This window comes from Tenrec ecaudatus, chromosome 9 (genome assembly GCF_050624435.1).
Source record: "Tenrec ecaudatus isolate mTenEca1 chromosome 9, mTenEca1.hap1, whole genome shotgun sequence".
NCBI lineage: Eukaryota > Metazoa > Chordata > Mammalia > Afrosoricida > Tenrecidae > Tenrec > Tenrec ecaudatus.
Window position 1 is genome coordinate 153,957,316 of NC_134538.1, and position 66,423 is coordinate 154,023,738.

Here is a 66,423-nt window from a genome sequence, read left to right on the forward strand (position 1 = left end):
GGGTAAGGTAAAGGTGGGGGTAGAAAGGAGGAACCAATCACAAAGATCTACATATAACCCCCTCCCTGGGGGATGGACAACAGAAAAGTGGGTGAAGGGAGATGTCGGTCGGTGTAAGGCATGAAAAAAGAATAATTTATAAATGATCAAGGGTTCGTGTAGGAGGGAGGGTGTGGAGGGAGGAGAAAAATGAGGATCTGATACCAAGGGTTCAAGTAGAAAGAAAATGTTTTGAAAATGATGATGGCAACACTATTGATGGATGTGTGGACAGTGATAAGAGTTGTATGAGCCCCCAATAAAATGATTTTTTTTTTAAAGAAAGAAAGAAAATCCTGTGGGGCAGTTCTCTGTCCTACAGGACAGAGAGGGAAGGACCTGGACAGTTTCAGTGGAAGTCTGTTCTTTCTTTAAATGTGAAGCTCCTAAAATATAGAGCATCTGGGGTCTTAAAGGCCTGAATGTAAACAAGCGCCCATCTAGCTCAGAAGCAACAAAGCCCACATGGAAGAAGCACATCAGCCTGTGGGATCACAAGGTGTTGACAGGGTCAAGAAACAAGCACCAGAAGACCCAAAACAAACAAACAAACAAAAAACATATTGTTGAGAACAAGGAGGTCAGAGCAGAGACCCAAACCCATCTATAGATAATGGAACATCCCCTCACAGAAGGGTCACAAGGAAGGGATAAGACAACCAGGGCGCAGTATAATATGGATGAAACACAATATTCCTCTGGTTCCTTGAGGCTTCTTCACACCCGCCCCCACTATCATGACCCCAGTCCTGCCTTCCACTTTGGGCTAGACCAGAGCCTGTACACTGACTGGTACAGATAAGAGCTCACAACACACGGCATCCAGGAGAGATAAGCCCCTCAAGGGTAGGGGGAAGGTGGAGGGAGAAAAGGGGATCTGATCACAATGATCGATGTATAACACACACACACCCCAGGGGGGTGAACAACAGAAACGTGGGGGGTGAAGGGAGACGTCAGACAGTGTAAAACATGAAAATAATAATAATAATTTATAATTTATCAAGAGTTCAGGAGGGCAGGAGAGGGAGAGAGGGAGGGAAAATAGAGGAGCGGATACCAAGGGCTCGAATAGAAAAGAAATGTTTTCAAAATGAGGATGGCTACCTATGTACAAATGGGCTTGATACAATTGATGGATGGATTGTGATAAAAGCAGTAAGAACCCCCAATAAAATTATCTATAAAAAATAAATAATTTGCTGCTAAGCCAGACACGACTGCTCCTGGATGTGGAGAACCTAAGACGGGGCCTCTATGGTGCACTGGTGGCGCCATGTTAAAGTGCTCGGCTGCTAACGGAAAGTTCAGCGGTTAGAATCCACCAGCCACTCCGTGGGAGACAGGCAGGACCTCTTCCCCTGTAGAGATCAGAGACGAGGGAATTCTACGAGGCAGTTCAACTCTGACGTACTTGTGCTTGTGGGGTCGCTATGAGTCCCAGGTGACTCCACAGCACACTCCAACGACTGGACCTTAAGTTCCATCTCAGCTAATCGTCTACGTAGCTGTGCTCAAATGACGTCATCCTCCGGAGTCACTATTTCTTCGTGTGCTATTGAAAGGCTTGGATCAGAAGGTCCCTAAAACCCCTCAGTCTTCCAATCAATCGACCTCGTGGATACAAGACACCTGCTGGGGACCCGGGCCTGTCTGCTGAAGTGAGTCACCTTCTCTCCCAACACAGTGACCATGTCCCCCGGAGAGGCAGCTCACAGAGGTGAACCAGCTTCTCCTTCACCCCTCTGCCTTCCAGCCCAGAGCGCAGCGACGTCAGCACCTGCACAGGTAATCGACTGGCTGGAAATGACTTGGGTTATGAGTCTATAAAGCCACCCACTCTCACTGCTGGAGCCCTTCCAGCCCCCGCCCAGGTGAATAAGTCATGCCTCAAGCACCAAGTGCAGGTGGCCGGGGGCAATTCCATCTCTGGGGCCATTGTCTAATGGCTAACGCCCATGGCTTGAGACGTGAAGATGGGGAGACTTTGGACATGTTTATCAGGAGAGACCAGTCCCTGGAGAAGGGCACCCAGCTTGGTAAAGCAGGGGATCCGAGAAAAAAAGAGGCAGGCCCTTGATGAGCTGGATGGACACGGGGGCTGCAACAACGGGCTCAAAGGCAGCTACAATCACGAGGAAGGCGCGGGGCACTGGGCAGTGTCTGGGTCTGTTTGTACAGAGCTGCTGGACGCTGGAGCCGATTCGAGGGCAGCTGAAACAACAATACACCCTCTCCTACGCAGCCTGCCCCTCTGCAGCATCTGTATCAGCTTCTTTCTCTCTCAGCGTCTCTGCCACAGGGCCCTCACCTCTTCTGAGTCCTTCCCCTGCAGACACATCACCATCGTCTTCCTCACTGTTGGTATATCTCCCCCACCCCACCCCCCCGCACCAAAAAAGGAATGCTATTTGGACATGAAAAAGGCTGACGTCCATGATATTGCTACTCCCGCTGCTATTCCTGGAGGGTTTATCCGTCCTGAATTCCATGTGTCGAGAGCTCATATCTGTGCCAATGTGTGTACTCCGGTCTAGCCAGATTTATAAGGTCGAACTGGGGAAGCATTCAGGCACTAGGGGAATGATGTGCGTTTCGTTGGTACCATGCTGCACGCTGGCTGGTTTGTCCCTTCCTTGTGACCCTCCCGTGAGGGGATGTCCAGTTGTCTACAGATGGGCTTTGGGTCTCCATTCCAACTGCCCTCATTCCCATGGATATAGTTGTTTGTCTGGGATTTTTTTATACCTGATCCCATCGACCCGTCATGATCACGCAGGCTGGTGTGCTTCTTCCCTGTGGGCTTATTTGCATCCCTGCTGGATGGCTGCTGGTTTAACTTCAAGCCTTTGAGACCCCAGACACTGTATCTTTTGAGGGTAACCCATCACAAGGTTGGATATATAGCCCCTTAAAGGGGATGACTAATAGAAATGTGGGCGAAGGAAGCACTGGACAGTGTAAGATACGAAATAATAACAATATATAATTGTTCAAGAATTCACAAGGATGGGAGGGTGCTGGAGGGAGGGGAAGAAAGAGAAGCTTATACCAAGGGCTCAAGTAGAAAATGTTTTGGAAATGATGATACATACATTTTGGAAATGATGATGCAACATATGTACAAATATGCCTGATACAATTCATGTATGGAATGTTGTAAGAGCCCCCAATAAAATGATTTTTTAAAAGAAAAAGAATGAGGCTAATACATTATGAAGTTACAGCATCAACAAGTCTAGAAAACATTGTTAAGAAGGCAGACACAAGAGGTCTCACGGTGTACGATTCCCTCCTATGAAATACCCAGAGAGAGCAGGACAACCCACAGAGCCAGAGGCAATTTCAGACGCAGAACACAAATCCCTTCATGATCTGTCCCAAGAAGGGCCCTCAGGTCACGGCACTGGGGACACCCCCCAGGTGGACCTTTCCTTTGGAGCAGTAGCTTGATTAAGCGAGTTCCAACTTACGTAGACACCTAAATGACTCCCCAAGCCCCTCATACATGACTCCCTGAGTGATGATGATGGCAACCCCCCTTTAACCTCTCGTGGGGCTCCCCAGACTCCCCTTCATAGGACGACAGTCTCAAACCCTAGCAGCAGCCTTAGTGCAGCCGGGCCACCAGAGGGCTGGCCGATGCGGCCTTGGTGGGAGCTGGGGTCTTTCTGGACAGATAACATCAGCGGGGTGAACCAAGCCCCAGCTGGAGCGTGGCTCCTGGGCCCAATTGCAGTGTTAATCAACACCAAGTTTGAAGAGGCATGTGGGCATCCAGGACGGAGCCAGCCCCGGGGACATCCCGGGGTGGGGGAGAGGGGCTCTTCTGCCCCCCAGGGTGTGCAGGCTCTTTGTGGAAACACGCCACTGCATCCCCGGAGGCAGGCCCCTCCAAAGCCAAGTAGGGGCTGAATCCTGGGGGTTCAGGAGGTGGGAGTGGGATTGGGGAGGGACCGGAGCTCACTCTGGGACCTGTCTTAGGGTTCAAAGGTCTGCCCTCGTGCAGCCGAAAGGGCCCTGCCACCACGCTGTCTGGGAGCCCAACTCTAGCCTTGGGAGAGGAAAATCGTGGAGTCGAGTCCGGCTCCCCTCAACAGACGTCCTGGAGCGTGTCCCCTAGATGACCTCTACCTTTCTCACACACACCAGGCGGGCGGTCCCGGGAGCCTCAGTGTCTTCTGAAACTCACTCTGCCATGCACCTTTCTCTCTGTAATTAAGTGATATTTATTTGTAATGAGATGACATTGCTGCCGTGCCCGGAAGACCTCGAGAGGGCCTTGGGAGGCCAGTGAGAGCCCGGGGCATTGCGACCCGCCCCTCCCCCAGCCCCCTCACTGCCCCCTCTGTGAATTCACAAGGACAGAAAAAGGGCTCAGCGCAGCCAAGCCGCTGCCGTGTCGCATCCATATGGGAGTTTTGGTGTCGCAGTGGGTCAGGCTGAAAGGCCAGCGGTTCGAAGCCACCAGCTCCCTGCTCGAGACAGACGCGGCCGTCGGCTTCCGCAGGCTGGCCGTCTCAGACACCCACGGGGCAGTCCTGGGGTCCTATGGGTCCCGGTGGGCTGAGTCAGCCGCCTGCAGTGACGGTCTCAATAAGCACCGGTCACTCTCCTTTTATCTGCAGGATACAAAGATGACGGCGCCTGGGGCCCCTGCCCCGTGCCGCCCGAAACGTGGGGAAACGGGGAAGGGGCGGCGGAACAGCGTGGCCCTCCTGGGGGGCCCCGGGGGTGGGCACACTTAGAAGCTTCCCACGGGCACGGGGGAGGTGGAGGGGAGGGGTGCCGCCAGGACAGCTTGTGTGGCTTCCCAGAGAGGGTCAGGTGAGGGTCACAGGGTCACAGCCTGGGCTGTCGCGGGGCGAACTTGGCGGATGGCTGGCGCTGGTGAGAGGCCAACTAAGGGTCTCCAGGGTGCCCAGCGGGGGGTGACCTCAGGGAGGGGCGGCCCAGAGCAAGAGAAGCTCCCTAGGGACCCTCAGAGACCCCACCCAGAGCCAGCCCCAAGCACATCGGGAGAAAGATGGGGCGTCTGCGGCTCGGCGCAGGCCCAGGGTAACCCCCACCCAGAGGTGTGGGCGCGCCTCCCAGGCCAGAGCAGCAGGGGGGCGTCTCCGGCTCCAAGCCCACTGAGCAAGGGCTCGGCCAGGGCCTTTGTTCCAGAAGCATCTCGGGCGCAGGGGCACCCATGAGCTGGATAAGGGCACGGGACTCAAGGGAAAAGACAGCGAACGTGCCTGTTTGGGGGTGTGCGTGGCTTTCGTTCCGTCTGCTTTCTTCCCGGCGAGAAGGGAGCATGCCCGGGCTTCCCAGGGGATGCGTTTCCTGCTTTGTCGGCATTTTATTGGGAAGGTTTAAGAGTCCGGGGTCTCGATCTCTCCACTGTGTATCAGCCCGCCCCGTGTCCCCTTGCCCCCCACCTGTGTCGTCTTGTCCCGAGAGATGAGGGGCCCGGGTTCTCGCCCTTTGTTCAGGGGTGCTCTTTAAACCTCAGTGCCATGCCCAGAAGGACGAGGACGTTGCCTCCGGTAAAGGTGACCGGATTTGAACACTGGCAACGCGGGACACCATCGATAAAACCCATGTCCTGGCGAAAGAGCCACTCGGCAGCCGAAAACCGTATACCCTAGCTTGTCGGGCATCCTTTCCAAACTCGGGACTTTTTAAAAACGCCGCGGGACGCGCGGAAAAATTGTTCAAAATCGGGACTGCCCCGCGCAAAGCGGGACGTCTGGTCACCGAACCGAGGTCCGGGTCAGGTGCGCGTGGCCAGCTGAGGATGCCCACTCTGGGCTCCGAGCAGATACAGGCCCCTGACCCCGGTGACCCGCGGGGTGAAAAAGTCAGCCTCGCCCACCCACGCCGCCCCTCCTGGGGGTCGCCTGCGGACTTGTTACCCTGTTGCCCCCCCCAGGCACGCCCATTGGCCAACGCCCGGCCTTCTCATTGGCTGTGACTCGGGCTGGTGCCCCGCGATTGGTGCCCGGGGCCGAGGCGCGAGCTGGGTCTCCAGGGGACAGGAGGTGCCCCGGCTGCGGCCCCAGAGCGCCGAGCTCCGACGCCCGCGCAGCCGCGGGTGAGTAGCGGGGTGCTGCCCTCTTTGCCAGCAAGGGGTGCAGTTGGCGGGTCAGCATCGAGGTCTGTGGCGGGGGGATTGGGGGACATGCGAATGCAATTATCACGACCCCCCTCTAAGTTTCTGGGGACGATGAAGTCGGCGGTTCAAATCCCCCAGCCCCTCCGCAGGAGAAAGACGAGGCTGTTTGCTCCCGCGAAGCTGTACAGCCCCCCCAAAACCGTATAGGGGTCGCGATGAGTTGGAATCGGCTCAGTGGTAGTGGGTTCTAATCAGATACGTATTGGGGACAGAGGGGCTGTGGCTGTGGCGTGCAATGAGTGTGTGCGTGCGCGTGTGCTGTGTGGTTTGCTCAGAGGCTGCTGGTGTCAACAGCTCGCGCTGTCAAGTTGGGGGCGGAGGGCGGTGCTTAAAAGTGACTGGAGTGTGGAGACGGGAACCCCCCTCTTTTTGTGTGTGGGGTTCTATAACGGTCTTTTAATGGCACCTCTAAGCGGGCAGTTCTAGGAGGAAAGGGTTTGCCTTAGGAGAGTGCTTCGGGTCACAGATGAGCAGCAATAAAACTGAGCACACCGTTTGGAAAGGAAAAATCCATCCAAGCTTTGGCTGTTTCAGGAGCCCTAAGGGGCCAAGTGGTTGTGCATCGGCCGCTAACCACAAGGTCAGCAGTTTGACACGCCAGCCGGAGTTTTCTACTCCGTACAGTTTCGGGCTCGGAAACCCACAGGGGCAGTTCCACCCTGTCCTGTAGGCTCGCTGGGAGGCGGCATCGACTCGATGGCAGGGAGGGTGGCGGCTATGCTTTACATGCCAGTGGGATTAGGGACGCCGGGTGCTGCCCAGTGGCACATAGAAAGGGCTATCTCCCCGGCACCACGGTCGCTGAATCTCTGAAGACACCGGCTCTCACGCGCTGGTCAGTCCCGACTGCCCTTGTGTGGGAACCTGCGTGGTCCGTGGCCCCTGCCTTTGCTCCAGGGAGTCCTGGAGTCAGGACCCCTCCGAGGAGGGCAGGTTTAAGCTGTCATCCAGCTAAAGATGTCTTCACCGACTGTCTGCTTTGTGACCCCCGAGGGTATTCACACATAAAAACTCAGAGCCAGACCTCCAGCCACCGAGTCAATTCTGACTGAGGGCGACCCGATAGGGCAGATAATCGACTTTCCCCTGGGGGTTTCTGCAGCTGTGAATCTTGATGGACCCACGCAGCCTCATCTTTCTCCTAAGGAGCGGCTGGTGGTTTTGAACTGCTGATCTTGGGGTTATGCTAACCCCAATGCTAAACCCACCATGTCATGGGGGCTCCTGGTCAGGCATAGGGCTAGGATTGTACCCCAGGGCTCTTGAGCCAGTCCCTAGTCCAACCCACCTTTCCTTCTCCCAATTCACCCACAAGCCACACACCATCTCTGGATTCGTCCCTGCCTCATCCCATAGCACCACCCTCCTCCCTGCTACTGTCCCCAAGCCTCACTTAGTCAAGTTCCCTGAAGCCTCACATGCATGTGTCATACTTAGTCATGCGTCACACCCCCGCCCACACCACACATGCTGTACACATGCATGCATGTACTGCACACTAATATGCACCACACAACACATGTGTGTTTCATGCCTACACATGCATATGTACCACAGACACACGCCGAATCAGAGTTCCAAACTCACCTTGCCCAGAAAAGGGCCTGGTCTACAGCAGTCACCTGTGAGTGCACGTGTGGTCCCCAAAGGGCAACCCGCTGGCCTGCAGAAACCTCTGGAATCACCCGCTGCTGCTTGCTGTCAGGTTGCATGGCCTCCGCTTTCCCAGGCAGTGGGTGCTGGCCCGTCTTTCCCTTCTTGTTATTGGGGGGGCTGAAAGACAGGGGCACATCAAAGCAGACTGCATTCTTCAGGCCCGAAGACCTTAGAGGGTGGGGGGCATGGCTGCTCGGATTTTAGCAGATGGTAAGGGACACCATCTCCGGCTGGACTCCCCAAGGGTCACAGCAGTCAGGTGGCAAGCGCCTGGTGAGTATTTGAGATGGGCTGGAGAGTTCTTCGCAGAGGCAGGTTTGCCCCTCCGTGCTAATTCCAGTCGGAGTGGCCTGGGTCTTCAGAAGTGGAGTGTAAGCATCAGACTTTGTGTCATCAGGTGGTCATTTTGTCCCTGTTGTGGAGCACATTCATTGCTTCGAAACCTTGCCCTTGGGGAAAGCACCCCCTTTTGTCTGCTTCCACCTGCCACCCTCTCTCCTTATTTGCCACGCCTTTGTTCCTCGGGGCAAAATCAGAGCGGGCTGTTACATTGCAGCCTGTCATGGAGACCTCGGCAGAGGGCGGCGACCCCCGCAGCAGAGAGGTGCCCCAGCCTCCGGCCCACCTGGAGGAGCCCGAGACGCGGGTGGCCCGCAGACGCCTGTCTCAGGCCCGCCACCGGGCCACCCTGACGGGGCTCTTCAACAGCCTCAAGAAAACCGTTTATGCCCAGTCTGACCTCAGCGCCTCGAAGGTATGGGGGCTGGAGTGTAGGGGGAGGAGTCATTTTCCATTGCAGGGGCTGTGGTGCGAGGGGGGGACTGGAGCCGCTTCCCTAGCCCTCCCCCCACCCCCACCCCCGATCCAGGAGACCCCATGGCTCTGTGTCTGCTGCTGCTCTGTGCCAAGTATCAGCGTGACTTCATGAGGCTGGTGTCAGAGGGGACGTCGTGGAGCCGAGGAGAGGCCTGACTGTCCAGCAATGGCTGGACAGTCCACCTCCAGGACACTGCCCCTCCACTCCACAAACCCCACACCCAGGCATATACCCCGTGCCCCGCACATGCCACCACTCATGAACACACACCAATGCCCCACATAGGCCACAGGCCAGAAACACACCCCCCCACACACACATACCACACAGCATAGACATATAGGCCACATGCCACACATCTCACAGACACCACACACTTGCTATGCAAAATGCACACCCTCCGCACACCAGCGATACCCACACTACATGGTTACAAACACCCACACCCCGAACCGCACCCTCTCTTCTCACATGTCCCACACACATTCTGTCCATCACATACAGACACCAGTCCCTCTGTACACACACTCTCCCCACATGCCACACACATACCAACTTCACATGTGACACATCACAAACACACACACACCCAACACGCTATCCACCATAAACCCCAACACAGCCTATATCCACTATCCACCACGCACACCTACACCATAGCACACACACTTCACCCCACACACCCCACATGTACCAAACACACACACACCACACTGACTGCACACATCCCATATACCATAAACACACACAGCCATACACGCATCCCATGTGTCACACACAAATGCACATACATGCATACCACACACTGCACATGCCCCCCACACACTTCTTTGCGTGTTAACATGTGAGGAGGCTCTTTGCCTTGACGGCTGCTTCCACGGCCGCCGACAACGCACCCCGGACAGACGGTAGGACTCCTTGACAACGGGCGTTCCTCTTGGGTCCTGCGGGTGCTTGCTGGCCCAGCTGACTGTAAAGGCAACATAGATGTAAATGTGCTTGACACAACAGATTCCTGAATTGTTAGGAGAGCTATAAGAGCCCCCAATAAAATTATTTTTTAAATAAAAAAAATAAAAGTCAACATATAAAATAAAGGGGAAACAAAATAAAGGAAAAGGAGAAAGAGAGAGGATTCCGAGCTGCAGCTGACAAGAGCGTTTGGTAAACATGTAGGTCGCATGGACAGTATCAGGCGAGCAAGCAGACACAGTGTGGGTCTACCATAGCTGGCCACCGGGCAGGGGCCCAGTGCGTGGCTTGGAGCAGCCGCGTCCAGTACGTCACCCTCAGGCCTCAGCAACCCCACATGTGCGCATATGCTTCGTTGGCAGCCGCGTGGTGAGAGCGGCTCTCTGGTTTCTGCCTACGTTGTCGTTTGGGCGCGAACCCTTGTCCAAAATACACATGAAATCTCATGCTTTCCACACGGCAGAATGACCTTCTTGTCCTTTCCGAATGTGTCCAAAGGCGCCTGGCCTCAGCCCAGGGAGAGGGCCTTGAGACCGGCCCCCACAGCCCAAGGCCGCCTTCAGCTCTGTCCTTCTCTTTCCTCAGTGGCAGGTTCTGAATAAAGCCAAGAGCCATATTCAGGAGCTGGAACAAACCTTGGATACTTTGCTGAAGCTGAAAGGTAACAGATCACATCTCAGCCCGCCATCCCATCCCCACCTCCCTCCCCACCCCTGAGGTGGGGAGCTGGCTGGGGCGCCTCTCGAAAATAGAGATGGGGTGGAACCAAGTCAACAAACATGGACTGGGTGCCTGCTGTGTCCCTGGGTGGCATAAGTGGGTTGTGCTCAATTCTAGCCTAGTCAAAAGTTGGCACATCTGACCCACCCAAAGCACCTTGGAAGCACAGTCTGGCAAATTGCTTCCATGGAGAATCTAGCCAAGCAAGCTCTGAAGCAGTTCGGCTCTGTACCGTAATTCTCACCACGCGTCCGAATTGACCGCACAGCAAATGGCTCAGTCAGTGGACAATGAGCTCGGAGAGGGATCCCTGCCATTTCCTGACTTCTGAGAGGTCACTTACCCCCGTCTAGTGTGCTCCCCTCACTCCTGCCGGGAGATGCAGACAGCAGCCTCCGGGCTCCCCAGCCCTGAACTTGGGCCGCCTCCGGGATCTCCTGTTGAGCCGGAGAGGCAGGAACTACTGGACCAGGTCCTGACGTGGCCGCTCGTCTTCAACTCCCCCATAGACTCCTTCAACCTGGAGGACGGGAATGCAAACACCTTAGAAGAGGTCAAGGAGGAATATGCTAGAAAGTACTCCAGGAACCTCAGGTAAGCACCAGCCAGCGCCAGTCTGGGAGGAGCAGGCTCTTCTCCCTCACAGATGCCCAACCGTGCCGCCTTACAGAGGGATGCCTTGGCCCTCTACCCCTCACGGCTTCTGCATTTGGGGGATACTTATGGTGGGCGCCTCCACCTGGAGATGGTGAGAAAGAACCTCCCTGCCCCCCGGCCCCGCCCCCCGCCATGTTTTTTCCACCTTGCTTTTTCACTCAGGATGATTTCTTAGGGATTAACTCCTATCCAGGGCCCTGGTGGCAGTGTCAGGTAAGCGTTAGCATGCTAACGACAAGGTCGGCAGTTCGAAACCACCAACAGCTCCAGGGGAGAAAGACGAAGCTGTCTGCCACTGTAAAGATTCACAGCCTCAGAAAACCCTGTCTAGGGTGGCCATGAGTCGGCATGTACTGAGTGGCAGGTGGTTTTATCTCCTGTTGGGTTAGTCTGGATAGACTAGAGAAGCAAATTATAGAGACACTCATATGTGTATCAGAAAGAAGTTTATATACAAGAGCAATTGAATATAGAGGAAACACCCCAGCCTAGTCCAGATCAAGTCCACAAGCCCAATATTAGCCCATATGTCCGATACCAGTCTATAAATTCCTCTTCAGACTCAGGAAACACATGCAATGACGCCAAATGCAGGAAGATCACAGGCCAGTGGGTAGGAAGTCTTGTGGATCCAGTGGTGTCGTAAGCATCTCAGCGCTGGCAGGGGTCTCCACGTGGCTCGTCCAGCACAGGGCAGGAGCGTAGCTCCATGTGTCTTCTCAGCAGGAACATCTCCCATGGAGTCTGCCTGTGCCCCGCCTCCAACGAGCTATTTATCTCCTTCGGGCCTCCAAATGAGATCTTCAACCTGCGACCTGATTGACAAGCTAAACTCCACCCCTTCGCTCTCAATCCCCTCAAACTGACAACAGATAGCAAAGCTGCCACACCTGTTGATGAAGACATCCTGTGTACAGGCCTCGTGCCACGGGGCTGTCCAGGGAGTACGTCTCTCTCACAGAAGGCCTGCGGGCAGCCCTGCCTCCAGCAAGTGGTCAGCACCATCTCTCCAGCAAGGCGTGCTCACTTCCAGCCTCGGCACCACGAGTTGGTCATTCTGACGGGACTTCCAACTCTCCCCTGATACCATTGCACACTTAACAGACTAACAAACAAAACAACAGCGACCCTTCAGGATGGGGTAGAGCTGTCCCTGTGGGCTTGAGACTGTCACTGACCCTTCAGGATGGGGTAGAGCTGTCCCTGTGGGCTTGAGACTGCCACTGTCTGTAAGAGTAGGACCTCCGTCTTTCCCCCTAAGGATTGGCTGGTGATTTCCAGCTGCTGGCCTCCAGATGGATCACAGCCCAGCGTGTAACCAACCACCACGCCCGCCACCAGGGCTCCTGAGCAAACTCCGAGCCAAGAGTACACGCACCGTCTGCTCCGGAGACTCAGGTGCCGCCCTTGTGAGACTGGCGTTGCTGCGCTGGTTGAGACCGAGCCCACAGGACCGCCGGGTCCGCCTAGACTGGTCCTGCCTCACAGCGATCGGGACGGCAAGCCGTGCCCACCTGGTGTCGCAGTGCGTAGTCTCCATAAGGGCATTTCTTTGAAGAGCAGAAATCTGCCTTTAAATGTTTCAAACAAAATCATGTATGGCGTTTTTGGTGAAGGCTGACCCAGCAGCGCAGGGTGCACACTTTGGGGACGGCCTTCACCACGGTGAGCCCTCTCTGCTTGCTGTGTCCATTCCGCTTGGAAGTGGTACCCAGTGCCTCGCGGTCCACACTGCTAGCACTCGGCGCCTGCGCGGTGTGCTGTGGCTTTTCGTTTCGTTGGTTTTATTGGGTGTCATTCAGAAGGAAACGGCACTCTAGAATGTGTCGCTCCCCATGTCCATGGCCAGTTTAATTTATAGAAATTCCACTTCTCTCTTCGTTCGATCGCCCTTGTGTTCTGCGACCTCTGACCCCACTGACTGGGTCTCCTCGCCGTTCTGTAGACTCTGCAAACCTAAGGGGGTCGTCGGGGAAGAAAGACGGGTACCCGTCTCCCTTTCCAGTCTGCGGACCGCGGGGTGGCTCTTTGCCTGCCTCCTGGGCAGGCCAGGACCTTCCGCTCTAGAGGGTGGGCTATCAGTGACCATGGTCTTGCTCCTGATCTTACTACCCGGGCATTCTGGCTTTCCCCATCAAGTATGATGTTAGCTGTCGATTTTTGCTTGCTTGAGTGTGTTTATAAGCTTTCCGCCCCCCAAGGCAAAAAACTTAATTTGTAGAAGAGAAGCGGTGAGCGGAAAGGACAGAGAGCGCCCATGCACACACTGCCCATCCCACCCCATCCCACCAATCCCTCCCACACTGCACCGCGTCTCCCGCCACTCACGTCTTGCATTGTCGTTGCTAGATGCCTTGCCTTCTGGTAGGGTCCAGCTAACGGCGGCCCTCCGTACCCAGCAGGGCGAAGCGCGGCCGGTCCTGTGCCGCCCTCGCTGCACACTGCGCATGTTCCAGGCGGTCCCTTTGTTTCCTCCTCAGCCTGGACTCCCTCCTGGCTCAGCAGGAAGACTCCTGGTACCTGGTTGAGGCGCTCAAGAAGGATGCTGAGAAGAGAGAGGAAGGGGAAGAGGAGGCCCCGGAGGAGGAGGAGGAGGAGGAGGATGAGGAGGAGGGAGAAGAGGATGAGGAGGAGGGAGAAGAGGATGAGGAAGAGCAGGAACATATGGAGCTCACAGACTCCCAAGGCGTCTTGTCACCAGACCTCTTAGAATTCGAAAGGTGAGCAGCTGCCCAGTGGTCAGCCCAGGACAGGGCCCTCCTGGGGGATGAGGCACAGACTGCAGCCCCAGGGTCCTCACACCTGCCAGAAGCCTGGAGGCTCCTCAATCTCCCCACAGAAGGCACCCCCGGAGTCGGGGTGGCAGTCAGGCTCAAAAGAGAATCTGGGAGCCCCGTGTGCATGGAGCCCTGTTGGCATCCTGGCTGTGACGTGGGCTGGTAACCGCAAGGTCGGCAGTTTGAAACCACCAGCTGCTTCCCCGAGGGTGGGAGGGAAGAGGAGGCTTTCTACTCCCATGAAAAGTCTGGGAGACCAGCAGGGGCAGTTCTACCCTGCCCCTTCACTGGTGGGAGGGGTGTTTATTTGAGGTGCCTTTGCTGGTCCCCCGTCTGTGCTAGATGACTAACCTGAATGTTGAGGGTGCAGACCCCCCCAGGGGTAACAAGGGAGAAATGCTTGGCTGTCTCCTTCCATACTGATCACAAACAAGGAAATTGGTGGTGCCGTCTGTTCCGTAGCAGCACGGGGTCATCATGAGGCAGAGTCAACTCGGGGTGACAAGTCGGAGCGTTTGGGGGAGAGGGGACATGCGGGCTAAAGATCCCCCTCTCCTCCTCGAATCGGGTTCTGGCAGTGGGACTGGGGGGTTTGTTTTGGTTTTTGTTTTGAAGAAAGAGAGTGCGTCAGTGGCTGGCTCAGCCCTTCCTCCCTGCCCTCTCACCCGCCCAGACCCTTCAGTGGCCACGCTGGCCTTGGCTTCGGTAAAAATAAAACAAACATACCCAGTTCCCTCCGACCTGATCTGATGCATGGAGACCTTACAGAGCAGAGCAGCCCTGCGGGGTCTCCTGATCCTCAGATCTTTCTCTTGAGGAACGACTCAGGGATTCCATGCACCCGTCCGCCGGCCAACCACTAGCCAGGCTTTTGGTTAGCAGCCAAGGGCTTAACACGGGCAGTCCCCCAAGGCTCCTCGGGCCTGACTTCTCACTCACTAACCTCCAGCAAGTTGATTCCGGCTCACAGGGACCATCAAACAGCAGAGAACTGTCCTGGGGGGTTCTGAGTCTGTCCATCTTGACTGGAGTAGAAAGCCTTCTCCGTCTCCCGTGGAGCAGCTGCTGGTTACGAACTACTGACCTCGTGGTTAGCAGCCCCCAGGTTCACAGCCGCTGGAACACGATGGCTCCTCTTTGAGCCACCCCAAAGCAGGAATTAAAGTCCTGCTGTGTCTGCACATTCCTGGGCTTGCATTTTTCAGATATTTTCCAGTGGGGTGTGAACTGAGCCAGCCCCTCCTGTCATCTCTTGGTCTGTCAGACAGAGCTTCGCAAGGCACTGGGAGATGTGGGGAGGGACCCGAACCCACAGATTGGCTTGATTGGTGGCCTGTAACGTGGCATCTGCTCCCCATGGTACTGAGTGTGGTGAGAGACCCCAGAGCTGGCCCGTCGGGTGGGCAGCAGGACTGGTGTGCAGTGGGCTTCCCGTTTGGAGCCTGGCTTCTAGTTCGAGGGCCAGGCCATTTCTGTTCCAGGTACCTCACCTTCTACAAGCAGACGATGGACCTTCTGACCAGCTATGGGGTCATCTCCTCCTGGGAGGCGGCACTGCCCATCGTCTCTGCGGCCATCTCTCACCTGTGGCAGACCCTCTCAGAGGAGAGGAAGGCCAGTCTGCTGCAGGCCTGGGAGCAGCACAGCAGACTCTCGGGCCTCCCAGAGGCCTGCGGGGAGCCGACCTACACAGAGGGCAGCATGAAAGACAGCGGGGTGGACAGCCAGGGGGCCAGCTGCTCGCTGGTCTCCACCCCAGAGGAGGTACTGAGACCCTGGGGTGGGGGGGCAGGCTGAGTCTGCATCACCCTTGACCTGGAGTCCCCAGGGATTTGCTGAGGGTCCTTCAGCAACTTGGAGGTGCCAGGTGGATTCTGGTGAGGGCGAGAGGTGCCGTCCAGCAGAGGCTGCCTCCTGAGGAGCCTGTGGGTGCCGAGGGAAGCCGCCCCACCAGGTCCCATAGCTGCGACCTCGCTGGGCTTTTGTTCAGATCCTTTTTGAAGACGCCTTTGACGTAGCGAATTTCCTGGACAAAAGCGAGCCTCGGAGCACATCGAGCACCAGGTGAGGAGGGGCTGGGTGCCTGGCCAGGGACGAGCTAGGGTGGGAGGCCCAGGGCTGGAGAATGGCTGTGCACACACACGGGAGAGGACAGATGTGGGTGTGTGCGTGTGAGTGTGTAAGTCTGTGTATGATGGATGAGCCTGTGAGTGTGTGTAAGAATACGTATGGAACCCAGGACGGATGATCCCTTCAGGACCAGTGCTGGGAGTGGCGATACTGGGAACGTGGAGGGAGGGTGGGTGCAAAGTGGGAATCAGTTACAGGGATCTACATGTGACCTCCTCCCTGGGGGACGGACAACAGAAAAGTGGGTGAAGGGAGACGTCGGACAGTGTAAGATATGACAATAATAATAATGTATAAATTATCAAGGGTTCATGAGGGAGCAGGGAGTGGGGAGGGAGGGCAAATATGAGGAGCTGATACCAAGGACTCAAGTAGAAAGCAAATGTTTTGAGAATGATGATGGCAACAAATGTACAAATGTGCTGACACAATGGATGGATGGATTGTGATAAGAGTTGTACGAGCCCCCAATAAAATGATTTTTTAAAGTATATGTAGGAGTGAGCATATGAGTGTGTGTCTGGATGTGGGCATATGTGTATGAGTGTGTCTGTATGTGTGCATATGTGTATGGGTGTGCGTGTGTGTGCATATGTATATGAGTGTGTGCATGTGTGTGTTCATGTGTGTGCATATGTATGTGTGTCTATATGTGTGCATGTGTGTGCATATGTGTATGAGTGTGTGCATATGCATATGAGTGTGTGTCTGTATGTGTGCATGTGTGTATGAGTGTGTGCATGTGTGTGCATATGTATATGAGTGTGTGTGCATATGTATATGAGTGCGTGTCTGTTTCTGTGCATATGTGTATGCGTGCGTGTGTGTTGGAGTGCGTGCATGTATGTGTGAGCATATGTAAGTATTCGTATGAGCGAGCATGTGAACATGTGAGTGTCTGGGTAAGTGCATATTTGTGTGTTTGTGTGTGTGTGTGAATGTAAGTAACCGTGTGTGTGAGTTTGTGAGTGTCCAGTAGAGAACTGCCCCGCAGGGCTTTCCAAGATTGTGGGCTTCCTAAGTGCCTCTGGGTGGCTTTGAACTGCCAACTCTTGAGCTAGGGGTGGAGGGAGCGGTCAGGACTGAAAGCATTTGCTGTGTCTTCTCCCCTCTGTCTCCAGTTCACTGGCCGCCAGCGCCCCCGCGGAGGACACGGAGGAGAAGTTCCAGCTCTACCTAGAGATCCTGGAGTTCTTCCAAAGCCTGCACTGGGACACCACCCAGAGCAAGCAGGTGGGACAGAGCTCGACGGCCGGAGACGGCGGGGGGGAAGGACCCCGGGCTGGGGGGGGGGCTGAGCTGGACCAGACACCCCCTCTGAGCAGGAGATCCTTTCACTCCCTCTGAACTGCTGGTCTTGGTCAGTCTGCTGGGTCTTAGGGAAGATGTCTGAGGACACCTGGAGAAAGAGTCTGAGGGGTGTCCCCAGAGATGGTGGGGTGCCCTGAGCCCTGGGCTGGCTCTCGGCAGGCTCTTCTCAGTGCTGGTGAGGCCTTGCCAGCTTCCCAGAGGCCATCTCTGCAGGCCTGTTGGAAGGAGGACTGGCAGGCTGGGGGTCTTGCTTAGGAGGCGGAACCCTCGTTGCTTTCACAGAGGCGGGGTTTGGGGCGACTCCTGTCAGGCTGATCTCAAACGCACCGCCATCGAGCCGATGCTGACTCCTGGTGACCTGATATGACAGGGCAGGGCTGCCTGTGTGGGTTCCCTGGACTGTAAATCTCTACCGGAGGGGAAAGCCTTGTCTTCTTCCCGAGCAGCGGCTGGTTTCTAACCGGTGACCTTGCAGTTAGCAGCCCACCGGGTAAGCCCTACGTCAGGTGGGCTATGAATTTTCTCTACTGACCGGGCAAAGGCACGCTGGTTGACACCCCTGGCCCACGTCTGCTCTCAGGCTATCTTTTTCGTTAGGCTAGGAGGGATCGTCAAGAACCCAGAAGGGAGAAAACACTGACCTCAAGGTCGGCCGTTCTAACCCACCTAGCAGTGCCGCGGAAGAGAGGTCTGGCTGTCTGCTTCCATAGAGACCACCCAGGGAGCACAGTTCCACTCTGAGACACCTGAGTCACGGTTGACTCCTGGCAGTGAACCACATCGCCAAGGCATAATTGGCAACTTCTCCATGCAGCCTTCCTTGCCCTCAGTCCGGACCATGTGGGCCTTCCAGGGAGAGCCCAGAGCCCCCTTTCCTGCAGCAGGTTCCACCACCTTCCCCCGGCTCCTTAGCAGCCACCCACCCCACGCAGGTGCACACAGTTCTGCCCATCCACCTGTGCGAGGCTTGGAGGATGGATGCCCCCCACGCCCTTGGCTTTCCTGGCCGGCTTCTTGAATGTAAGAAGAGGACCAGCCATGGGGATTAGCATGTCCTTGCAGGTCAGGGCCTTCTTGGGGGCGAGGTGGGGGTCCCAGAACTTTGGATGCAGATGCAATCTGTGGCCCTGGAGAATCACCCTCTGACCTGTGGCCCCAGCCCCCAAGGTTCCCATTCAGAGTTGTGGGGACTGGCCAGCGGTCCACTGCTAACCAGCTGCCGAGCAGCCCTGCTGGGAGGTGCTCCTGTCTTTGACCGACCCCTGTGCAAAGCAGGGAAGACCCCCCTCCACCTCAATGGGACTTAATTAGCACCCAGTACCAGTAAGCAGAAGGAGCCCTGGACGCACAGTGGGTAAAGCGTGAACTGCAAGGTCAGCAGTACGAGCCCCTCGGCCCCGGGAGAACGACGTGGCCATTTGCCCATGTGGGCAATTCTAGTCTGCCCAGTAGGGGTCGTAAGGAACCAGAACCGACTCGATGGCAGTGAGTTTACTTAGTTAGTTTTGTTGTTGTTGTTGTTGTTGTTAATCACTAAACAGTAAACAATGGTGAGGATGGCCCAGAACTGGAAGCGTTTCCTTCCGGTGTACACCCGGTCGGTATGGGTAGCAGCCGGCTCGATAACATCTGACCACAAGCAAACAGCTCAGAGCCTATCGCTCTCAGAAAGCCTGGAGCTTATCCAACGCCTCCAACACCCTTTTCAGGGGTTTTGAACAACGTCCGGTCCCAGCTGTGTCTGTCCCCCGCCCACTGTCCTCAGCCTTTGCTGCGGTCCCCACCCTGAGCCAGGGAGGGGTCTGTGGCTTTCCCAGAGACCCGCACCCCCTTCTCTGGTGCCCTTTACCCTGCCCACCACTGGACTGCTCCAAAGACAATCATAGGAGGACGCACAGCAGCAAGGCCTTGGCAGGGGTCAGTGCCCTACATAGTCACCCCCTTGCCACCAGGGTGCCACACTCATGACTGAGTGAACGGGTGTAAGGGATGCTACCCAGGCCTGATGGGCCTGGCTCACCAGCTACCGCTCCCCCCAACCCCCCTACCGAACTAAACCAACCTCTGCCTTGGAGCCGGTTCCAGCTCAGAGCGACCCTGCGGAACAGAGTAGCACTGCCCCATTGGACGCCATGTTTACAGGAACCGACAGCCATCTCTTGCTCCCACAGAGCAGCTGGTGGGGTCAAACCACCTACCTTTCCATTAGCAGCCACGCTCTTTAACCACTGCACCACCAGGCCTCAAGGCGCAGGGATCGTTGTGGGCTGGGGTGTGGAGGTCCCGGGAGAGGACAAAGCCTGGAAGCAGATGTTTAAGGGAGGGCCTCCCAGAGGTTGGCTGAGATCATCCTGAAGCGAATGAGCAACCTTCCCACAAACAGAGCGCACCTGCTCCGGAGAAAGAGCCCGGATGGGCTATAACATCCAAACATTCTCGGAAACGAGATGGCTTGTGCTTCCGACTACTTCAAAGGTTGGTAGCTTGAACCTACCAAGTGGTACCATGGAAGAGCAGCCTGGCAACCTGCTTCCATTCAAGATGCCAGCCCCAAAGAACCCTCTGGAGCAATTCTACCCTGTAACATGCGGGGTCACCTTGATGGCAATCCACTCAATGGACAATGAGCTTGGGGACAGGTTTTTAAAATCTCCATTCAATTCAAAGTCCCTCTTTCCCCTTCAGGGCGCTACTAGCTGCTAAGCCACGCCCCTTCCAAAGCATCTGCTGTTAGCAGTCTCTTATCCCTCCTTGGAGCGCACACCCTCATGGCAGAGTGGTTGCACGTGGGACCGCTAACCACAAGGCCCACTGTTTGAAACCTCCGCCCATTCCTTGGGAGAAAGGAGGGAGACTGTCTACTCCCATAGGGAATGACCGTCTCGGCACCCACAGGGGCAGCTCTACCCTGTCCTACAGGGTCGGTATGACCCGGCATCGAGTCATGGCAGTGAGTTTGGTTCTGTTCTCTGTATCCCTCCATCCGGAGATGCTCTGCCGACATTGTTAGCCCAGCACACTCGGTCTGAAGTTGCCCATGTTGAATGGGGCATCCCAAAGATAGAGCACCATCTTAATAGGGTGGCCCATGGGTGGGGTGAGCAGAGGAAGTTCACAGGCAGCTTCAGAGGGGGGTTGGATGAAGCTTGAAGATTGCCCCCCTCGGAAAGAGGCCCCTGTGCCGCGCTCAGGAAACACCTTTCTGGCAGTCAGAGGGCATGTGCCAAGGAAAACAGGGCCTCCACGCTCAGGAGAAAGGCCTGGCAGGTACCTCCGGCTTCTCTCAGCCGATGGAAAATCCTTGCATCAGGCGGTTCAAGAGACAGCAATCTGGCGGGGTTCATTCATTCCGGAACCAGAGGGTAACTCAGGCCGCCACCTCACAACCCCCCTTTGGGAGCTTAGGCTGGGGGACAGGATACCGCCAGACAAGGTGTCTATGGAGCCAGACCCCTGCCGTTAGCAGCGCTAAACTCCTCCCAACGTGTTTTGCAGGAAGCAGACCTGCAGATGGACCAAGAGACCGTGATGCTGAGGTGCCTGGAGACCTTTGATGATGAAGATTTGTAATGCCCTGGACACCGAAGGTGGCAGCTGCCTACTTTCCATTTCTGTCGCTACGATCAGACCTGTCCACACCTGTCCCCGACTCCTGGGCATTTTAGGAGTGGCTTGTCTCGGGAGCGATTGATGACTCCCATTTGCAGTTATTACAAAGCGTTCAAGAGCAGCGCCGTCCGTCCGTGTGTGTGTGTGTGTGTTTGGGGCTAAGGAAGGGGCTGGCTTGCTGGTGGGTGGGGCCTAGGCAGCTGTCCACCTCCAGTTCTTTGGTGTAGCCCTAGAGGTGCAGCCCTCTCGATACCAGGCCAAGGTCAGTGAGTAGTGGGTGAAGCTCTTTCTACGGCGGGGGGCTAGAATTCCTCTTCTCCCATCTCCTGAGCAAAGGTGGACTCCTGGTGGAGGAGGGGGTGCTGGGCCCGAGGAAGACTTTGCAGGCCTTCCTCTGCCAATACCTACATCATTGTAGCGCACTTCTGTAGATACTGCCTTTTACGAACGAAGGTTTGTGGCAGCCCAAGTCCCAAGTCCTTGGGCTCCTCCCCCAACTGCAGGCTCTCCCTACCTGTGCCTGCACCCCACGGTCATCCCACAAGATGAGCGCCTTTCTCGTCCAGAGAAGCCATCACCCACCCACTGGGGCGGCACCACTTCCGACACATAAGGGCCCGAGAGCACAGTTGAACTGCTCCTGGGGGTTCCCAAGGCTGTCCATGTTTGGGAAGCAAGCTTTTTCCAGGGGAGGGGACAGGGGAGAGAAAGGTCAGCTCAGTGCTCCTTTAAGAGACCAGGGCGTCAATGTGACGTCATGGGAACCCCCTCCCCCAAAAAATCATGTTCATTTTATTGTGATACCGTTTTATTGTGACACCTTTGTGCCAGGTCTCTCCAAAGTACGTCTGTGTTCCCTTACTCACAGGACCCAGTGCCCATCAAAAAGAAAAGCCGTACATCGGAGACGGCTAGGGAAAATCAATGGAACCTTCCAGAAAAGCCCAAAGCTGCAGGGGAATCCTCTTCGAGGGCCCCATAGTGCCCAGCCTTAGGGTCTACGTAGGTGGGTGAGGGCAGGTCCTAGTTCCCCGAGGGAGACCGGGCTGGGACAGCAGCTGCTAAGAAAGGTCGGGCACTCGTAGTAGGGGCTGGAGGTCTTGGGGTGTTAGGCTCGTTCACATCCTAGGCACCAGGTCTTGGAGGGGGAAGTCCCGGGGCTTGGTGCTAGAGCCGGCTCATCTTCACCTCCGGACTCCCTCCGGCCCAGGCCAGAAGGGGAGGTACCGGGTGAGGGAAGACAAGCAAAACCTGGTGCCAGCGCCCCAGGGGAAGCCATAGACCTGCAAGGCCTTCGAGGCCTCCTCCCCTTCCTCCTGGACTCGAGTCCATGCCTCTAGGCCCCGCTCCTCACGGCTTCCTGGGAGCAAACAGAAGGTAGATGGACCATGAGGAGCAGGGCCCTCAACTACATTGCGCCCCTGCAGGCGGCCCCCGGAACTACATCCCACCCCTCGTGGGCAGGCATAGCCCAGCATGGTACTGCTCCTAGCACCCCATGCAGACACTGCCCAGGCTGCAGCAGGGCCCCTGCAATCAGACACCCTCCTCGCCTGCACTGGGCTCCCAGCAGGTGCCCCCCCAGAATTGCCCCCCTCCTTTGCACCACACCTCCTACAGAAACACACCCCCCTGCAAGCAGGCAGCCCCCAGAACTGGACTGCACCTAGTAGTGTCCCATGCAGACACACCGCGCCTCCTGCAGACGGACCCCAGAACTGCACTGCGCCTGAGGCCAATGCGGCCTTGGTCAACTCCCAATCTAGTTCTAGGATCACAGAGCGCTCCGCCTGGGTCCCTGGCACCTCCATTGTGAAAGAACCCATGCTGAGAGCACAGCCCTGCCCCCAGCCCGGGACAGAAAATGTTCCCCTTCTCTGAAGCATTTCACAAAGTGTGGGGGCGCTCTTGTGGGGTCCCAATGTGCGGCTGTGGGAGAGCCAAGAAGCCTACATTTTACCGCTCTGTGCGGCTAGGGTGGGTGAGGCTCGCCTCCTCCAGGAAGCTCCCCACACCTGCACCAGCTTGCTTGGCACTCATTGGCTCCACCCTAGGGTTACTCAGCTCCAGGGGACTAGACTGGGCTGCTCTCCCCCCTGCCTGGGTAGCCCGGGGGTTCCCAGAAAGCTGGGCCTGTCTGATTTCTAGAGTCTCACTTGGAGGGAGGTGGAAAGTGAATGTGTAAATCAGTGCATGCGTGGGGACCCTCACCAGCTAGCTTGTGCAGGTGCTCGGAGAGCAGGGCTGGGTCTTTTTTCCTTCTTGTCTGGGGTGGGGCTTTTCCCCTGCAAAGCCCCCTCACCACCCCTTCACCACCAGGCCTCGTGTGCTCTGTGCCCGGCCAACGTGGCACTGGGGCAGGAGAAGCACTGCAGATGCCCCACCTGGGATGGTGTTATCCAGCAAGAAGCCCAGAAAGCCGCCGACGAACATGCCCGTGGTCAGCAGCACCTGGACCACCTGGTCCAGCTGGAGGATGCCTGGGGCAGAGACAGAAGGGCGGGACTCACGGGGCCCTGCTTTCCGCAGCTCGGACCAGCAGCAGCCCCGCTGACCTCGAACCCAGGGGGCAGGGGAGGAGCGTACCTGTCTGGAGTCTTTCTGGGTTCTTGTTCACCCAGTTGGGAATGGCAAGCCCACAGTAGATGGAGAAGCCGAAGACAAACAGGTTCCGGGAAGAGTTCATGTCCACATACTGCCAGAGGGAAGCCCAAAGACGGGCTGGAGTTGGACACTTGCACAGCAGACGCCCCTCCACCCACCATCACCCCTCCACCCACTGCCACCCCGCAGCTGGGGACATCAGAGTTCCAAGGCCCACAGGGCCAGGCCACTCGGAGCATGCTCTCTGAGCAGATGCAATTTCCCATGGGCAGAGGCTTGACGCTTCTCGCTACAGTTTCTTCCTGCTGGGGGCCAGGGTGGTCCCGGGGACCCCACGTCACACACACCCCCACCCCATTCCCAGTGCCACCATCTCAGTCCCGTGCGTTTCTTCCAAGCGGTGTGAGGCGCCACCCTCACCTGCAGGTTGGAAATCCCCACGGCTGTGATGATCCCAAACATCACCAGGAACATGCCTCCGATCACAGGGGTCGGGATGGTGGCGAACGCGGCTCCGACCTTCCCAAACACGCCCATCAGCAGCAGCACGCAGCCTGCTGCCACGATCACCATTCGGCTCCCCACCTGCAGGGCCCGGGGCACACATGCGAGCTCAGGCCAAGCGCCAGGGGGCTGGGCAGAGCAGCATTACACCTGGAACGCTGGTCTGCGCCCCATGGGGTCTGGGCACAGAGCGAGTGTGCCTCTGAGTGCCTGCAGGGGCCCCTGAGCACCTCTGGACAGCCCTGCCCTCAACTCCCAGGAGACTTCCTGGGACCTTCATTGGGGATGGGCGTCCCCTTTGGGAGGCAACGGGGAGGGCAGTTTTGTCCTTAATGAGCTGCACAAGACTGCTTTAAATGGCTGGAAATGCTTATATATATAAATGTTTGTGTGCATGTTTATATATCATATATGAAAACATATCAGGCCAATCTTTATGGAAGCAGATCCCCAGGCCTTGTTCCTCAGAGGACCCTTCTGGCCCCAGCGGCAGTCAGGAGCACACAGCTGATGCCCCAGGACACCTTGATGGCTATTGAAAGTGAACTGAGTACCACGGAGTGGACCTTGACTGACGGTGACTGGGCACTGTATGTGTGGTGGGGATGTTGTTTTCAAGAGCTGGTGTTTCGGAAGGAGGTCAGCAGGACTTCCTCCGGAGATGGATGCTTAGTTACGGGCTGTGTCTGTGCCTTCGGCGCTGCTGCTGGTGATACAAAGGAGCTCTGGGGCCCAGAGTCTTTCTTTTCTGTATCATGCTCCACGCTGAGGACCGCCCCAGCATCCCTGCTCCATAGCCCATCAGCAAACGGTCTTAGGTGCCTCTGGTTGGGCCATGAACCACAAGGTGGGCGTTTCAAGCCCGTCGGTCACTTAGAGGGAGAAAGAGGAGGCTCCTGTCTCAGCAAACTCATCCGAGTCATCCAGAGTCAGAATGGACGATGTCAGCGAGTTTGGTTATTTGGTCAATGCATATTTGGTCAATCCCTGGTAGCACAGAGGGTTAAGTGTTGGGTTGCTAACTAAAAGATCCGTGGTTCAAACCAGCCAACCGCCCCGAAGGAGAAAGACAAAGTTGTCTGCTTCTATACCGATTACAACCTTGGCAGGTCTGCTGTTCTGCAGGGTCCCTATGAGTCAGAATCTACCCAACAGCCGTGGGTAGATTTGTGGTTTGGTTTCTGTTTTTTCAGTGAGTGTATATCTCAGAACTCACTGCCATCAAGTTGATCCCAACTCACAGCAACCCTATAGGGCAGGGCAGAATTGCTCCCGTGGGTTTCTGAGACTGTAACTCTTTTACGGGAGTGGAAAGCCTCATCTTTCTCCTGCAGAGCAGCTGGTGGTTTCGAACGGCTGACCTTGAGGTTGGCAGCCCAACATGTAACCACTGCACCACCAGCCCCGAAAAGGATACACTAGGTAAAGTCCATGGACACTACATAAAGCCGCAGCTTCTGCGTTCGCTTCGTTTCCCAGCTAAGAGCTCATGTTTGAAAAGTCTTCATTGGACATTCGGACCAAGTCAAAAGAAGGTCTGTTCTATGTGGAACCCTAACAGTGAACTGTAGGAACAAGGGCATGACTGCAAGCACAATCGATGTATCAGGCTGAATGCTCTTTGAATAGACTCCAATACAGACAGTAGTTAACCCCAGCCAGCCCTCTCTCTCCAGGACTGCCACCACCTGCACTCAGCCTGCGGCCGCCTTGGACCAAAGGAATGTGGGCTGGAAGCTGTTGGTACAGCCTGAGTCACACCTTCAGCCAGTGTGAGCTTGATGCAGATGGCCACGTAGTTGGAGGGGGCAGTACCACTAGCTACCACAAGGGGGAGACGCGAGTCCATGAAAGCCGCGAACAGCGGCCAACTCCCTTCTGCGATGGGTCTTTCTTCCCTGAGACTTCCCTGTCCCCTCCGGGGTCTTCATTTAAAATGACGCCTCAAAGACAGGTTCCCTCTGCTTACTGAATGCAATAAGCAGGTGTTCGCTCTGCTTATTCTGCGCTGCATGCAACCAAGTGCCACGTCGCCGTTTTTGCTACCGAGGACTTCTTTTTGGCGTCAAAGAGCAAGGTCCTCATGCTGAGGACCAAGGTGCAGCTGACTCTAGCGTGGTCTTTGTCGTCGCCCATGTGTATTTAAAGCTGGGCAGTGCATAAGGAGACCCGGGAAGGATGGGTGCCATTGAAAAGGGACGTTGGGGGCAGATAACGGATATGTCACGGGCTGCCCAAAGAAGGGGCAGATCTGTTTTAGAAGGGCCGCCGGGATGTTCTTTAGAACCGAGGGTGTTGAAACTTTGGACTTACGGTCTGGCGACACCCCTCCCTTGGTCAAGCAGAGGGGCAGCTAAAAGAGGGAGAGGCCCTTGACGAGAGGGACACCGGCCGTGGCTGCAGCAATGAGCTCAGACACAATTGTGAGGACGGCGCAGGACAGGGTGGTGTTTCGTTCTGCTGGACACGGGGTTCTGTGAGTTGGAGGCCTGACAATGACTGAGGTGGGGGGAAATATCGCTGCCTTGTCGACCCCAGGCAGTGCGATGGCTAAGTCTTTGGCTGCTAACAGAAAGGTGCCAGTTTGAGCCCACCCAGCAGCGCCGGGAAAGACCGGCCTGGTGATTTGCCCCCAGGAAGACTGAAGGAGACCCTGCAGGGAGATTCTACTCGGCCAGCTGGGGGCCAGCGGGGCCTTGGTGGGTGAGCAGTAGAAGCCTCGAATTTCAGGCAGGGGCACGGGTTTGATTCCTGGCCTGTGTACCCCATGGGTAGCCACCATGCGGCCCCCAACTGTCAGAGAGGCTTGTGTGTTGCTGTGATACAGAATAGGTCTCAACTAAGTTTCCAGACTAAGACAGACTAGGAAGAAAGGTCTGGCTGTCTACATCTAAAAAATCAGCCAATGAAAGCCCTGTGGGCTACCGTGTCCCCGTCCTGCATTCCATCTGTTGTCACGCGGTCCCACTGTCATGTGCTGGGGGCCAACACTGCCGATCCGCTCCTTCCCACCTGGGCACTGGTCTCTCTGCCCCTCTCCTTGTCCCCGCGGTGGTCAGAGGGAGCTGTGACTGGGGAGGACGAATCACAGAAGGACCCTGCTGCTGGCTTGGCCTCAAGAAGCTGTCAAAGGAACCAGGTTCTGGGCCAGCCTCCAGAGACAGCACAGCCCCGGAACTCCGTGACAGGCTAGCCCAGGGCCCCTGCTGGACCCCCGCCTCCAGAGCCGCTTGAAAACCAGTACAGCTGAGATCCCCTGCTAGGGCAGCCATACTCAAACACCTCAAACTCACAGTGACCACCTAGGGCAGGATAGAACCGCCCCTGTGGGTTTCTGACACGGTAACTCTCTTAGGGAGATGAAAAGAGCAGCTGGTGGTTTCGAACTGCTGACATGAGGTTAGCAGTCCAACGCACCAGGGTTCCCACAGGGAGGACCTACTTGGAGGGGCAGATTCAGGTACCTGGTCTGCCCCAGTACCCCATGTTCTCACTGGAGGAGCAGACAGTCTCCTGTCCCCCAGCCCCCTCCCCCCTGCACCTCTTGAAGCCTCTGCACCTCTTGAAGCCTTTATGTGAATGATGCCCACCCAGGCCCCAGCCTTACCCAGTTATGCCCACACCCTCCCCAGCCTTACCCAGTGATGCCCACACTCTCTCCCCAGCCTTACCCGGGTGATGTCCGCCCCACCATCACAGCCTTACCTGGGTGATGTCTATGCACCCCTGCCCCCAACCTTCTCCAAATGATGCCCACACCTTCCCCCCAGCCTTACCTAAGTAATGCCTCCCTCCCCAGCCTTACCCAGGTGATGTCCCACCTTCCCTGGGTGATGGGATGATGGCCTGCCCTCTTACCCAGACGATGCCCCCTTTACCCAGGTGATGCCCCCTTACCCGAGTGATGCCCAGCGCCCCGACGTTCTCGCTGTAGGAGGTGGTGCCGTTCCCTGTCCCCCAGGCCCCTGCCAGCAGACAGCCGAGCCCCTCGATGCCGATGCCCCTGTTGATGGCGTGCTTTGGGGGGGCCGGCGCCCCCACCAGCCGGGCACAGGCATGGTAGTCACCCACCGACTCCACCATGGATGAGATCACACCGGCGATGATGCCAAAGACCCCTGCCAGGCTGATGGTGGGGAGACCCCACTGTCCTGCAGATGTAGTTCAGAGGGGCACAACCAGACAGTGAGGCGCTGTCGCCCCAGATACTTTCCTACTGTGGCAGGGAGGGGTCACGGGAGGTCTCCGGAGAGCTTCCAGGGCTGGACAGCTAGCCTGGGCGTGGGCTTTGGTTCCATCCCTGGAGGGGGCGGGGGTGTGTGCACGTACTAGCTTAGAGGCTGCTGGCCACAAAGAGAGGCCCCCATCCCACCGCGACAGAGCCACACCCCTGGAGGCTGGGAGCATGCACCCCAAGCCCAGGACTCAGCAGGGACACCAACCGGCCCCCCAAATAGGCTTGCCCTGATCTCTCCAGAATGTTTTATTTCATCCCCAGACTTCCCTTGGGTCCCAAGGGTGACACAAAGGCCTGATGGTAGGCACAGATGCTTCTGGCTCCCTGGCCCTCACCGTCCTAAGCCAGCACGAGGTAGGAGTCAAGGGCATGACCTGAGCTCTCCCCCATCCCAAGACTCTAAGGACAACCTAGGGGCCCCTTTTTCTTGTAGGGGACTGGCATGGACTCCTGGGACCTGTCCTCCCACACACCCCATTCAGTGTACTCCCCCCACCCCCTACCACGAGCCTCGTGACAGGGGATCTCAAACCCTATCGGCACCTGGATACGGAACACGGAACCACGGGGCCTGGCTCAGGACGTCGCCTTTGGTGTCGGTTCGGGCCCCATGCCCGTAGGCCGTGGGGTCTGCGGGGAGGACCTCGGTGACAGTGAGCGCAAAGCAGGTGAGCCAGGCCATGCAGAGGGCGAGCAGCACCTGTGGAGGGACACGGCCGTGATCTTCAGGATGGCCTCCTGGGCAGAGGAGTGGGCAGGGTCTGGCTCCCTCTCTCCTGGGGTGCTGGGTTCTGTGAGTTCAGCACCAGCCCCCTGAGCCTCTGTGTCCCCATCTGGACAAGAGGCTCACGTGCATCGCCCTGCAGCCTGCTCATGTCTCTCAAAGTGGGGTCCTGAGCCTTTAGTCCCTGGGGTGGCAGCCCAGGATATGCGTCTTCAGCCAAGTCCCCAGACAACTCTTCCGACCCGACTGGCCGCTGGCCCAGATTGCCTGAGCAGCCGAGCGGTTGGCATGTGGGAGGACACTTTTACATTGAGAAATGCGGTTCACAGTGAAGTCCAGCCTGAAACCATGCTCAGGTGAGTGGCATGGTGTGGGCTCTGGGGGAAGGTTCTGGAAAGGGGCCTCCTTCAGTATCTGTGGGGCCTCACAGGCACTGGGCAAGAATGCCCTCTAAGCCAAGCCACCGAGCCTGTCTCTCCAGCCCTGGGTTTATGGAACAGGGGGAACTGGCTGCCCTCTCCCCACCCCAGGATTTTCTACACGCACAGCCCAGGGACTGTGGAAAGGCTGTCCCGTGCAGGTGGCCGAGGACAGGCTCTGAGAAACCTGTAGAGAAAGAGCCGGGCAGTGTTAATACCACAGGCCAGGGAGCACTGGCTCCTGGGAGGGAGGGGTGGGGGGACTGTCCCAGTCTCCAGGTGAGCTGGCTGAGTATGGGAGAGGCCAGGGTGCTACTTACAGGGAACACCTGGAACAGGTAGAACTTGGAGGTCTGACACTTCCTCTGGTGCCCATACGTGGGCACGGGCACCGGGATGTTTTTCAGGTACTGAGAAAACAGCACGATGAGGAAGATGGTCCTGAAATAAGAACAAACCCAGCCTGGCAAGCTAGGGGCTGCCCTGCACCGCCACGTCTCCCCCTGTGCTGCCCACGCAGACCCCCTGCTAGGAAAGGGTGGGCCGAGGGGCCCCAAGAGGGCTGATGCGGGCAGGGAGCTGCCATGTCCAGGAGTTCCCTTGAACCGCTGCTGCCGTGAGAGCCAAAGAGGGCAGCGTGAGAGAGCCCAGGTCAGCCTGCAGGTCGGATCAGCCTGACACCCACATCCACTCAGACCAGACGGCACCCCAGGTCCCTACAGTGCTCCTCCGTGTGTCTTCCCCTGTATCCCCAACAGCCGCCATCACCCCTGCCGGGCACACACGAGTGCTGCCGGCCGTCTCTAGTTTCATGGCTGCTCAGATCCAAGTCCCACCTCTTCCCTAGACTCTAAGATGCCTGGTGCCAGAACCTCCCCCCTGTCACCCAAAAAAAAAATATGGCCTCAGGAGAGACCCACTGGCAACAGACTAATTATTCTGACCCACTACTGGTCTGGAATGAGGGGCTAATAAAAACTAGCAGTAACCGTAAGCTCTAAGCATCAGCTTTAACGCTCTACAATACAACAGTATTCATGAATGCATTTGTTGGCCGCAAGAGCCTGACGCCATGCACCACGCATACACGTCTACCGACTGGTCTTCTGCCAAGAAGAGCACATGGGCTGCGGTGGGTGGGGGCTCCTGCTCCGAGAGTACTCACATGAAGGCTATTCCCCAGTGCACCCCGGCGTCGTTGCTTGCCGAGTCGAAGAGAGGGAGGGCCACCAGGGAGATGGTGGGAGCAATGGTCAAGGGCCCGATGAAGCGCATGAGGAAGCCGATGAGGCCGGAGAAGCCCACCAGCATCTGGACGCAGGAGGCCACCATGATAGCACCCTGCAACTGAAGGGGGCGGGGGGCTCAGGCACCTGCCAGCAGGCCCCAGCCCCCGCCCCCCAGCCCACCATCATGGGCACAGGTGGTCTACCCCTCCCCCCCGAGGCAGTGCAGGAGAAAGGGACTCAGAAAAGAAAGTTTGTCCCAGGTTGTTCTTTGGGGCTGCATTTCCCACTGTCTGCGTATTTTCGATCACCTGCTAGACACGCTCCACTTCCTGTGGGGCTCTTCAGGACACAGGCTTTGCACTTATTCCTTGCCATTTGGCTGCTGTGTTTGTCTCTCCCCCACCTCCCCCATCTTTATTATAAGGGTAGGCAGACTTTTTCTGTGAGGGGCCAGCTCATGAAGGCTTTAGGCTTGAGTTCGATTACCTGTGCAGACCGTGTGTGAACAAATGCGTGTGGCTGACAGAACTTTAATTATGGGGCTGAAGTTTGAATTCCGTGGGATCTTGGTGTGTTATGAAAGACAGGGGCTCCTTGGGTGCCGAACCACTCCAGACTCGAACTTGCCATTCCTCAAATAGCAGAACCCTGCGTGGTGTCCAATCAAAACATCCAACCCTGTCTGGGCTGAGTCACGTGTCGAGCCTTGCCGTGGACACAAAGGAGTGACCCTTCAGTCCAAGCGCTGCTCTGGCGTGGACCACACAGAGCACTGTGTTAGGGCGTGAAATCACTCGCCATTGTGCCTTGTTTGTTTGCATAAAATATCAGGATCAAGGAAAGTGAGTGCCCACAGCAGAGAAGCTGAGAAGAAAACTGAGATCCACAATAGAGTGAAAGACAACCCTCATGGGAGTGTGGGGGACGGGGATGGCCGGGCAGGGGGAGCTGACAGCAAGGGCTCAATAGAAAGTAAATGTCTAGAAAATGACGATGGCAATATAGATACAGATGTGCTTGATACGATTGATGTATGGATTATTATAAGAGCCATAAGAGCTCTCAACAAAATGGTTTTTAAAAGAAAGAAAACAAAGAAAGAAAGAAAGAAAGAAAACAATCATTGTGAAATTGGAATCAGGTTGACGCTTGTCTGACATGGCACCTGAACACAACATAGCTAAATCGATATTTTCAACATTTGGGGGGAAATTTTAATTAGAGCTGCTAATGCGACGAAAGATGTGAAATCGCTAAGGAACCCAGACCATCGAAGAGGTTGAAAAGGGACTGTTAAATTGGCTAAATCAGAAACAACTCAGTGGCAATGGGGTATCTGAGACAGCGATATTCGAGAAGGTGAAAAAGCTCCCGCTTTTCCTGGGAAAACGAATTTATAAGTGTAACTTGGGGGCCTCAGAGCCAGGTACTTGGTTTTCTGTTATTTCTTGTGGGAAAAATATGTTCACTGGTCAAACTTTTCAGTCCCTCCTTCTGTCCGCACACCTGCCTCTTTGGCCCATGTACAAGTTCTACAGGAGCACGGTGGAGTGTTCTGGAATTCCATTACAGAATATTAACGGGAATATCATTCCATTAGTGGAATAATATGCATGGCTGGAGAGTCATGATGAAACCACGAAGCATGCCAGTGAACACTGAGGAACGAAGGGGCTGTGGACCGCCAGAAGGACAGACAAATCCGTCTCGGAACAAACACAGCCAGATGCTCCTGAGAAGCGAGGACCGTGAGCCCTCATCTCACACGCTTTGGACATGTCATAAGGAGAGACCAGGCTCTGGGGAAAGGCATCCTGCTTGGTAAAACAGCGTAGCAGGTCGGGTGGGGGGTGGGGGGAGAGGAAGAGCCCCCCCCCCGCCCCGAAACAGATAGACACAGTGGTGTCAGCAATGTGCTCGGCCTAGCAGTGAGTTGAAGGGATGAACCGACCCAGCAGCAGCTCATCTTTAATATCCTTTTCCGTTACAACCTTATTTTCCCAGGACCAGGGAGGGGATGATGCCCCCTACAGAGGGAATCACAGAATAGCAAGGCACCTGAAAGTGATTCACGTGGGACTTATGGGCTGGATTGGCATGTCTGGTGTGATGGGACCCATCCTACCCAGTGGAGAGGATTTCAAGGGGACCATATGCTGCTGGTTGGATCCTTGAGAAAACCACGGGAGAAGGACGCAGAAGGAAGGCTCGGCAGTGATTGGACTCTCCTGATAGCTGATGGTGCATTCTGGGCAAATGATGAGCTCATAGGTCACTGCTCGGGAACGGCGTGAGAGGACAATCCTGCCTAAGGCTGTTGAGTGCCCCTCCCCATCTCAGGTGGCACCCTCTACAGCCCTGCAGCCCAGGCCAGGTAAGGGTGTTGGCGTCTGGAGGCAGCAGCTAGTCTCCTGTCCCCGAAGGTGTGGCCAGTCCCCTGCCAGGAGCCCCTGTCCTCAGAGTGTGCTGACTCTCTCTCTCCCATGCCATTCGGATAAGCATACCCTGGAACCTGGCCAAACTCCAGAAGTGCCTCAAGGCCACCCGTCCTGTCCCGGATGGGACTACTGGATCCAGCAGGCTCAAGTTTGGCGGCTGGCAAGTATGGGACACAACTGTCCAAAGCAGGTTGGCTCAGTGGACAGCCCCGGGGCTCGGACAGGCCGCACGCGGGTTTCCTGGCTGGGAAGCTTCTAGCACGGTCAGTGTGTGCCCATCAGTGGAGACTGGCATGCTCCTGCGATGCTGAGGGGGTGTCAGCAGAGCTTGCTGGCCAACTAATCAGCACCTGCTGGGTCCCAGCAGCCCCACCTGAGTGCCATCAGGAGGATGGCACGAGACATGGAACCACCGGGAAGCAAGGACTAACTCAACAGCAGGCCGACGCCACCACCACTGTGGACACTTGCCGACATGGTGCCTGTGAATCTGTGGCCTCCAAGTGCCAGGGGAGTTGTAAGTGCTTGGTAATTGCTGCTTCCATCATGACCATCACCACCATCTCCATCACCACCACCAAAATCTCTCTCTCTCTCTCTCTCTCTCTCAGATGGCAGCCACCTTTAAAGTCGGGCTAAAGTAGACTCTGGGCATGTACCTCCCCCCGACATCCTCCTAGATTGTGTTCCTTGGGGCTCTTACCACTCTCACAACCTCTCCCTCTAGTTACTTAGGGAAGTGAGGGTGCTGCGGTGATGTTTCAAACTCTTACTGTGATCTGGATGGAAGGTGACAGAGCCCGTTGGGGTCCCATTCACCAAAGCATTCTGTTTCCTGATGTTAGTTTGCCCTGCCCACCACAGCACACCCACACTTTGCCCACTTTCTCCCCGTGGTTCCCGTTTCCATCATCCTGCTGGCATGTGTCCCTCCCCCCCTCGCACCATGCCTAGCACACGTACACATAACAGCGTTCCCTGTGTGTGTGTGTGCAAAAGTAGATACCGACATGTTATCTTCGATTATGGCTATGATACGCAAGCTTTTAATTGCCGGGGGATGGGGTGGGGGCGGTGCTGAGTAATTTTTTCTCTCTCAAAATGGGGAGGTCAGCCAAATATGTTTGGGAACCTATGCTCTAGAATGTTCCCTCTCTGAGGGCAGGCTCCTAGCCTGTCTGACCTGCAGATGGAGCTCAGAACCCAGGACCTGCCCCAGCGGCGAGCAGCCCTCAGCCCCTCACCCCGGCAGGCCAGTACCTCTCGGATCCTCTTCTGCCACTCCTCAGTGAACTCGGGCGAGCTGGTGTTCACCAGGCTGGCGTTGAAGGTCCAGTCAGGGCACTTCCAGGCCGGGAGCGAGAGCATGGCCAGGGAGGGGGCCACAAAAGCAAAGGTTCCTCCCTGCAGAATGGGCAGCCTGGAAGGAGAGGGTGAGGTCACTCACAGGGTCCCCTGGCACAGAGGCCTCAAGGGCAGGGGTCCCGGATCCCAAGTCCTAGCTGTGTTTGAGATCACTCAGGGCCCCGGGGTTATCCGTGTGTACAGAGCGCCTGCCAGGCTTCTGGTCGGGCCCACAAATCCCAACAACGTTGAACAGGTAAGAGAGGGGTGCAGGGAAGAGACACTAGACACCTCTCTGGTCCTGGTGGGAACCTGTGCACCCTGCCAACATGGAACAGGTAGGAGAGAATCTCTCACCAGTCCTGGAGGAGAGAGTGGGGAATTCAGCACACACAGAGTGGCTGCAGCCCTCTGGCCTCGGACCTGGACAGTCCCCCACCCACCTCTGGGCCCAGGTTACAACCCAGCTCACACCTAGGCAGGTCCCCCCTCTGTATCCTCTCCGGCTAGTCCCCTACTGGGAAGAGGGGCATGGCCCCAAATCCAGCCTGCCAGGGTCTCTGGTTCTCCACAAATGACAAGAGTCCCTGGGCTCTCCTGCAAGTCCACTCATCCCGCGGCCGGGGCAGCTGGTGGTCTGTCCTCAACGTGCCCCTCTCTGCTCCGGCCTCTGCAAGGCCTTCCAGCAGCACCCACTCGCCCAGCTTGCCCTTAGTGGTAAGTGCAGCCCGGGAGAGGTCCACCTCTGATGGCCTTCTCCTGTAGCCGGTCGGAGGCTGCGAGGGTTTGCCGAGTCTGGCCACTCAGGCCATTAGAATTGGAGGAGTTGGGGAGAAAGCCACTTAGACATGGTTAAAGTGAGGGAAATCCTATTTGATTTTTAATAAGAGAGCTTTGAATATCTGCTCCTTAGAAGCAAGGGTGGTGAGATTTCATCTCACCTACTTTGGGCACATTGTCCAGAGGTACCACATCCTGGAGAAGGACATCATGTTTGGGGAAAAAGGGTGGAAAGAGAAGAAGTCTCTCAATGAGAGAGAGCGACGTGGCGGCTGTAGCAATGGACTCAAGCACAGCAAGGCTCGTGGACGGGCAGTGTGTCCTTCTGTCCTTCGCAGGACGGCTGTCATCCGAACTGATGCCTTGGCACCCCATAGCAATGAGAGATTCTTAACCCAACTTGTATTTCGGCAGTGACATCTATCCTTCAGACGGGGCAGAGAGTTTTCATCTAATATTGGCCCCGATTGACAAGGAGATCGCAGTACTTTCCGACATCTCCAACACACCTTGAAGACGCCATGGACTTCAAGAAGAACAAGCACATTTGTCTGGGAAGACGGACAGCCAGGATGCCCCAGGGCAGCGAGGACCGTGAGACTCGATCTCACGTGCTTTCTGCGGAAAACTAGCTCCATGGCCCCAGCAACAATCCCACTCTGGGGACTCCGGGACCTTTAAGAGTCCCAGTCACCTCGCTCAAGGACACGAGTACAGTGCTCACCCTTGTACTGAGCTCCCTTGTCAAGTAAATAAATGGTGGGGAGCCTGTCACACACCTGGTTAAAAGGGTCGAGGTGAAGGCCGACAGTCCACGGTTGATTCATGCCTCCACTCTCCAACCATTTAAAAAGAAATACATCGGGTACCAACTGTCCTTCCCACTGCACTCCCTACTTCTCTGGTGGCTGGCTGGTTTCGCAGCTGTTGCAGACAATACTGGCAATGGTGGGGTGGACTGCGCAAGTAATGGGTTCCGATTCAGGTTCAGGGATGCTCAGAACACAGTTCTTTGATCAGGCCAGCTTCTTTTTAGCCAGGCCTGCAGGCAGGCCTCTGGCCCTTTGACGAGCCTCTGCCCTGCTGACACAAATGTTACAAAGCTCTCTTACCTCTGCCAACAGGTGCTCCGAGGCACCTTGCTCTCTATCAGCAAGCCTCCTGCCAGAGGCACTCAGCGTTCTCACTGCACGTGCCAGGAAGCACATCACGCTGGCTCGTGTCTATCTCTTGATTCTATGGTCTGTTTGCTGCCCTGTCTCTGCAGCGGCTTCTCGCTGTCTCTCATGTCTCCGATGTCACACCTCTCTGTCTACTGGATCAAGGAGCTTCTCGGTCCAGTGTTCTCAGGTTCTCCTCTTTCTTGGTAGTCGTAAGAGCCCCCCTTTCCACCTCTGGGATGGCTGATTCTAAACGTGGCAGAATGGCAACACTGACCAATCCCCACGTTAGGGCTCCAGACATCTTATTTACCAGGCCCTAGCCCATGAGGGCGCCATGCTCCTTACCTGCATGATTAGAAGGCTATCCCATCCCTTCAGTGGACTACAAGAACCTCATATCTGCACAGTCCTACCGAGTCATTTGGGAGGAGCTGCAAGGACTATGGCTAGAAGGGCCATACTGTGCTAGTTACATAATCTGGTGTCAATTTGGAACTTAAGAGGATTAAGAGTGAAGGGGTGGAGTCTAATCTGTCTAATGAGACCTCTGTGTAAGTATGGATTTCTTCCGAGAATTCTGGGAAATCTGGTTATTCCTCCTTGGAGGCGGGAGAGACTCTCTGCTCACTTCCTGAGAGACACTCTACCAACAAGACAGATGTCACTGCGTTGATAGAGCCCATGCCATGGGAACTGGAGGAGTCATATGGAAACCCCTGCCAGCGCTGAGATGCTTCTACTGTCACTGGATCCCAAAGACTTTGTACCTGTTGGCCTGTGGTCGTCTTGCATTCAGCGTCATTGCATGTGTTTCATGAGTCTGAAGAGGACTTTATAGATTGGTATCAAACATATGGGCTGATATTGAACTTATGGCCTTGGACTGGACTGGGTTGCAATGCTTTCTTAATGTACAATTACCCTTTATATAGAACTCTCTCCTATAGACATGTGTGTGCCCATGAATTTGTTTCTCTAGTCTACCCAGACTAACACACATACTAAGCAATTCACTGCACCGCATCTCTTCCCTGGAGGTAAAGTGATTGTCGATAGTTTATTCCAATGCACACCAACTGCATGTGATACAAAGCAGAACTGAGCTCCATGGGGGTTTCATGGCTGTAAATGAACAGAAGTCGATCGCCAGGATTTTTCTTCCACAAGTGACACTGGATGAGTTTGAACTGCCAACCTCTGGGTTAGCAACTCCATGCAAACCATGTGTGCCACCTGGAGGCAGAGGAAGCAAACTCTCTTCCTCTCCCCTCTGATGTGCCGATCACCGACTCACTTCACCATCCCTTAGAGCCACACCGCTCCTGCTCATGCCAGAGCACCAGCGGGGCTTCTGGGGGTCTTTCTGTGAACACAGCCAAGGTGGTTGTGCATCACCGATGGGACAGGAGCAGCGCTTAGAGAGGGCAAGTCTCGGCCAACAGGAAGACGGTGAATGGAAAGGACCAAGGGACAAGGGTGGAGTCAAGAAAATCTGTCTGCAAGCCAGCATCAAGCCTCTGAATGCACCTGGGACTGGGGTCCTCGCTTTGGCCTGGAGTATTGCCCAGAGAAACGTATCACTTGGAAGCAGTCCAAGAAAAGAAGCTACCAGATCAAAATAATGAATAATTATGGAGCTGAAGTTCAAGTTGGGTGGGAAATAGCTGCCTTTAAATCAACTCTCCTCACAACGATCTTATGTTCGATAGAATGAACCATTGCCCAGTGTATGTCACCCCAAGGACCATCAGCATGCTCACGTCCACCTGGTGTGCTAAGGACCCATCTAGTGGTCTCCATTGTCTATGCTGGCCCCCTCCTTCCTAAACATGATGCCCTCCTCTATAGATCCATCCTTCCCAACAGGTGCAGATGCCCCAACAAGCAAAGTAGACACAGTCTTACTTGTGCTCACCTACTAATCTGTAGTGATTGACTTCACATCTGTGATGAAACCCTGCTCTAGCTTGCTTACTGTGTACTCCACCCCCGTCAGGGATTGTGAATTTGATAAAAGGCTTTGATTCCATAGGAAGATGCTGGGAGGTAGGAAGGGAGAGGCCAGCCATACCCAGATGCAGAATCTTAAAAACATACCATATGTACTCAAGCATAAGCCGACCTGAATACCAGACAAGGCACCTAATTTTGCCACAAAATCTGCATAGAAAATGTGTTGAAAAACTCAGCTTATACATGAGTATATATGGTACCTATTTTTTTTAACAGAGATCCTTTTTTAAGTCTTAAACAGGGCAAAGATAAGACAAAAACAAATCATTCCAAAGAGGGAGATCATTGGCATGAGACCACGGTGGTGTTCAAGAGATTCATGGCCACGTGGCTAATTATAGACCATGGAAAACAAAGGAAATTCCTCACGGTGGTAGATCAATCCATCCCAGTTGTAGATGGTACGACAGAAGAAGGGAAAGACCTACAATTGGAATAATATACACTATTGCAGATTATAACCGTTTACAGGATTGGTTCTGCGGCCCTCCGACCACCTTGATCAGAGTATGACTTATGAGTATGTGACCTTGGCATTCCAATCTGCGTTTAGAGACTGCCCCCACCCCCGGCCTGGTCAGGGGAGTTTAAAATGAGCTGCACCAGAGGGCAGAGCTTTATGGTCAGAATAAGCTCAGCGGAGGCTGGATTGGGGCCAAGATTCAGAATGGAGTGAGGGCTTCACTGTAAACCATAGCTTTCTGCAAATGAAGTGCATAGACTTTAAGTTCTGATACAGCCCCCTCCTCTGATCATGGATTTTATTGAAAATCCTAGGGCTGGTGTGCTTTCTTCTGTTCGGACCAGGTTGATGGCTCCTTTCGACGACCACTTGCTTTAGGGCAAACCAGTAAGACTCCAGCTGATATGCTTTATGATAGCCTAGCACCAACCGACTCTTTCCCCACTTTTTACTATGGCTCACAAGTCTTCTGTGATCACCTCCTGAAGGTGAGAATTGAGTTAGGCCACGTTGTAAGAACTACTTGTTCTTTGAGTAGGCCTTATATCTTAAAATGGGAGCTCGGCTCCATCTACAGAGTGTATCTTTCATCTTCTATATATGCATACACACATACACTGCTCACTAGAAGCGGGGTTTTTGGTGGAGTGCAAAGATGGGAATTGTCACGACAGCTTACCAAGTAAGATTACGTAAGCCCATTCTGCCCTTGCTTACTGGGTAGTCCGGCCCAACTTCCTGATGGCCTGCCCAAAGGAAGGGAGTTGGGTAATGTTCCACTGTGATTCACAGATTTTAAATTGGCTACTTTTCAGAAGGATGGCCAGGTATTTTTTTCTAGCCTGTCTTAGTATTGAAGCCCTGATGCACCTGTCCACCGTGGTGGCCCTGCTGATCTTTGGAATAACCAGTGATATAACTCCCCGCATCTCAGCAACACCCAAGCAACCACAGTGCACCACACCGACAGATGAGCGCGCTAGGGAAGGGCATTTTGAAGGAATCAAAACAAACCCACTACTGTCGAGTCCATGCTAACTCCTAGTGACCCCACAGGAGAGAGAGGTGCTGCTCCTGGGACTTCTGAGACTGTCCACCTTTATGGAAGCCACCTGCTTCATCTTTCTCTTCAGGGTCTGCTGGTGGGTTTGAACTTCGGACCGTGAGGTTAGTAGCTCTAAACTCCACCCATTACCTCTCCAGGGCTCCATTGAGAATTTGGTCTAGCCTATCTTTTATTTCTCTGGCCTTCTAAACCGATAGGCTTTTAAAAGAAGAAGGGGTGGTGTGTCCCTTGTCGCGGATTTCAGAGGTGAGCATCAAGGGGAGGAGGACCCTTTCAGTTCCCTGAGGTCACACCAGGAGGGCTGCCCTCCAGGCTGCCAAAGAACACAGCTGCCCGCTCCACACGAGGGGTGCTAGCTAGCAGTCAGACCCAAAGCAATAGTGATGGCCTGATGTGCTTTCAATTGCTAAGACCTTGTGAAATCTTATCGCGAAGTCGGGTACGTTTCGGTTTCTAATCAGGAAACGTACATGGTTAAGTTCTGACATAGATAAGTACTCCACAGCAATGAGTTATATTACAGGTAAGACAAACAAACCTACTTGGCCTTTGACTCATAAATTATCAGTTACATGGATTTTACAGATTTTCACACCCATTTCTACGGATAGAGGCAAATTCAAGTTTGCGTCTGCCCCACCTTCACCTAGGACTTCGGCATGGTTTTCCTGATTGCAGCCCCTTCTTTCTGGTCACGGCCAGTGCTTTTCATTCACGTGAGCCCCTTGACCCTTAATCTTGTGTTTCTCGGACTGTGCCACAGGGACGGGCCCACAGGGACTGCGATTACCCGTGGGGGAGATGGTCCCTGTGCATGTCCTGTGCCAACACCCAGGGCTTTCACAATAGGAGAGTTGCAAGGAACGCTTCGATAGCGTCTGTGCTAAACTCCTTTACTTTGCTACTGAAGCCTTTAGGAGGCTAACCGAGTTGTCCAGATTCTCACAGTACAGGTTCAAGATTGGAGGATCAGCATTGAGCCTTTTGCTATAATTACAGCTAATATCATCACAGGTTTTAACTGCGGTTGTGTGGGGGGGGCAGCAGGGAAGAGGTCCACCCTATACAGAACTTCTCTGAGTCTGTCACTCTGCGTAGGGAGAGAGACAGACCACCCGGGTAGCTGGCAAGGAGGCCAAAGACTCTCCACCAATTCCACTGCCACCACCAGGCACTGTTACTTAGCTTGCATGCTAGGAAACGGGAGGGGAGGCTGATCAGAGCAAGTCCTGTACCGAGTTGATGCCTTGGTGGGGGGTTTGGAAGAAGTCTTGGCTCACAGAGATGGTGGGAGAAAAGGAGAGAAACAAGAAAAATAGGGGTCCTGGTCTCCTGGGGCAGCAGATAAGGACAAAGTCTAAACTAGAAAGTGTGACGTTAAAACCACTCATCGGTTAGCTTGTCATACTGTGGTGACTTCATGTTACTGTGGTGCTGGAAGCAATGTCACCAGTGGTTCAAATCCCAGCAGCGTCATCCAGTGTGAACAGGTTCTCAGCGGAGCTGCCAGACTGAGAACAGACCATGAGAAGGAACAGGCCATGGAAAACCTTCGAGTTCCAGTGAAACATTGTCCGATGCTAAAAACCCCATGACCAGGGGCAGAACACAGTGCCGAAGATGAGCCCTCCCCCACCCCCCAGTCGGAAGGTCCCCAATATCTGACTGAGAAAGACCTGCCTTCTCAAAGTTAGCTCAACCAGAATCATGCCGATGGAGCGAAACCTTGAGGACCTTCATTCGCTGGGCGGGACTCAACTCAGCAAGAGAAGAAACATCTATTAATGATCGGTGCTGGGAAGATGCAAAGCAAAGCTGGGAGCCATCAAAATGGAGATGGGATCCATCAGGATCCATCTCCTAGGCATTCATGGGCCGAACTGGACTGATGGTGTCTATTCGGAAACAGGTCACCATACCGTTCATGTGCCAGCAGTGACCATCGAGAGGGATGGTGCGGCATTTGTGGTCAGCAAGGACATTTCACAATCTGTCTTGAAGTAGAGTGCTGTCTGGGATAAGACAGTATTGATCAGAAGACAAGGAAACCCAGTCAACACATCTACTATCCCAATGGATGCACCAACCACTAAGGCTCCAAAAAACCCGCCCTGCCATCCAGTCCGCGCTTTCTGCCGGCCACCCGGTAGGACAGGCAGCCCTGCTCCCAAGGGTTTCCGAGGCGACACCTCTTTAGGGGAGTAGAAAGCCTCATCTGTCCCCTGCAGGTGACCAGTGGTTTTGCTCTGCTCTCCTTTGGGCTGGCAGCCCAGCTGGTAAGCCCTCCGCCACCTGGGCGCTTACTGTGAGAGCTGGTGATGAAGAAATTGAAGAATTTTGCCAATGTCTTCAGCCTGCAATTGGTGAAACATGCAACCAAGATGCGTGGATACTGACTGGCCACCGGAAAGCAAAAGTTGGAAACAAAGAGGAAGGAACAATAGTTGGACCTCTGACCTTGGGAGGAGAAATGAAGTGGGAGATTCGCATGATAGAGTTTTGTAAGACCAATGACTTCTTTGACGCAAATGCCGTTGTTCAACAGCACGAAAAACGATTGTGTCGGTGAACTTCTCTAGGTGGGATGCACAGAAATCAAATGGACGGTCTCTGTGAGATGACTTGACGGAGAAGCTCAAGCTCATCCGCTGATGTCCACAGTGATGGTGGAAAAGACCATCAACTGCTCATGTGTAAGTTCAGGTTGAGGCTGAACCCGTCCATGGAAACCCAAATACAATCTTGAATATATCCCACATGGATTTCAAGAACATCTTTTTTTAAAAACAGTTTTATTGGCACTTCATCCACATATCATACAATTCATATCAAGAATAGTTGTATTGAGAACAGATGCAAGGTCTTAAACACTAATGATAGATGACCTGACGAGCCATGAGCGGACATCTAGACCATCATGACCATCACACATGAACAAAGCAAGAGATCATCTAAAAGACAGGAAAGAAAGACCAGATCCAAGTGGATGCCAGCAGAGACTCTGAGATTCATTCTTCCTCGTGGAGTTGAACAAATGAAGAAGTGAAAGAGCTAGCAGGGAATTTCAAAGGGCAGCCCGAGAAGACCAAGCAAAGGACTACAGTGGGATGTGCAAAGACCTACAGTTCACAACCAAAAAGGAAGTGCATGCTCTGTGTATCTTAAGCTGAAAGAACTGAGGGGGGGGGGGGGAAATCCAAGCATCAAGTTGTAATGTTGAAAGATCCTATGATCAAAATACTAAATGATGTAGGAAACATCAAAAAAAAAAGATGGAAATAATTCATAGAGTCAGTGTACCAAAAAGGACTGGTTGACATTGGCCCCTTATGCCATTGTCCATGGGTTTGCGATGAATTGGGGCACACTGGCAGCACCAGTAACAACACCGGCAGGGCAAAGACAGAATGCACATCATGCTGCTTCACTCACCTGACACCTAGGGACACTTGTAGGAGAGTGCAGATGCCAGAGACGAAGAAGATGGTGCTTATGAGGTAGCTCTGGGTCAGGGGGTCATGCTGCAGGCACAGGTCCTTGGCCAGGATGAGTGGCACAGCCACCAGCCCTCCAAGGGCCGTGAGGAAGTGCTGTGGGCAGAGAAAGGGGCAGAGAGACCTTCAGCCCAGCCTGCTCTTCCCCCGATGGGACCATCCTCCCTCCCTGAAACAGAGCCAGGCAGAGGATTAGGAGGGCCAACAGTAAAAAGCAGGGGGCCACTACCCTGGGCAAAAAATCACAGTGGACAGAGCACAGGAGAGTGAGGCAGGAACCTAGTTGGGGTGCTGAGAGCTTATGAGCAAGGCAGAAACCCCAAACCAATCAGTTCCCCTGTCTAGTCTGATTGATGCTGACCCAGAATAAGACAGGAAGCTTGTTATTAAAACAAGATACACAGGGAGGGACAGGCCACGGACCAGGAAGACTGGCGCATGAGCAGTGAGCTCTTGGCCAAGGGTTGTTTGAGTCCCTGAGAGGAGAGGCCAGGGCTGAATCCATAGCAGGAGACTGGCTGTAAAGGAGGTTGATTAGGTAGAAATTAGATGGATGGATGGATGGATGGATGGATGGATGGATGGATGGATGGATGGATGGATGGACGAACGAATGGATGGACGGACGAATGGATGGATGGACAAATGGATGGATGGATGGTTGGATGGATGGACGAATGGATGGATGGATGGACGGATGGATGGATGGATACGTGCATAGAAGGAAGAATGGAAAGATGGGTGGATGGTACAGACAGATAATTCCAACACCAAACTCACTGCTACCAAGTCAATTCTGACTCATAGCTATCCCCTAGGACCATGCAGCATTGCCCCTTGGGGGTTTTGAGGCTATAAATCTTTACAGGAGCAGAAAGCCTCGTCTTTCTCCTGTGGAGCAGTCTATGGGCTTGAACGACTGACCTTGAAGTTAGTTGCCCACCATCTCATCTACTACACTACCAGGGCTCCTCAGATACCATTTAACCAGTCATAGCTGATCTGTTCAGGGAATGTTCTGGAACAGCTTGACCAGTAATGGTCACTACTGCTCTCTAGAGTTGGAGTGGGAAGTGGGAACGAGATATAGGGATCGATGGGGAGGAGACCTTGGGCTCCCACTGAAAGGCACAAGTCCCCCACTTGTTGTGCTTTCTTTGGTTAACCCAAAAGGTCCTATGAACTAGGAGTTGGCTGCCCCCTAGGGAGGATGGCACAGGAAGGCTTTCGGAGAAGCAAGCTCTGTGTCGGTGTTGGGGTGCTTGGACAGGGTTCCCACTGCTCCTGTGTCCTCCTGAGATACAGGAAAAAGAGTGCAGAGACTCTGTGACCTGTCAGTCCACACAGGACACTGTTGTCTCTAGTCAGGCGTTTGGTTTCCCATCTAAAATCAGACCCCGCGACACTACGTGTGACCCATTTTGTGACATGTGACTCACTCTCTCCCATGGTTACTTAAATCGTTTAATCCCAAAGAATGTGGATGTGGGGTGGGGGGAGTGACTCTAAGTAAGCCAAGTTGGCCCAGTACCTCTCCCATCCATCACCGCCAACAAAACCAACAAAACCCACTCCCACCGAGTTGATTCCGACTCATTGTGACCCATAGGACAAAGCAAAATCCCCCACGGGACCCCCAAGGGTGTCCTCTTGACAAGAGCAGACTGCCACATCTTCCTCCCTTGACCAGTAGCTCACTGCTGTCCCAGGATCACAAGGAACCCCACCCAAGGGGGAAAAGGTCCCGTTGGCCTCCCACACCTACTGATCAAGTCAGCATGAAAGAGCCCCCTCCTCTAGCCCCTGTCCCCACTCCCAATCCTAGTGAGAAAGACCAGAGGAGCATCTGCCTGAGGCCAGCCTGAGCCACAGAGTTTCCCATGTTCACAAAGCAGGTCCTGGAGGAGCAAAGCGTGAACGTGCTCAGCTGGGAACCGAGAGGTGGGAGGGTCTCGTCCACCCAGTGGAGCCTAGGATCAAAGTCCTAGCTCTCTGCTGCCGAAACAGCCCAGCCACTGAAAGCCATCTGGTGCTCAGTTCTACTCCGATGCCCACAGGGTCGCTGTGAGCTAGGCCTGCCGGAGTACCCTGGGTGAGAGTGGGTACACCTTTGGCATCACAGCCTCTGGGACACAGAACTTCCTGGGTGGCATTACCTGGATCCCCAAGAAGATGCAGAGGTACCAGGGCGGTGTGTCCAGGATGCCATAGGCCAGGCGACTGCTGCTGGGGCCCCCGGACTGCTCATCCTTCTTCCTGTCTAGACGTTCCATGTGTGGACAAAGCCTATCGCCACGGCTCTGCTGGGAGCAACAACAAGGACGTGTGTGGGCATCCCCTGCTTTCCACAGGATGCCTGCCCTTCCAGGGCAGGAGGCAGCCAGGGGAAGAGGGCTGGTCTGGGAAGGTGCCTGGAGGGTGCAAATGATGTGTGCTCAAGGTTGGCGGTTCACACCCCATGACCCTACTGAAGAAAGGCCTGTTGGTCTGATTCCATAAAAGCCAGGCCCATGGAAACCCCGCAGAGCAGTCCTTCCATCACACACAGGGTTGCCATCGCCAGAACCGGCTCTAGGACAATGGGTTTGTTGGGCGCTGGGGACTTTCAGGTCCAGATTCAAGATGCCATTGGTTTTCTACACAGGCGTCCTGTACTGTGCGGCGATGTGTGACACGCAGCGGGCAGTGCATTGGGCTGACGCTGCAGCGAGCCAGTCTATTTCCCTCACAGCATGAGCTCAGTTCTTGTCTCTGCGCCCCATTCTGGTGATTCCTACCGGGTTTCCACAGTGCCGTTGCACACTGGATAGGCTACAGTAGGGTGCCACCATAGAAGCACTCAGAAACTTGCTTTCTTGCCGTACCCGCGTCCTTGCAGGGGTCTCGAACCAAGCTCACCAAATCACCGAGCTCTGCCTGCGTTATGCATCTGCACAGGGCCTCCATGGGAAGTCAGGGCTCTGACAAGGAGGGGAGGCTTACCTCAAGCCCTAGCAGCCTGGGGACGGGGGCAACCTCGGGGTCAGAGACTGGGTCGGCTCCTCTGGCAGGCAGCAGGCTAGAGCCTCGTTGCCGCTGACCATGTGTCCACAGCCCTGTGCCTCCCTCTGCCAGGCCCTCATCAGAGCAGGTTTCCCGCCCGGTTCTTCTGCTCGGTTGTTAGTTGCTAGAAGGCACTGCTTGTGCTTGCCTCTGCTGTGTTCTCCCAATTCCAGTGCATTCCAGGTACATCAAAGGCATTTGCTCAATGGGAACTGGATGGATGGATGGATGGATGGATGGATGGATGGATGGATGGATGGATGGATGGATGGATGGATGGATGGATGGATAGGTGGGTGGATGGGTGAATTGCAGGATGGATGGATGGATGGATGGATGGATGGATGGATGGATGGATGGGTGGATGGATGGATGGATGGATGGATGGATGGATGGGTGGGTGGATGGATGGATGGGTGGATGGATGGATGGATGGATGATGGATGGATAGGAGAGTATATAGACAAATGGATGAATTAGCAGGTGGATGAAGGGATGGAAGAGTATGAGGGTGGATGGATGGATGGATGGATGAGTAGGTGGGTGGGAGGGAGGGATGGATGGATAGAACATACAACATATGCATACAGAATGCCTTTGGGTTACTTTCTTGCTGTCTAATCAAAATTAACTTCAAATTAAAATCTTTCCCACCAACCTGTTGTCTGCATATTTAACCAACCTTGGGGAAATGACTAATATTGCTAAGCCTTATTTTTCTACCAAGCTAGTCGACATGTCCCTAGAACCTAGAACCTCTGTCGGAGATCACTGAGCCCATTAGACAGTGGCTTGAAGCACAGGACCAGGGCCTGGCACAGAAGAACTGCCCAACAAGGGAGCTCTCAGCCTGTGGCACGAGGCTGTGCACATGTGCTTATGGTTGACCACCAGGAGTCCCTGGGTGGTACAGGGGTCTTAAGCACTCAGCAAGTGGAAGCTTGATAGTTCAAACCCCCTCTCCCCCCAGGGGCACCTCAGAAGACAGGCCAGCTCCCTCCTTCTGAGAAGTCACCACCTTAAAACACCTGTGGACACCCAAGGTCACCCAAGCTCAGCGGTGATTTGATGGCACCTGGTTCGGTATGGGTTTCTGGCCTGGGGCAGTGGGGGAGGGGCTACAATAATGTAGCTAACATACCAGATGATGGGGCAAAACTCAGGACTGAAAACACCAACGCAACGGAAACATCCGTGCATGTGTGTAGCGGGTGAGTCAAGCTTTGTTCAGAGTTGTTCAGATTTCTGTCACAGTTGGATCACAAGGTCAGCTCTGAGCAGGGTGCAGAAAAGCATTCACAGATGGAACAGGTAAGCTAGGCTGACAAAAACACTGGTTTGTGGTTCTAACTATCTCTCGAGGTACTTTAAGGAAGAGAGTAGATTTTTGCTGAGACACTGCATAGACATGCTAGAGGCAATCCTGGGTTCCCCCTGACAGTGTCGCCTAGTGTGGTCCACACCCCACGCCCCTCCCAGGGATGCCCCTGCTTTACAGCTTACAAAGCGCTTTCAATGCGTTCTCTTGTTAGCGTCTCACCACCGTCTTCCAATCCCAAACCAGCCTGACTGCCATCGAGTCTGTGCTGACTCACAGCGACCCCAGGTGGGTTTCTGAGACTGTCACTGTTGATGGGACTAGATAGACCAGTCTTTCTCCTGAGGAGCTGCTGGTGGTTTCAAACTGCCGACCGTGCAGTGACCACTATGCCACCAGGGCCCCTGGCACCTCCAGCTCTCTGCCCCCATTTGACAGATGCGGGGACTGAGGCTAGCTGGCGTTCCCTGGCTTGTCCAGTGCCACCAGGGACGGGGGAGACTGGTGCAGGAAGAGGAGCAGGGGGCAGGCTGAGGGCCCCTGGGAGTGGGGTGGGGGAAGACCCTCACCTCCTCCGGCCCACACTTCCCAGCACCTTCGGATCCTTCTAGGCTCATGTCCTAGCCCTCCCTCACCAGGTTCTCCCCACAAGCCTGCAGAGGGGGGCGGTCCACTGCAGCCTCAGGGAGCCCCCTGCTCTGGAAACATACTCTGTCACCGATCAGAAATGTCACCAGCCAGGCCATCATCCTTCTGAGCTGCGAAGCTGTCCTCCCCAGCTTCTCTCTCTGAGGTTGCACAGAGCTGGGTTCACGTAGAAGGTGTGAACAAAAACCATCTCAGAAAGGCTCCCTCGATCCAGTGTGGAAGCCAAGAGGGGAGCAGGGTGGGAGAAAGGCAACTTCCAAAGTAGAGTGCTGGCAGGAGGGACCCCCTGCTCCCCCCAACTCCACAAGATGCCGCCGCCAATAAGCCAGGCATGTGCCAAGCACAGTTAACCTCCAGAAACCCAGAACTCCAACCTGCTTCCCAAGATGTTCTTTCCCAGGCGGCCAGAGGGGAAGAGAATTCAGAGGCAAGGAGAGGAAGCGCCCTCTCTGGGGGGCCTCCCATTATTCCCCGGAAGAGGTGGCTCAGGGGACCCCAGGGGACAGTGCTCACAGACTGGGGAGCAGGGCCACCCAGGGCTGGGGGTGAGAAACTGTTTCCCCCTCCGTGGGCAGTCACCTCTGCCAAACCAGGCTCACGAAACACTGTCCTTCAAAGACGATGGGGGCGAGAGAGCCCTCCCCCCGCCCCACCCCCGCTCCCAGGAGTTACCAAGACTTTCCTTCTCTGAGCTCTGGCTCCTCGGAGGTGAATGAGGCCCCTGTCCCTTTTCTCTCCCCGCTGCCCTTCCTGCTCGGCCTCAGAAAGGCTGGCTGCCCAGAGAACCCCTAACACGGAAGCACCTGGACCAACCAACAGAGTGGATTCAGCCAACAGAGGTCAACCTGGGCGCGAAGGTGACGGACACATCCCAGCAGAGCTCTGCTTGTCATTTGTTATCAGAGACACTGCCCCTTCAGGTGGCCCCTTCAGGTGGCAGGCTCCCCCTGGGGGGCGGGGGCTGAGCTCTGAGTGGAGGGAGGCAGAGGCAGTAGGGCCGCCCCCCCCAGATCAGCTCCCCCTTCCCTCCCTCTTTCCAGCTGCACTCACCAGCCATAGGGGTGTCCACTGCCCTGCTGTGCATGGCCACCAGGGAGTCCCTCCCTCCCTCCCTCCCTCCCTCCAGGAAGCTGGAATGAGAATGCCTAAAAAGATTAACTTCTCCAGGGCTGACTCAGCATGGGGTGGGCCCAGGAGCCTGCCAGGATGGACTCCAGGGACCATCTTTCTGGATGGGCAGCCCCCTGGCTGAGCGGGAGGCCTAAGGGGGAGGCTCTCCTCACCTTCTACAGGGCCGGGGTGCGCAGCCTCCACCAGGTTTCTCAGTAATCAGTATGGGCACCTGATCAACACCACACCCAGGACACCAAGGAAACCCATGGTGGGGCAGGGGAGGCACCAGGGCAAGGCTCTGGGCCACCACAGCGGCTCGTCTTGTGACTGGCAGAGCCAGGAAGAAAGTCCCCCAGACCAACCAGTCCCTGGAGACAGGTGCGGAGTCATTCTCAAGGGAGAGGCGGTACCTGGGCTTCAAAGGAGTTCTTCCCAGATGAGTCAGGGCTGAACCCGGAAGGGACCCCAATGGGCCCATTGTCATATGCAGGTGAACCAGAAGGAGCGCCACAACAGGGGAGATTAGGGCTCAACATCCTGCTGGCAACTTCCTCTCCCTCTCAGTCAACCAGTGCAGCAGAGGATGGGAGGATCGCCTCACCCCTGGCCAAATCCCTTGCCTGGCAGAGCTAGAAACAACAGTGCCCCACTCAAAGAGGGTGCTTGGAATGTACGCAGCATTCCCCAGTCCTGACACAATCCAATGCCGGGCGGCAGGCTCCTGGAAGAAACCACTACACCCCCTCTGGGGCTCCTGGTCCAGGGCTTTGACCCAGAATCACTCCTGTCCCAGGTGGCCTCTGTTTCATTCAAATTTTGCAAATCGAGTCCAGTTCAATTTGGGGGTCTTCAGGCTTGACTCAACTGGATATTGCCCATAGTTCAAGAGCAGGTTCGACTTATCAGTGGGACGAAGGCCCAGGTCAGATCTGAGGGGCGGGGGTATATGGGGGTAGGGGGATGCTCTCTGTCCTTTGGGGCTTGCCTCCTTGGCACTCAGAAATGTCTGTTGACCCACCATTTAGGAAGAAGTCTACAAGTCTTGCTCTGATTTTGCACTTGAAAGTTCTCTAAAATTCTGGATGAGCTCCATTCCATGAAGTCCGAAGAAGCCAGTGGCGGTGAGTCACAGTGGGGGATGTTGTGGAGGGGTGACCCTGGGCCCTGGGCCTCTCTAGAAACACCTGGTGAAACCCATGTAGGAACCAAGAAGTGGTGGGGGGAGGGGGACCTTTAGGAAGCACAAGAGAGGATGCTTGAGAGGGGAGGAGGCCACAAGCTGGAAAGGGAAAGCCAAGGTCAGAAGTCTCGAAGTCGCTGATCGTTACTGAAAACCTTCCAGGCACCCAGCGAAGACTGAAGCTCTCCACTGCTAACCGGGAAGTCACTGGTTCAGACCCACCCACCGCTCTCCATGAGAACGGTGTTGCTGAAGGATCCCCAAAACCCCCCATGGCCATCGAGTCAGTGCCGGCTCACAGTGACCCTGCTGGACAGTGTAGAACTGCCCCTGTGGCGATACCATTAGGGTGGAGGGAGGGTGGGGTAGAGAGGGGGAACCAATTATAAGGATCTAATATAACCTCCTCCCTGGGGAACAGACAACAGAAAAGTGGGTGAAGGGAGATGTCAGGCAGGCAGTGTAAGATATGACAAAATAATAATTTATAAATTATCAAGAGTTCATGAGGGAGACGGGAGCAGGGAGGGAGGAGGAAAAACGAGGAGCTGATGCCAGGGGCTTTCGTGGAGAGCAAATGTTTTGAGAATGATGAGGGTAACAAATGTGCAAATGTGCTTTATACAACTGATGTGTGTATGAGTCCCCAATAAAATGATTTTTGAAAAAAAGAACTGCCCCTGTGGGTTTCCAACAGTGTAACTCCTTACAGGAATGGAAAGCTGGTGGTTTAGAAATGCTCACCTTTCAAATCCAAGCCCAGCATAACCACGACGTCACCAGAACTCAGCCATGATGTGACAGACCTAGACGACAGGCCTAGCACCAGGCAGCAGCCTCGCAGAGTCCCGCTGAGATGACACGGACTTGCCGCCGCAGGCAGTGGGTCTCGGAACATGTAGACTGGACCACGACCACACTGCTGTCTCCATTCCCTTGTGCAATCTCTACCGCAAACCTAACAGTGTTGCTTCACAGGTGACGAAATGCGGGCATTGCTGGGGGAGATGCTTGCACAGTAAGTGCAGGAGCTGATCTTCAAGCTCAGGAACGGGTTCGGGTGCCTGTCCCAGCCCCTTCCTCCCTTTTGTCCTCCAGACCCTCTGCCGGCCTGACACTGCCTCTCACCTGGTGCTTCAGGCTGGTCCTCTCTGCACTCACCCTTTGGCTGGTGGCCACAGCTGCTGCCCCGCCCCAGTGGACACCCTTTGTGTCCTCCCCCTCCTGTCCCTGGAAAGTCATTTGGGGCTGATTATAAACACAGTGATCTGGGCAAGCCTCCTAAAACATAAACCCGGCCACGTCACTTCCACCGCACCCTCCCCAACATCACCCCCAGTCTAAAGCCCTTCCCAGCCTCCCCATTGCCTTGATGATGCGGTGAACCTGCTAAGCATGGCTGGGAAGGACATCTTCAAGGGTGCAGCGGCTCTGGCCTGCCCACGCGGTAGCTGGGACACACGGTAGCTGGGACCTGCAGCCGGTTTTTGATGACCGTCTTTTGGATGGTGTCACATTATCCACGGTTACTCAGTACGTCTCATTCATTAGCTTGGGCCAGGCCTTTGTCCAGAAAGAGGTGGGAGCGCACATGCTCCTCCTCCATAGTCAGAGTTTTGTCTCCAAAACACCAGGGCTTCTAAAAGCACAGGCAGGTGCAGGTCTTGTCCACCTGTGCCAGGGCTAACAGCAGGGGGTGGGGTGCCCACTTGCAGGCACACCCCAAAGGCAGGACATGCTGCCACCATTGGGAAGAAGTGGGGCTGGGTTCTCTTTAAAACTTGAAGAGTCTGGCTCAGGTCAGCAGTTCGAAATCACCAGCCAGCTCTGCAAGGGAAAGATTCGGCTTTCTACTCCTGTGAAGATCTGCAGGCTCAGAGCCTCACAGGGCCAGTTCTCCCCAGCTCTGTGAAGTTGCTGCAAGTCCGCGTTGACTGGATGGCAGTGGAAGTGATGCCCCAGGTGGGTGATGGGTGAAGTTCGCTAACAGAAAACGACAAAGCTGTCTCTCAAAGGAACCAGAAGCATATATAAACCATAGATGCATGCATGGATTCGGGGCTTGCACTTAGTTCTAGCCCAATCAAAGAGCAATGAACTCTTAGGACATAATCCTGCTTGAAGCTCGGCCTCATGAAGAGATCACTGAAGATTTGGGTACCATGGCAAAGTGCAGTGTAGAAACTAGATGGTGCTTGACTATCAGAAAGAAACCCGTCTGCTGTCTTAGAGGCTTCTTTTCAAACAAGCAGCCTCTAAGTGAGGAATCAACTAAGTCCTCCTGGCAGAAGCACACGCGCCTGTGTGACCCAAGGAGTGTACAAAAGATGACCCCAATCTAAAGGAGGGAATGCTATCAGAGCTTAAGTTGTGAACGCCTGATTTGCAGAAGGCCATGGAGGCAGTGGAAGCCCAAAATCCACGTGCAGGTTCACACAACACGTGGCTCAAGGTTCCGGGAATCCCCGTGGTCATAAAGGAAGGGTGTGGATAGCCTTGTTATCAGACAGAGCGCACTGTAAGGTTCCTTATGGCAGGCGAGGCTAGGTCAAAATGTACTGTCTTATCATTTTATCTCCCTTGGGATCCATCTTGAAGCAGTTTCGGTTTTTAAAACACGGGATGGGAATGACCCATAGATGAAGCCCCTGGGGAAAGCCCTCTGAGCATGGACCAGGCGTGTGAATGACCATGGACCAGGGGGGCCGGTGAAGAGCCTTGTTAACATGCAGAATACATTGGGAAGTGAACTGTTGCAGATGGAGTCGGGTTAAAATTAGCACCCTATCATTCGATCTCTCTTATGATCCATTTAAATTTGCTCTAGTTTTTAATAATTTCCACTTTCTTCTCTGTGGAGGTTTTTATCTGTTTTGCTTTGTTGTTCTTGTTAGTGTTGTTTGTTAAGGTTTTCCTGTATATGAGATCCAGGATCGCTATAGCTACAATCCATGGTGCCTTGGGGGGTGTTGGGGGGAAACGGGGCGCTAACCGCGGTGAGGACAAGAATGAAGGGCATGTTCTCCAAGCGTGCGCTGACTGTACAGCCTGCCCGATGTGATGGGACTATTGAATTATAATAATTATTCTATATAATTACTCAATCATGTGTGAATTATATGCCAATAAAACTACTGTGGGAAAAAAACTTGGAAGAGCCTTGTCTCTGTTTCTGGGGTCTGGACCCTGCTGATTGGGGCCTGGCTGCCCTGACTGCGCTCTTGAACCCCCAGGCTCACTGGGGAAGCTTTGGGTTTCTCATCACTCTGCCCACCAGAGCAGCCACCTGCAGGAACCATCCCTGCCACTGTCGCCCTTTGTCATGGTCTCAGAAGACCCCTCTCCATCAAAAGGATACACCAGAAAATGGCAGAGGAAGATATCTAGTAGTAGGGAGAGCGGAGCATGTTCACGAAACCTTTGTGTATCTGTCTTTCTAACTAAGCCTGCAGCTTGGCATAAAAAACTCCGCCACATTCTGAGCCGAGAGAGCAGGGGCTGCAGCCCGAGGGCTGGAGAGCTCAGACGAAACTGCTGCCGAATCCCTCGGAGCTTCCACCACCCAGAACGAGGGTCCCTGAGACTCGAGTCACTTGGCCTGTGCATCAGACTGGGCAGGCACCGAGGCCGACACTCACAGCTATCTCCTGCCTTCCCTTCCATCCTGCACAAGGGACAGAACGAGCAGCTCTGTGAGCCGCCCAGGGGAGAGGGGACAGCAGGAAGGAGACGTCTGAGGTCGGAGACCGCAGAGAAGGGTGCCCGAGCTTCCCACGCCGTCCAGCTGCTCCAGGGTGCTCCCTGCAGGAGTCGTGCCCACAGAGCCTGCACGCCCTCCTGGGCCGAGTCCTTTGTTCTTCCCAAGGTCATGGTGAAGTTCCAGGGGCTCGGCCTTTGTCTGCACTGCAGCTGGGGTCCTGGAAATGTCTGAAAGCTGAACAGATCCAAGACAACTCCATCCTCCAGACAGGGGCTCTGAAAGGATTGGGGGTTCTGGGGTAACTCCTAAGGTGCAGTGAGTCTGAGCATCCTGGGGCCCTGGGTCAGGTACCCTTCTTGGAAAGCAGTTGGAAAAGGTGCCTGTACTGGCCAGGTACCGTCATGGACCAGAGAGAGGCTCCAGGTGATTGTCCGGTGGGGGTGCTGTGTGTGCACTGGAGGGTAGAGGTGGGAGGCGGCGGCAGAGGACAGGCCGTTATCCGAAGGTTCGGGGGGGTTCTGAGGGAACATTAAAGCTTAAACTGTAATCACACCCCCACAAGAGAGAGAGAAGCCTTGTGAATGGTCTTGGCACAGAATGGTGAAATCCCGAGCAGACGCCGTGAATAAAACAGGGCCCGGGTGGGGCAGCTCTGTGTCCTCCTACCTGCTTTACTGAGAACGCACTCTGGTCCCACCCTCCCTCCAGAGTCCCTCACAGTAGCTCCCCCACCCCTCAGCCAGTGAAGGCCTGGCTCCAGGAGCTCCTGGGTCCCCGCCAGCTGAGTGCAGCAGAATGCCCTTCCCTGGACACGCAGAGCTGCCTCGGCACCCTCAGTAATTTGAAAAGCCTGTTCCAGGCTGTCAGGGATTGAATTGTGGTGCCCATCAAGGACATGTCCACTCGACTGGCTCTTGAGTCTCAGTGGTCTTTGTGCCATGATGGAGTCTGGGTGCCATACCCTTTCACAGGTCACAGTCCTGATCTCCAATAAGGAGAGCTCCCTGGGGTGTGGCCAGCTTCCCCTTTTATCTTACAAGAGCAAAAAGCAAAGAGAGAGGAGCAGAGAAGACACGCCTCCTATCGCCAAGAAAGAAGAGCTGGAAGTAGAGCGCGTCTTTTGGACCTGGAGTCCCTGCGCTGAGAACCCCCTAGACCCAGGGGAACAGGGATGCCAAGACACATGGTGATCCCAAATAACAAGCCCTCCGTGGATCCTGAAGGGAGAAACAAACCTTCTTCTAGAGCCGGTGCCCTTGGACGTCTAGCCTCCTCGACGGCGAGAAAATGCCTTCCTGTTTATCAAAGCAGCCCTGTGGTATCTCTGTCTGCTACAGCAGGCCTGGAGAGGCTGAGACACAGGCCAAGGACCTTTTGGGGAACCCAGATGGGGCATCTAACACACTGAATGAATAGTCTAGGCGGCTCAGATGCTGCAAGGGTGGCTTTTAGAAGTAATCAAGGAAGAGGTGCTGAGGGGAGGGCCAGCTTTGTGCTGGGCCTGGTGCTCAGGGAGGGCCAGCGCCAGGCTGGGGAGGGTCTGAAGTGAAGTGAGACGCACACTCTCTGTTGGTCATCCCTGAGGACAGTGACCGCCTGTCCCTCAGACCTCGCTGGCTGAAGAGTCGAATACACGTTTTTCCACCGCACCTTCTCCATGGGACTGGTTTCTGTCCATAATGCTGAGTGTCCAGAGAGTGTGTGTGTGTGGGGGGGAGGGGTGGCAATAGAGGAACTTGACCTCTGAGACCTGCTTGCTGCGGGGGGCCTTCAAGTCACAGCCGCCATGGTTGTCTTTGTAATTGGGTTTGGTCATATTTTGGTTAGAATTTATGATAGATTAGCACACGCCTTTGTTGTTGTCTTTTTTAGGAGCTAGAGATTAAGGTGATTTTTATTGACTTGATTTACGTCAATAAAAGGGGAATTAAATTCATGGTAGACTACATAAAGAGTGGGTTAGGAGTTATTAAGTTTTATGGTTTTTTAGGATGATTTGTTTAGCTGCCTTAACAGTAAACATTGAAACAATTGAGTAGCTGTGGATTTAAGCCAGAGAAGAGGAGTGCTGGTTAAACAGTAACTAGACGGAAATGTGTTCTTTTGGGTGAGTCCCAGGAGGAAAAAGCAAGAGAAATCGTTTCCTTGTGCTACCACCTCTCGGTGCACAGTGAGTGCCAACCACCCCGACAGAAGGGGGCATGCTTTCCCTTTCAGCACCCCTCCCTTTGCTTCCTTCCTGCCACCAACCCACCCATCCACCCATCCACTTATTCATCCGTCCATTCATCCAACCAGCCCATCCACCCGCCTACTTATCCATTACACTGATTGGGGAGCACCTTATCAACTTATATCAGACACCTAAAAGAAAATTTTAGCTTTAGGATTAAATTAAAGCATGTCTATAAATAGGCATTCCTTCCTTCTTGGCTTCCTTTCTTCCCAACCATCCATCCATCCATCCATCCATCCATCCATCCATCCATCCATCCACCCACCTATCCATCCACTGCATACACTAAAGAGCACTAGCTACCGCTGCTCCATTTGAGCCCAGACCAGTGGATCGTGGTGAGGACAGCAGACATACATGGTCCTTGTCCTCATGAAATTCCTTCCACTGGGGGTGGGGGAGTAGACATTAATCTAACAGCTACATGTGTTCAACTGCTAACTGTAAGGTGTTCAAACCCACTATCTGCTCCATGGGAGAAAGATGAGACCATCTGTTCCCAGAAAGATTTACAGCTTCAGAAACCACATGTGGTGGTTACATAATCTGGTGTCAATCTGAGGAGTAAGAGTGTAGAGATGGAGTCTAGCCTGTCAATCAGATCATAACCAATGAGGCATCTGTGGGGGCATGGCCTTCTCCTGAGGATTCTGAGAACTCTGGTATTTCCTCCTTGGAAGCGGGAGAGACTCTCTCACTACTTCACTCCCTGGGAGACATTGTAGCTGGCAAGACACATAGAACCACGCTAGTGGCCTGAGCTGGCGAAACCACATGGGCCTACCCTGATGCAACCAGACCTCTGAAGCCAGAAAAGCCACGTGGAGACCCCTGCCAGCGATGAGATGCTTACACCACCACTGGATCCACAAGACTTCCCACCCCCTGGCCTGTGATCATCCTGCATTTGGCGTCATTGCATCTGTTTCCTGAGTCTGAAGAGGACTTTATAGATTGACATCGGACATATGGGCTAATATCAGACTTATGGCCTTAGACTGGACTGGGTTGGGATGCTTTCTTAATGTACAACTACCCTTTATATAAAACTCTCTCTTCTGCACCTATGAATTTCTATGGATTTGTTTCTAGTCTCCCCAGACTGACACAGCCCATAGAGAGTCACTGTGAGTCAAGGGATCATATGGCGCTTCACAGTGGGCAAATCTGCTGCTCACAACCTCTTGAGAGTGTGGAAAGCAGGATGTTGTTACTTTGGGAACTAAGGGGCGCCTGACCCAAGCCCTGGTATTTTCAGCCACCTCATAGCAGGTGACAGTCAGACATTGAATAAGGAACTGAAGAAGCATCGAGGCCTTTGAATGACGGTGTTGGCAAAGAATAGTGCAAGAAGTCCCACGGACCAAACAACAGGCCAGTCTGTCTTGGAAGAAGTACAACCCGCATGCTCGTTAGAGGCCAGGATGGTGAGACCTCATCTCCTGTGGACGTGCTGTTGGGAGAGGCCAGGCCCCGAAGGAGGACGTCACACCGGTAAAGTCGCGGGGCAGCCAAAAGGAGGAAGGCCCTGGGTGAGATGGATTGACTCGGTGGCTGCAACGGTGAGCTCAGACATAGGAACATGTGTGAGGGGGGCGTGGACCACGTGGCGGTGTGTTCTGCCGTGCACGGGGTCACCAGGGGCTGGGACCGACTCGACAGGGCCTAACGGCAACAAAGTGAGTTGGAATCGACTCGGGACCCATTTCTGCTTTGTGTAGATCTAGAGATACCATGTTGCTGTTGATCAGGGCGGTGAGACTTTATTACGAGGGGACTATGGTTCACTTCCATCAGGAAGCCCACGGGAAGAGCCGGGTCGTGAGCGGGAATGTGGTGTGAGCTGGGGAGCATTGGTGACAGAAGCACCAGACAGACGGTGGGCACGGGGTCACCCAGGGTCCTGACACTTCCTGCCTGCCTTCTCCACTTTTGCAGCCAGCACAGGAGACCAGTCCCGGCTGGAGTCTCCCCTCACATAGGTCCAGCCCTGACAGCCCCATTCTGCTGCGCCTACGTGCGTCCACCCGCAGAGAGCCCCGGGACCCGTGCAGAGAACTCCCTGTGCTGAGCTTCTGAGCAAGAGGCTCCTGCGTGGGTCCTCTGGGTGCCACAGGGGTGCAGGGCTGGCAGTAGCTGCCACTCACTCACAACTACCTAGCCTCCTCCCACCCTCCTGTAGGAAGGTCCTAGGGCACGAGCCATGCAGAAGGCCCAGACGCCTCTCCGCCCTGCACACTGGCTTCATCTCTGTTACGAGGTCTCCAGGAGGCTGCCTGCAAGACTGGACTCCTGGAAGAGACTGTGGGGTGGGGGATGCGGTTTCCTTACCTGTCAACAAACACCCCACAGTTCCCTTCCGTCAGAGGTGATGTGAAGGGGGTGTTGGCCAGGTGCCTCGTCACGACGGGCAGGCCTCTTAACGAGCTTGCTGGTGCCTCCGCTGGCTGGTGGCCTGGAGTCTTCATCTGTGATCTCTAGGGGCTTGTACCTGGAAGGCGCCTGTCACACCGCCAGCCTGCCACATTCCGGGTGTGACCGTAATGAAGGACGCGCTTATGCAAGACATCCACTCAGGGCCTCTTCAGCTGCATGTCTGTGTCCCACCTGCTGGCCATGACGGGGCCCTGAGAAGCCTGCTCTGGACAAGAGGCCAGAAGTCAGAGCCCCGCGGCAGCCCCTGGAGAAGAGTGGAGGGTCACCACTGGTTCCAAAGCAAACTCCCTGCCACCGAGTCCAGTCTGACTCAAGCACCCAGAAGGACAGGGTAGAGCTGCCCGTGGTGTCCTCATCTTCCTCCCGTGGAGCGGCTGGTGGGTTCGAACTGCCACCCTTGTGGTTAGCAGCCAACGTGAAAGCCACCATGACACAAAGGCTCTCTGGTGGCGCGGTGAGGCTCCACGGAATCTCCAAGTGGGCTAGCAGGGTTGCCATCTCTCCCCCCCCCCCCCCCACACACACACACGACACACACACCCCAACTCTGGTCGGCCGCCGCCTTTACAAATGCTGCCGAGAGCGAACATGTTCCCAATGCCCTGAGGTGAGAGAGAGACCGATCACGCAGAGAAGCACTTTGACTCAGGGCTCTGGCCAGGCTCCGGCTCCCCTCATGCCCCACGTGCCGCACGGGGACCACAGCCACTGTGTGCACGGAGCTGAAGCCTGGTGGAGAGGCTATTGGAGGGGTTCTCTGAAGATGCCGGGGTGTGGGCTATCTAGTTCTCTGGACGACTTTTGTTGGAAGCAGGGTGGGACTGGCCTTCCCTGCTCCCAGGTTGAGTCGGTGGGTTCTGGATCAGGAAGGAGCTTTGGGCGTCATCTGGTCTCATGGATAGCCCCCCTCCCCCCCCGAAAGAGGAGCCATTACAGTGGAACTGCCAAGGAAGGTTCCGGGTGGTGTTCTTCTGGCTTCTTCTTTAGACCGGGGAGGCTGGAGGAGGGGCTCGGAGGTTTCAATGTAGCGTGGAACGCGGCCCACAAAGGGTTCCCTCCTCTCGACCGGCCTGGGGCTGCGTCCCAGAGGGCTGCCTGAACGGAAACCGACCACCAGGCCTCTCTTCCACAGCACCACCAAGGGGGTTTGAGAAAAGTCCCCTGCAACAGGAGTCCATGATCCACCTCAGCTACCCTGTCACGGCCCAACGCGGGGCGTCATCTGGGGGACGAAAAGCGAGGATTGCAGTTGCTAACTGTGCTAGTCCGGGTGGCCTAGAGCAACACATTCATAGACACTCATATGTGTATGAGAGAACTTTATGTCAAAGAAACATCCCAGCCCAGTCCAGATCAAGTCCTTAAATCCGATATTCCCCCATAGGTCGATAACAGTCCATAAATTCCTCTTCAGACTCATGCAACACATGCAATGACACCAGATTCAGGAAGATCGCAGGCCGGTGGGTGGAAGGTCTTGTGGATCCAGTGGTGGTGGAAGCATCTCAGCACTGGCGTGGGTCTCCACCCCTTCGCAAGTTGATGGGAGATTATGTGGTAACTACCATGCTATCTCAACACCCAGTGGAGATCAGAAGTCTCAGCTCTAATGAGGGTACTGATCACAGCTCTCCAGGGGGAGTTGGGGCCACCGCAGAATTCCGACCTGGAAGCCACTTGAGTGAAAGGCATCCTGAGGCGGAATGGTGGGCGCCGATCCCAGGAGAAGGGAAGTGCAGACAGCAGGAGCCTGTGGAGGCTGCGGGCAGAAATCCACTCAGACTCAAGCCCACGGCCACCGGGCCAGTTTTCACTCATAGAGACCCTGGAAGACAGTTCAAGGCTGCAATTCTTCACAGGAGTAGAAAGCCATTTTCCTGAAGAGCGGCTGGTGGTTTCGAACCGCGGGCCTTGCGGTGAGTAGCCTAACTTGTAACCACTACACCACCAGCCTTATTTCACGAGACGGACACCCGCACATTGTTGCTAGAACTTTCTTTGTATTCTATTTCACTTTTGTTCACCATGTCTCATCTGCACGGCCCAGCCACGTAGGATGAGATGATGACCTTGGGGACACAGCAAAGACGGAGGCCAGGGGTGGCAGAGTGAATGTCACAGGGCCCACTGGAAGGGCCAGGACCCTCCCGGAGACCTGGAGAGCTTGAGGTTATTTCAAGACCGCTGTCATAAGTCTTTCAGGGTGGGACTGGCCTTATTTGGTGTTATGGTTGGTGGGTGAATTCGGGACCTGGAAGGAGCTTTGGGAGTCACCTAGTTTAAGCTCTCATTAAAGGCAGAGAATTCCTTTGACAATTCATGGCCATGGTAGACCTTCCCTACACTGGGTCTCCCTCCACTTTTCTCCCATAATTCTTAGTGCTCAATGAGGGCCTGCCGAAAATGTCTAAGTCTTCTTCTCGACAACCTTCCTCTGCCACAGAGCTGATTCCGGCTCAGAGCGACCCTCTGGAGGGCTTCCAAGGTCGAAAACCCAAGGTGACACTTTGGGCAGTTCACCGCAAAGTCAGCAGGTGGAAACCATCAGCCTCTCGTGGGAGACGGAAGGGGCTTTCTAGTCGAACCATTGTCTTCATGTGAAGGTTGGACACTGAACAGGGAAGGCTGAAGAAGAATCGAGGCATCTGAACTGTGGTGCCGGAGAAGAACATGGAAAGTGCCATGGACTCCCAAAAGGACAAACAGATCTGTGTTGGACGAAGTGAGACCAGAGTGCTTCTTGAAGGTGAGGGTGGCAAGACTTCCTCTTAATTAGGAGGGGTGCTATAGTTTATTGTGCCAGCCTGGCCGATAGACACAAGTAGGATTAACTGAAGGGCAGAGGGATAAATGGCTCGGTGAGCCTCGCCTTGCTTGTTCTGTGCCTCAATTTAAAGGGGCACACTACCTGTGGGATGCCTAGCCTGTGGACTGTGTCGCTGTAAGTTGAGGTCCCTTTAAGCCCACACGATTGGAATGTTCATCTCTGGAGCTGGGGACTGACAGTTGATGACAGTTGGGGACCTGCCTTGCTGTTTGCTGCCTGGGTTTATATAGCCCAGCTCTCTCTACAGAAGGGGACTGGCAACTGGCAGCTCTCAAAACTTGAAGGACTGCTAGTGTCTCACTGCTTTATAATTTAACTGTTAATTTATTGTATTATCTATCTATATATTATTTAATGGTTTATTTCTTGAATTATATATCTATCTTTATAAGTATATTTATATATAATTACTAGCAATCTGGTTTGTCTCTCTAGAGAACCCTGTCCAATACAAGTGGGGGGTACAAAAAAACCCCAGAATTATGCTGGGCAGAGTGGAGCTTTCATAGCACACATTTTTTCCTGCTAGGCGAGCATCGAGCATCTCTCTCTGAGTTAGTGCACCCGGTGGCGTCACCTGGGAAGGTTCTCGGGTCACAGTGAATTTTTTTCGTAAAAGCAGTTTCATTCGATCCTCGTTTTTTATGAAGGCCGATTTTAGAGAATAGTGTGGGGCTGCGAACTTTTGTTCCCTTCTCAGGAAAAATGCCACAGAAACTGTTGTGATGTTGAATACAGCTTACAGGGACAGCGTTATGGGGAAAACTGAAGTGTACGAGTGGTTTTCTCATTTCCAAAAAGGTGAAAAGTTGACTGATGACAAATCTCATTCGGGATGTCTGTCAACTTCCCAAATGGATGGAAATGTTGACTCGTGCATTTGGAGTTCGTCCCACCAGCTCAGACTGTTGATCAAGATTTCTACTAGAAGTTCTGAAAAGATTGAGTGTGCAGCAAAAAAGGCCTGATTTGTGCAGATAGGGGACTCTTGCCCCACGCACCTGACTCACTTGACCTCTTTTGGTTTCTGAGAAAGCAGAGGGACATGAAAGGACAGTGATTTGACTACACAGAAAAGGTGAAGGAAAACAAGGGATGCACTGCTGCCAGCCATCCTAACAGATGAGTTTGAAAAACACTTCCAAGAATGAAATCGCAGATTTGACAAATGGGTTAAGTGTAATGGAGAATATTTTGAAGCGGATGAGGTTGTTTTTGAAAGAAAATTAAATACATAGCTTTGAAAAAAATTTTCTCTGTTGTTTTGGGTACCCCCTCATACTTTGAACACGTTGTCAGGAAACACCAGTCCCTGGAGAAGGACAGCATGCTTGGTAAAAGGGAAGGGCAGTGAGAAAGAGGACGGTCCTGGAGATGGCTGGACACAGTGGCTGCTGCATTGGACTCGGGCATAAGGTCAATGGTGAGGGTGTCGCAGGACCGGCGGTGTGTCCTTCTGTCGTGCACAGGGCCACTGTGGGTCGCAATGGACTCCAGGGCACCCCACAGCACCAAAGAGTTACAGTGTGGGAACCCCACAGGGAGAGTCCACCGGCCTCTGGGGTCACTGAGTCGGTAGTGAGTGAGCAAGTAGACCCTTTACTGAAGCAACAGTCTCATCTTTCTTCCGAGTAACTGCTGGAAGGCTTGAACAGCCAACCCTGCCGTTGGCAACCAAGACTGACCCAGCCGTAGCACCGAGGGTCCTTTCCTCTCGCTAAGAGGCCTTTACACGTTGGTGAACTTCTCCTTCCAGGTGTTTGGTGTTACCGGGTGCTGTGGAGTCGGCTCTGACGCATCGAGGCCCCCAGCACAACAGAACGAAACTGCCTGGTCCTGCGGCAGTCTCCCACTGGTTCCGGCATTCGAGCCCACAGCCCTTTCCATGGCTGCCTTTGCTCTCTCCAGCCACCTCAGAATGGACTCGAACCGCCAGCCTTTGGGTTAGCAGCCAAGCAGGTTGATCATTGGTGCCAACCAGGGGTCCCCAAGTCCTACAGCTGAGGCCTATTTTCCTGGCTGGGTCCTCCCACCATGCAGTGACACTGTCTGCACTGCCCCTGCAGCTTTATCCACTGTTCTGTGAGGTTCTCCGAGTGAGCACAGGGCGGTCAGGCCCTGACCAGCTCCACCATGCTGCCCCCCCACTGGCAGGCCTCGTCTGTCCTGCCCCGGGCAGACACGCTGCTGGAAGCCCTCGGAGGGGCTCCACTGGCCGTGGCCCCCCCACACGCCATCCCCCGCTACTGTGGAGGTGGCACGGCTGCAGGGTCGCGCTTTGACGAGATGCCAGCGAGAGCTGTCCCGTGAAAGGGCCCTGGTGGCGCTGGGCCTGGAGCACTAGGCCACTCACTGAACCGTGGGACGCCGGGACCCGGCAGCCGCTCTGCGGGAGGAAGACTGGCCGTGGTCATCCGTAAAGATGTCCACCGCGCCACCCAGGGCTCAAGGTCACGTGAGTCAGCGGCAGTGTCTCAGCGAGGCTTCTGCTACCACCCGGGCATCAGTCATGAAGAGTCTGTCCCAGACTCACCGACTGCTGCCCCCGGGGAGAAGCCTCGTCTCCCTGTCCATCCTCAGCAGGCTCGATGCTTCTTGTTGTTCTCGGGCCACCGGGTTGGTCTGAACGCACAGCGACCTTGGGCACAGGAGAACAAAGGACGTCGGGTCCTGCGGCAGCCTCGCAGTGGCGATGCCTGAGCACGTCGCTGCAGCCACTGCGTCAACCCACCTTGTCGAGGGCCTTGCTCTTTCTCACGGCTCCACTTTACCAGGCAGGATGTCCTTCTCGGGGACTGGCCTCTCCTGACAGCACGTCCAAAGGACGTGAGACCAAGTCTCGCCATGCTTGCTCCCAAGGAGCATTCCGGATAAATATTTTAATTCCATCATACCTGCGTATATTCCTGTAAGTTTTTTAAAACTCAAAGTTAGGCAATGCAAGAAGTCTTTCATTTTTAATCCTTTTATTGGGGGCTCATACAACTCATCACAATCCATACATACGTCAATTCTATAAAGCACATTTGTACATTCGTTACCCTCATCATTCTCAAAACATTCGCTCTCCACTTAAGCCCCTGGCATCAGCTCCTCATTTTCCCCTCCCTCCCTGCTCCCTACTCCCTCATGAACCCTTCATAATTTATAAATTATTATTTTGTCATATCTTATACTGTCTGATGTCTCCCTTCTAAGGTGAACAGATTTTAACAATAGTAAAGTGCTGAAAACCGTCTACCCTAGCTTGTCATGCATTCTTTCCAAAAATCAGGACTTTTTTTTAAAACGCCACAGGACATGGGAAAATTGTTACAAAGCGGAATTGTCCCGTCAAAAGCGGGACATCTGCTCACCTTACCCTTCATCCACTTTTCTGTGGTCCGTCCCCCAGGGAGGAGGTTATATGTAGATCCCTGTAATCGGTTCCACCTTTCGACCCCCACCTCCCGGTCTCGCCACTCTCCCCACTGGTCGTGATGGGATCATCCGCCCTGGATTCCCTGTGTTTCCAGTTCCTATCTGTACCAGTGTACATCCTCTGGTCTAGCGGGAATTTTTTTTCTGAAGGTTAAACAATGATTCATTGAGGCCCACCCTCCCAGGCTCCAGGTCACTTTTGCCACATACAGATCCCGTGTGCTCACCCCAGGAAGATGGAGGGCGGCAGCGGCTCCACGATGCTCCTGAGGCAGAGAAGCTGGCTTCCTTGTACTGCCAGAACGGACACGGCCGGCAGCTCCATGTCTTCATCCACGGCCTTCACCCGCGCCACCTTCTCTGCCTCCTTCTGCCCGTCATTCTCCTGCAGAACCCGGCGCTGCTCGGGAGAGGCCCACTGCAGACACTGAACCACCAGCCAGCTGTATTTGTTGTCCTGGATGTCAGGGCCACCCTTGCCAGTCACACTGGGGTCACCAAAGAGGTCCAGGTCATCATCCTGGATCTGAAAGGACACGCCGCCTCCAGCAGGATCCGCTTGGCATCGGCATGCTCCTTCTCCCCGTCAGTGCCCGCCATGGACATGGCAGCAGCGACAGGTGGTAAAAGGAGTAGAACGAGGTCTTGTACTTGACAATGGACTTGTACCTCTTTGGGGTAAGCCTGCTGAGATCCACGTTGCCCTGGGGGACAGTAATGAGGTCCGGAGTCTGTCCCATCTCAGTCTGATAGGAACTCTCCAGGAAGAGCTGGAGCAGGTGCAGGAAGCAGGGCTGCCCCGGCAGTGGGGCCTCAGCAGGAGGCGGACACAGGATGCCAGCAGCCTGGCCTCATTGACCTATGCCTGGCTTCTGGTACCAGCAGGGCTGCCCCCAGCAGGTGAGGGATGAATCCATTCTGTCATCCAGTGTCAGGAGGAAAGCTTGGAGCAACTCGACCCACCAGCCCACGGTCTGAGCCCCCTGCAGACTGTCAGCCTCCCAGCTCCCGGAACACAGCCACCACCGCCACACCGCGGTTGTACTTGCCTCCGATGACACTGTATTCCAGGACCTTCCTGAGCCGGGCAACAGCGTCTCCCATCTCCGGGTGCCCCAGGTCATCCTTGGTCAGCACTCTGAGCACACGGGAGAACTGCTGGATGACATTCTGCTTT

The 66,423-nt window shown here is 54.7% G+C and overlaps 2 protein-coding genes and 1 pseudogene across 2 annotated transcripts; 1 reads left to right on the forward strand and 2 right to left on the reverse strand.

The window, feature by feature from the left end:
- The first annotated feature begins 4,451 nt into the window (after nt 1-4,451).
- Nucleotides 4,452-20,961, forward strand: STRA8 (stimulated by retinoic acid 8). The gene is made up of 11 exons (XM_075557400.1): nt 4,452-4,773; nt 5,517-5,570; nt 5,957-6,118; nt 8,392-8,609; nt 10,230-10,305; nt 10,874-10,958; nt 13,502-13,741; nt 15,280-15,562; nt 15,789-15,862; nt 17,050-17,161; nt 20,735-20,961. The coding sequence occupies exons 1-11, from the start codon at nt 4,452-4,454 to the stop codon at nt 20,807-20,809; spliced, it is 1,701 nt and encodes a 566-aa protein (XP_075413515.1). The 3' UTR covers nt 20,810-20,961.
- A 697-nt stretch (nt 20,962-21,658) lies between these two features.
- Nucleotides 21,659-49,975, reverse strand: LOC142456586 (solute carrier family 23 member 1-like). The gene is made up of 12 exons (XM_075557735.1): nt 49,858-49,975; nt 45,483-45,629; nt 43,265-43,422; nt 34,264-34,423; nt 30,502-30,683; nt 29,657-29,777; nt 28,737-28,893; nt 27,854-28,107; nt 23,873-24,037; nt 23,435-23,543; nt 23,233-23,328; nt 21,659-22,208 (listed from the first exon to the last, which is right to left on the reverse strand). The coding sequence occupies exons 2-12, from the start codon at nt 45,597-45,599 to the stop codon at nt 22,033-22,035; spliced, it is 1,695 nt and encodes a 564-aa protein (XP_075413850.1). The 5' UTR covers nt 45,600-45,629; nt 49,858-49,975; the 3' UTR covers nt 21,659-22,032.
- A 15,494-nt stretch (nt 49,976-65,469) lies between these two features.
- The window catches only part of LOC142456207 (farnesyl pyrophosphate synthase pseudogene), a 1,001-nt pseudogene continuing 47 nt past the window's right edge, over nt 65,470-66,423 (reverse strand).

What these genes read in the sequence shown, in the direction of transcription:
- STRA8 (XM_075557400.1), top strand. Translation starts at nt 4,452, where the DNA reads ATGGGAGTTTTGGTGTCGCAGTGGGTCAGGCTGAAAGGCCAGCGGTTC. An exon ending in TACTTTGCTGAAGCTGAAAG is followed by an intron (nt 10,306 to 10,873) that starts GTAACAGATCAC and finishes ACTCCCCCATAG; the next exon opens with ACTCCTTCAACCTGGAGGAC. An exon ending in AAGTACTCCAGGAACCTCAG is followed by an intron (nt 10,959 to 13,501) that starts GTAAGCACCAGC and finishes TTTCCTCCTCAG; the next exon opens with CCTGGACTCCCTCCTGGCTC.
- LOC142456586 (XM_075557735.1), bottom strand. Translation starts at nt 45,599, where the DNA reads ATGGAACGTCTAGACAGGAAGAAGGATGAGCAGTCCGGGGGCCCCAGC. An exon ending in ACCTGTTCCAGGTGTTCCCT is followed by an intron (nt 28,894 to 29,656) that starts GTAAGTAGCACC and finishes GTCCCTCCACAG; the next exon opens with GTGCTGCTCGCCCTCTGCAT. An exon ending in GTTCCGTGTTCCGTATCCAG is followed by an intron (nt 28,108 to 28,736) that starts GTGCCGATAGGG and finishes CTACATCTGCAG; the next exon opens with GACAGTGGGGTCTCCCCACC.